Source organism: Grampus griseus (genome assembly GCF_964374135.1).
Source record: "Grampus griseus genome assembly, chromosome: 15".
Taxonomy (NCBI): Eukaryota; Metazoa; Chordata; class Mammalia; order Artiodactyla; family Delphinidae; genus Grampus; species Grampus griseus.
In genome coordinates this window covers 9,614,626-9,686,714 of record NC_139009.1, presented here as the reverse complement: position 1 = coordinate 9,686,714, position 72,089 = coordinate 9,614,626, and positions in this window count along the sequence as shown.

Genomic DNA, 72,089 nt, shown 5'->3' with positions numbered 1-72,089 from the left:
GGAATACAATGTATCTGACTATATTAGATTAGAAAAAATATTGTTTTACTATTTAGCCACTTTTTTTTACTGTTTACACATTAAGATTTCTTTGATACCAAATCTATTTGATTTATACAAAACTGAATACTTGGAATGAGACTGCCTTTTTAACTACTGATGGATACTCACACCAATCCTGAGAGAAAAAGATGTCAGCTCTTACCATCTCTATATTATCAGTATGAGCACTGTGGCCTTGAGGCCTTAAAGTTTATTTTAAGGTAAAAAATTATTAGTGACAGAGATTATGCTTAAATAATTTGAATTTAAAGGATTTCAGTTCTTAAGTTAGAATTCTTAGTTTCGAAAGCACATCAGATGTGATAATTTTGCAATGAGCATAGATCAAGGCAATCAGGTACACATCTTTAGTTGTAGCTGAGAAAAGGACAGAGGTGTGGTCAGTGACACTAGACTCAGATGGCTATTATTCTGAGGTCAAAGGCAATGGGCACTTGGTGAGCTACTAATTTTTCTACATCTATACTCACCTCAGGAAGACTTGATTGTAAATAGAGAGCAGTTACAAGGGATGGCAGTCATTGTTTATTGAAAAACACTCAGCGTAACATTGCCTTCTACAGCTAGCTTCCCACTAACTTTTCCAAATCTATTTTTAAATGGCTTAACTTATTTCCATATATTCCTCAACTGAGTAAGGCCTACTTCCCAGGCCCTATGCTAAATGCCGGCTCTACAGGGTGACAAGACAGAGTCTCTTTACTCATTAAACAAATACATCAAGGGAGAAAGACATTCAATTGATAGAAAAATAAACGTTCAATTACAAAATAAGTCACTTTATCAAAACAGAGTTAACATAGAATTCTAGGCCTTTCTGAAGAGGTGACATTTAAGGTAACATCTGCATGAGTCCAACAGTGGAGAATAGAGCCTGTGGGATAGGAATGTGAAGCCTAGACAAATGCCCCAAGGTGAGAAATAGTTTTAAAGAAAGTCACTATAGCTGAAACAGAGGAAGAAGAGGAAAGTAACACAAGATGAGTTCTGAAAAGGAAGGTGGAAACTGTAAATTATGAAGAATCTTAAGCCACTGCATGAGATTCCTAGGGCTGCTGAACAAACTATCACAAACTGGGTGACTTAAAATAACAAAAATTTATTATTTCACAGTTTTGGAGGCTGGAAGTCTGAAATCCAGGGTTTTTGTAGGATTGATTTCTTCTGAGGGTATGAAGGGAGAATCTATTACATGACTCTCCTAGCTTCTGGTGGTGACTGGCAATACTTGGTGTTCTTTGGCTTCTAGATGAATCTTTCCGATCTCTGCCTCTGTCTGTACATGGTGTTCTTCCTCTGTGACTCTGTCTCATCACATGGCCGACTTCTCATAAGGAAACCAGTCATATTGCATTAGGGGCCTACCCTACTCCAGTATGATCTCAACTTAACTAATTATATTTGCAATGACCTATTTTCAAATATGGTTACATTCTGAGCTACTAAGGATTAGGACTTAATATATATATATTTTTTGTCGGGGGGGACACAGTTCACTCCATAATGGCTATATTAAGGGATTCTTATTTATTTTAAGGTCAAAGGGAATCACTAAAAAAGTGTATGTATCTCTCTGACAATTTTTCATAGAACGCAAAAAGGCAAGGGAAGAAGAAGCAGCAAATTAGTAGACTTTTGCAAATACATTAGGACGGTAAGAGCTAATAGTGGCTTAAACTAAGATGGCAATACTAAAGATAGAGAGAAATAAATACATATGGCATGAGCGACATAAGAGGAGAAATAGATTTGAAGATAGCAGCAAATCAGTAAATCATTCTGAACTTGTTAAGCATGGCATGCTACTGAGACACCAAGGAGAAATGAAAGTAAGAAGGCCACATGGGAGCATCATTCAAAGGGAGGCCGAGTATAACTGTAGGACTCATATATGCACAGATGGCCCTCAAGGAGATGAGTGTGAATATCTTCTAAGGAGAATATAGGACAGAGTACAGAATAGGGTCCTGGACTGAGTTTAATCCAGCTAGAAGAAGAGTCAGAAAAGAAGACTGAGCAGTAAGTGGCCTGAAAAGTACAGAGAAAAACAGACAGACAATAACAATAACAAAATGAAAGAATGAGTTTGCATAAATTAAGAGAAGAAATTGTTTCAGAAAGGAGAGTTGAAAAATGCTTAATGCTGCTGAGGATAAGGTAGATGAGGACTAACTTGTCAGATTGGGATAATAGGATGCTGTTTTTTTTTTAATTTCATAAGAGAATGCCACATTTATCAGTGTAATTTCATATTTAAGGGGTAGTATACCACTGTATGTATAAGAAAAGTTTTATAATGTAGACAGACAAACTTAGATGGATTTTGTTCTTGGGACAAACAAATGTCAGAATCATAAATTGATAGGGTTAAATTAATAAGGTCCTGAATAAGTCCCAATCTCTTTTTAAAAGACTTCTTTGAATGTTCTCTAATCAATGTGAGTCCTTCAAATCTCCAAACATATTTTGCAGGAATAATTGAAGGCAGTTATTTGGTAGAGTTTTGTATAGAAACTGCTGATACATTTCTCAATTTTCAGAAATCTTCAAGTAATCTATGAATAGTTTCAGCTTTAATTTTTGAAAAGCAATATCTATTTATATGTTATAGTATTTAGATGGCATCCCGGGGATTTTTGTTACCTTTTTCCCCTTATAATTGCCTCTCCTCTACTTCTTATAGTGACAGGTTTTCAAAGTAGTAAAGTATTAGGTGAAAAAAGTAGTCAGTGGTATGAACTATAGCCAACACCAAAGAATATGCCATGTCTGAAATAATTCATATACAGTTTCTAAAACAGTTTGGAGTCCCCCCAAACAAACAAAAAACCATACATGAAACCCTGCTCTAGTATCTTGAAGTTTTATGCAATATCACTATAAGCTAGAAGTAAATTTCCATAACATTAGGAACATAAAAGTGTTAAGAAGACAAGAAACTTGAATGAGCTTTTGAGCATACCCACAGAGTCCTAATTCTTTCCACACTTCAATTTATTGGATTCACCCGACAGTACAATTTTTCTCTCCTTCCAAAGACTTGTCTACCTGCTGTTAAGAACTGGACAAGATTTACTGATCCGGCTGCCTACTGGTGTCGTGTCTTTAAGTGATGAATATAAATCTTTAATCACACTGCTTAGAATGACTTCACTTTCTCTAGTATTTCATCCATGAATAAAAAGAAAGGGCAATTGAGAAGATATCATTGATGTTTGCAGTATCAGTTTTTTTCTGTTTAAATTTATTTTCAACAATTTTGGAGAACACAACATTTTTTTCCTATTATACTGTAACCAGGACTTTCTAGAAAAACACACTTAGAAGGAAAAAAAAAAGTCTACTCTGCAAATAGAGGCAGATATGCTGAAAGGGATCTTATAATACAACTAGGGATGAAAAGTTTGAGACTGGGCATATGACCGATCCATCTTCTCTTTCAATCTCTGATGAATGGATGTAACTGAAATCAGTGTTGTTTGTTTGTTTGCCTAACTTCAACGTTCATGTTCATTATTACATCAGAGGAGTCATTAAGAGTTTGCTTTTGCTAAGATTTCTGTGGCATGACTAAAATAGTTGTGCGTCCTAAACACTAGGTTTTGGAAATACACCTAATTTTTCCCACTCTAAACGTATCACTGCCCCTTTTCTCTCTCTTCACTCTTTCCTTCACAACCACATTAACTATTTCTATTATTGCCATTTTTTTGCGGGGGGGAGGACACAGATAATTTACTGTAGTAACTTAATTTGTAATTAAATATGCATAACTTTTTACCCCATCAGGAAGTACGTATTGCTGAGTTTTCGTGTTAATTTTTCAAGATTTTACAAAGAAAAAACAACTATCAATATCCTTTTTAATAGTGGTGTAATACTAGGTCCTAGAAGTGTAGTAGAGAATCAGAAATACTGAGGTACATGAACTTTGGAATAACAGTTTGCAAATCAAGTCCTGCTTGTGCCATTTGCTTGCTTTATGTTTATAAAGTCAATGATCAATTTTCCCAGATTGTCACCTATGAAAACACATGCTGAGATCTTTAAAAACTCTGTCAAGAATAGTTGTTAAGAACTGAAAGAAATAAGGTGAGTGAAAGGACTTAAATATTAGTTTCTAGTTAATTGTTACTTCTTCCCCTTCTTTCTGAAAGCAAATATTCAGTACAGTCAAATGTTAATCATTTTTATGAACTAAAAAGTCATCTGGAGGAAAAATAGAGGCTCCTATGAATAAATAATGTAATAATTATGTTGTTGCTGACTTTTAAATATTATTATTACATCCTTAGTATAAACTTGTGCCCAATGCTAGGATAACTTTATTATTCTTGAGGCATTTGGAAACTTTCTTTCCAGAAGAACTGTTTTAATTTAAAATATCATCAGTAAGTAGATTACCAAATATGTTTTTACTAAATTGCTTGCTATTACGTATTCTTTGTTATTTTACTATTTTAAATGTAAGAGTTATAGCTCCAAGATTAAGAAAGAAAGACACATGGGAGTTAGACCAAACACTGTGTTCAATTACTCCATTTTTCTTGCATACTTATTCAAAAGGTTATTTTTCCCCAAGAGCCTTGTGTGAAATCCAAGGGAAGCTACCATGCTTTTTTGGCTATGTTCAGGTAACAAATATCCTTGGTAACTCCTAGCTACAAAACAGTCTTGTTACATAACTTGAGTAGTGCAGTGAATTAGTTGCTTCATTCTATCTTGGGTCTGTAATCAGTTTATTAACTACACTGTGAATAGCGGTATGGTTGACTTCTCCATCTTGCTTCATCTAGCATGTGTTCTACCCCATCTTAACTGTGGTTTCTGAAATCTCCTGGGTTACAAGCAGGTATGAGAAATGAGGTGAGGCACACAGTTCTTAATGCAGCTACTTCTCTTTGCTCTAACATCAGAGAATCCTGATTGCCATGAACTTCTGTTCTTTAGCTCTTTGAATCATGAAATAGGCATCATTGCTTATTGTCTTCAAGTTCCAAGGGTGATAGATCAAGCCCACTAGCTGGTCCTTCAGAGCTACTTTCCCTAGGTTTCATCTACCTTGTTCATACAAGTCAACGGTGGGACTCACATCTCAATAATGAATTTTTCAAAAATATTTCCCTAATCTTTCAGTCTTTTTACAACCTCTCCCTTCATTAGGTTGAAAGTAAATGATGAGGTATTTAAAAAAACTCTATCTACCTATCTATCCATAATTGAATTTTCAGAGCACTTTTAGGTTCACAGCAAAATTGAATGGAAAGTACAGAGAATTCTCATATAAAACCTGCCCCCACACATGGACAGCCTTCCCTATTATCAATATTTGAATGAGAGTGGTATGTTTGTTATAATAGATGAACCATATCATTATCACCCAAAGTCCATAGTTCACATTAGGGTTCACTTTATTATACATGCTATGGGTTTCAAAAATACATGTAATGACGTGTACTCACCATTATAGTGTCATACAGAATAGTTTCTCTGCCCTAAAAATACTCTGTGATCCACCTATAACTCTTTCTTTTTTTTTTTTTTTTTGTGGTACGTGGGCCTCTCACTGCTGTGGCCTCTCCCGTTGTGGAGCACAGGCTCCGGATGCGCAGGCTCAGCGTCCATGGCTCACGGGCCCCGCCGCTCCGCAGCATGTGGGATCCTCCCAGACCAGGGCATGAACCCATGTCCCCTGCATCGTCAGGTGGACTCTCAACCACTGCACCACCAGGGAAGCCCTATTCCTCTTTCTTTTTCATCCTTAGCAACCACTGATCTTTTTACTATCTCTATAGTTTTTCCTTTTCCAGAATATCATGTAGTTGGAATCATACAGCACCGAGCCTTTTCATATTGTCTTTTTTTCACTTAGTAACATGCATTTAATGTTCTTCCATGTCTTTTCATGTTTGATAGTTAATTGCTTGTTAGCACTAAATAGTAGTCCATTTTCTGGATGAAGCATGGATTATTTATCCACCCACCTACTTAGGGATATTTGGTTGCTTACAAGTTTTGGCATTTATAAGTAAAACCACTATAAATGTCCAAGTACATATTTTGTGTGTACACAAGTAATCAGCTTATTTGGGTAAATACCAAGGAGCATGATTACTGGATTTTTTTGGAAGAGTATTTTTAGTATTGTAGAAAGTGCCACACTGGTTTCAACACACAAACCTGTACCCTTTTGCATTCTCACCAGCAATAAATGAGAGTTCCTGTCACTCCACATCCCTTGTTAGCATTTGTTGCTGTCAGTATTTTAAAAATTTTGACCATTCTAATAGGTATGTAGCAGTATTTCATTGTTTTTTAAATTTGCATTTCTTTAATGAAATATGACATGGAGCATTCTTTCATATATTTATTTGTCATCTCTCTATATCAATAATTACTTTAAATGTAAATGAATTAAGTACTTATTAAAATACAGAGATTAGCAGAGTAGATAAAGACAAAAAACACAAACAAACCCATTTATATGTTGTCTACAAGAATAACATAGTTATGCAAAGGTAAAAAGGATGAAAAATACATATATATAATGTAAACATTAATAAAAATGCAAAGTGGCCATATTAATGTCTGATAAAATATATTTCAGAGCAAAGAACATTACTAGGGACAAACAGAGACACTATAATGATAAAAGTATCAAACCATTAAAAAGACATAACAATCCTAAATGTGCACAAAACAACAGAGTTTCAGAATATATGAAGCAAAAACTGGTAAAACTGAGAGGCAGAATAGAAAAATCTACAATTAAAGTTGGGGACTTCAACATCCTATCCTCAGCATTTGATAGGATAATTAAAGGTAAAATTATCAAAGATATGGGAGAACTGATTGACCCATCAACTAATAGGATATGATTGACATCTATAGGACATGTCACACAATAAGAGCAGAACGCTCATTTAATTTTCCCCAAAAGAGACCACAATCTGGGCCCAAACCTCAATAAATTAAAAATAATTGAAAACATACAGAGAATCTTCTCTGACTATAATAGAATAAAATTAAAAATAAGTGACAGACAAAAGCAAACCTCTAAACACTTGAAAATTAAACAACACACATCTAAAAGATACATGGTTTAAAGAGGAAGTCCCTAAGAAAATAATTAAAATACCCAGAAGAGAATGAAATGCAATATATCAAAAATTGTGGAAGCAGCTAAAGAAGGGCTGAGAGGGAAAATTATAGCACTAAATGTTGACATTAAAATAGATGAATGGTCTAAATCAACAGTCTAAGTTTCTGATTTAAGAAACTAGAAACAGAACAAAATAAGCCTAAAGAAACAAAAGGAAGGAAATAGTTATGATAAGAGCAGATATCAGTGATATTGAAAAACAACAACCAGTAAGATTAATAAATCAAGATTGACAGTGTAAAAGAAAGAAGGTGCAACCACCAATATCAGAAATAAAACGGGATATTACTTCAGATCCTCAGCAGATAAAAGGATAAGGCTATACCATGAACAACTCTGTACTTATAAATTGAACAACTTAAAAGAAATTGACTAAGTATTCAAAGACTATGAAGTAACAAAACTCAATAAAAATAGAATAATCTGAATAGTCCTAAAACCATTAAAGAAACTGTATTTGTAACTAAAATTCTTCCACAAAAGAAATCCTCAATTCAAAATACTTTCAATGGAGAATTTTACCAGATTTTTCAAGAATAAATTACAAAAATTTTACCCAGTCTCTTTCAGAAAATAGATTATAAGGGAACACTTTTATTTTATGAACCAGTATTACATAGATCACCAAATCAGACAAACAGTGCAAAAAAAGAAAACTACTGACCTATATCTCTTATGACCCGAAAGGCAAACATTTCAACAAAATGTTAACAAACTGAATGCAAGCACATATAAAAAGTTTAGACCGCAATCAAGTGAGGTTTATTCCATATTTACAAAGCTTGGTTTAACATTCAAAAAGTAGGCTAAAAAAGAAAAACCAAATTCACACAGAGGAAACAAAAACAAAAACGCAGCACCCATTCATAATAAAAACTCTCAGTAAACTAAGACTAGAAGGAAACTTCATCAAATTGATAAAGAACTTCTATAAAAAACCTACACCTAAGATCATACTTTCATGGTCAAAATATGAATGCTTTTCCCTTAGCATCAGGAGCAAGTCTATAATATAACTGTCACCATTCTTATACAACACAATGCTGGAAGATATAGCCATTGCACTGATGCAAGAAAAAGAAATAAGTCATACAGATTGAAAAGGATGAAATAAAACTCTCCCTATTTGAAGATGACATTATTACAGAGAGAAAATCCTTAAAAATCTATTTTAAAAAACCTACTAGAAATAAATTCAGCAAGGTCACAGGATATAAGGTCAATATTCAAAAATCAGTCACATTTCTATATACTAGCAACAAACATGTATAAACCAAAATTAATAATTACTCCCAAGAAAACAAAACAGATAGAAAACAAAACACTTCACAAAATAGGTACAGGATATGTATGATGAAAAATAGAAAATTCTGATGAAAGAACTCAAAGATGATCTAAGCATTTGAAGACATGTACCATGCTCATGAATTGGAAAACTCAACATAGTAAAGATGTCAGTACTTCCCAGATTGCTTAATGCAGTTCCTATAAAAATATTAGCAAGGAATTTTATAAACACTGACTCGTATATTCTAAAATATGACTGAAAAGAAAATCATGACATCTGCAAGCAAGAACCTCAAAGAACTAAAAAAATTTTGACAAAAGAAGAATCATTTTTCCTAAAGCTAGGGTTTACTAAATATCTCTAATAATAAAGACAGTGAGAGCTGGGTGAGGAATAGGCATGGATAAATGGAACACAATAAATTTTAAAAATCAGAAATAGATCCTCACAAATATGTCCAATTTACTTTTTATAATAGTGCAAAAACAATTTAATGAAGGAAAGTCTTTTCAATAGACAAAAAAAGCCCTACACTAAAAAAAGAAAATGGTCCTAATCTAAACCTCAAAACTTACACAAAATGTAACTTAAAATGGATTACAAGCTTAGATGTATAACATAAATTATAAAAATTTTAGGAAAAAAACAACATAAGAGAAAATTTGGGGAACTTAGGACTAGGTGAAGAGTTCTTAGACTCGATACCAAAAGCATAGATCATAAAGAAAGACAATTGTTAAAGTGGACTTACCAGAATTAAATGTGTTCGTCAGGTGAAAGATTCTCTCAAGAAGATGAAAAGATAAACTACAGACTTGAAGAAAATATTCCCAAATCACATACCTGACTAAGAACTTGTATCTAGAATATGTAAAGAACTCTTAAAACTCAAAAAACCCCAAAAGAATTCAATTAGTAAATGGGTAAAACACGTGAACAGATGGTCACTATAGAGAATATCCAGATGGCAAATAAGTACGTGAAAAGTTGTGGGGTTTTTTTAAACATCATTAATGATCAGAGAAGTGTAAATGAAAACCACAGTGAGATATCACTACGCACCTATCAGACTGGCTAAAATAAAAAAAAATTGATAATACTAAAAGCTGTCTAAGATATGGAAAAACTGGATTACTCATACATTGCTAGTTGGAATTTAAAATGAGAGAGCCAGTCTGGAAAATAGTTTGTCATTTCTTTTTAAAACTATTTATGTGCTTACCATATGATCCAGCAGTTACACTCTTGGGCATTTATTCCAGTGAAATAAAAACTTATATTCACATAGAAACCTACAAATAAATGTTCACAGCAGCCCTATTAGTAACAGGCAAAACCTGGAAACAATACAAATGTCCTTCAGCAAGTGAATGGTTAAGCAAACTCTGGTATATCTATATCATGGAATATGGCTCAACAATAAAAATAATCTAACCGTTGGTACACACAAAAACTTGGACAGATATCAAAGGAGTTGTGTTAAGTGAAGGAAGCTAATCTCAAAAGTTTACATACTGTATAATTCTATTCACATAGCATTCTTGACATAAAATAAGAAAGATAGAGAACATATTAGTAGTTGTCAGTGTTTAGGGATTAGTGGTTAGGGATGTACACAGAAACCTATAGATAAGTAGCAATAGATACAAAGATAGATGATAGATAAATAGATAGGGATAGAGACATATAGATAGATAGCAAGAGAGTCTTGTATTGATGGAACAGTTCTGTCTCAATTGCACTTGTGATTACATGAAGCTATGCATTTGATAGAATTGTTTAGAATGATATAATCGCATAATTGAGTGCTTTTGAAAATGGTGAGATCTGAATAAGTTCTGTGAATTGTACCCATGTCAATTTACCAGTTTTAATATTGTGCAATAGTTATATAATATGCTACCACTGGAGGAGATTTACTGAATCGTGCATGGGATCTACATGTTTATTTTTTGCAGCTTCCTCCAAATTTTTATTTCAAAACAGTAAGTTTAAGAATATAATTAATGTCACATGTTTACAGTAACAAAAATAATTTGATATCACATGTAAAAACAATTCTTATCTGTTCTCCTAACACATTAATCCAAGTTACATATTTTATTTTATTTTAAAATATTATGTGGCATCATAAGACTTGTTATTACCCCAAGGGTCTAATGACTTCCTCCAATTCAAAGATAATTAGTGGACCCTGAGTAGGAAGTACTTAAGGTGATGCAATTATTATAGGTAGAAGTTTCATGATAAACATTGAAATATAAATTGTTAATATTTATTGAACCTCGGTTTTCTGACGTCTGTTCAAATGATCTCTTATGTCTTGATGGTGGCCTTGATCTCAAGTCTCAGACAAAAAGAATTATGGTTTCTCTTGTAATTTAACCTACATATTTAATCATGAGACACTTTCACACAAGGGATTTTCTTTTTTCCACTATTGCTTAACATGACTTTACTGAAGGAGGATTTCTCCCCTCAATTTGCCCTTTTAAATCCTCTCAAATGTTCCTTTAGGGTCATCTCGTATTATTTTATGCATTATTTGGCAAAATTTCTCTTTATTTGATTCAGAAAAAAATCTGTCTTCAACATAATATTTTTTAAACATAATTTTTAAATAAACTCATCTCTCTAGTCCAAGTACTGTAATATACATGAAAAAAAGTTTCCATCTTGGGCTTCCCTGGTGGTGCAGTGGTTGAGAGTCTGCCTACCGATGCAGGGGACATGGATTCGTGCCCTGGTCCAGGAAGATCCGACATGCCTCGGAGCGGCTGGGCCCGTGAGCCATGGCCGCTGAGCCTGCGCGTCCGGAGCCTGTGCTCTGCAATGGGAGAGGCCACAACAGTGACAGGCCCGCATACAGCAAAAAAAAAAAAAAAAAAATTTCCATCTTCAAAGAGTAGTGTAGTAGTAGTGCTGAAAATAACTATACTGTAATATAATGCATTCACTCTGCTTTACTGAACTTGAAAATATCGTACTGTTAAATGACAAAAATGATGAAGGAACATGTAGGGAGTCCATGAAGAAAATCATCTTTCCTCATCAAATAAACGTGAAACAGATCTAACATTCTAGGTAAATACCTATCCATGGCTGAGTGAGCCTGGCCCCAGAAGTGGGCATCAGGTTAATTTCAGTGACTAGGTGGACAAATGTGGGCCTGTGCTGAAGGAGAGTCATTCCGTGTAGATCTGTGATTGTTTCCCAGGCAGAACCTACAGAGGATTTTTTAGTTTTTTCCTTCTTCTCCCCCCAGGAACAAAGCTTTTTAAATCAAGTCTCACAGAGTACTCTATAGCTAAACAAAAATGTATTTAATGAAAAAAATGAGAATAAGTTGTCAAAAATTTTACAGTTTAAGATATGGAAGTCAATCAACTTGAACTTCTGTGTTTTAAAAATTATCTAAAAAGAGTGATTACAGCATGGATAATTGAAAAAAAAGTGCAGGTCAATATACCTCATGGTATCTCCTCATGGTTTACGTAGAGGGGTATATTTAAAATTTCACCTCTTTCTTTTGTATAGTTTTTACTTTTTAGGATTCTGGCTTTTTTTAATTGGGTGGTGTCCAAATAAATAACTTTATTATGATTTCCAACTTACACAATTTCATCTGTTTTGTCATTATGTCTTAATCTGAGGTAGATGGTACATGAGATCATTAATGTTATCACCATTTCATAGAAGGTATAATTAAGACTCAGGAAAAGAGATGTGTCCTATATCACACAGCTAATACAGGAAAGAGTTGAACTTCTGACTTCTGTCTTTCTGAAACCATAGCCTATGTTGTTTCTCTTATATTCTACTGTATTAATGAACACTGTACTGCCTGGAATTGAATTATCTTTGAGCACACAGGGGAAAATGTGTTCTCTTTCTACACTCCTAAAAAACCATTGGACAACAGTCTTCTCTCTTTCCAGTTAATCCAGGTGATCTAGGAAGAAGGTCAAGTATAAAAAGAAGAACTGGAATTTAAACAAACTTTCAAAATCTAGGCATGCATTTTTGTTGTTGTTGTTCTCCTCTGTCACTGGTACTTATCTTAACAGTGTTGTTATGCCAGCAGTAAAAATATCAGAAGGCTTATTAAAGAGGAGTCTGGGGGTTTCTGTCATGGATTTTACATGGCAGAATTTTTCATAGCATTTGAAGGAGAATGGCAGTTCAAGATTCATCTCGTTTAACTTACTTCTCAGTAAATAATTTGCTTTAACAATAATATTGACTTCCTAGGAAGTTCATGGTATAGAGATTTTATTATTTTTATTATTTTTATTCTTTATTCTTCAAAAAAAATTTTCTTAAAGGCATTATTGTCCATACTTTAAGACAAGGACCCTAAAACTCAGAGAGGTTAAGCAACTTAACCAGTGGCATTGGTTAGTAGTTGGTGATGCTAAGACTTTTGTGTTTGGGTCTCTAGTTTGTTAAAAAAAAAAAAAAAAAAAAGCTAAGATACACAGTTTTCTTCTCGGGCAGCTGTTCAGCATTTTAACTCAAGAAGACCCAGTGGGCAAAAGCCTCATGGATGGGCCTGTCTCCTCCTTGGTTCCAGAGGCGGGGGTGGATCTACCTTTTGGTTCTAGAAGGTAAGGCCCAAGGCCAAGGGATCAAGGTTCCCTGAGCTAAGGGACTAGGCCGGCTACACTGGTCTTCCTGGAAGGCAGGGCTACTATCCTGGGGAGTACAGTGGACAGAGCATTCAGTCAAAGTGTATTGTTGTAGAGCTTTAAAATACAATAGAATTTATCCTGCTAGGTTTTGGACTTGCTTGGGAACCATAACCTCAAAATGCTACAATATTTGAAGATAGAGTCTTTGCAGATGTAATTAAATTTAAAATGAGATCATATGAATGGGCTCTAATCCAATAATATTGGTGTCCTTATAAGAAGAGGAAATTTGGGCACAGATAAAAAAGGAAGACAGTGTGGCTACACAGGGAGAAGATAGCCAACTACAATCCCAGGAGAGAGACCTAGAACAGACCTTTCCTTCACAGCCCTCAGAAGGAAACAACTGTTCCAACACCTGATCTCGGACTTCTAGGCTCCACAACTGTGAGAAGAAAAAATTTTGTTGTTTAAGCCTCTCAGTCTGTGGTACTTTGTTATGGCAGCTGTAGCATACTAATATACCACCCAAAATGATGACTTCTTTCTGCACCTAATTTCAAACAAGGCTCGTGAGGTTAAAAGTAGTTCTAGGATATGTGAATGAATATCTGTCCATTTCTGAGAACATGCAGTTATATAGCTATTCCTTATTTGAAGCCAATAAAATGTCAGAGTGACTTTAGTTGTATATTTTCTCCCTCCCTCCCTCCCTCCTTTATTTTCTTTCTTTCTTCCTCCCTCCCTCCCTCCCTCCCTTCCTTCCTTCCTTCCTTCCTTCCTTCCTTCCTTCCTTTCTTTCTCTGAAACTTTAGCAGAAGCAATTATAAATGCATGCATGATATGGATGATGAAAAAAAAGTCACATCTGCCATTCAATCTGGAATCAGAATAATAAGATTTTAAAGCTACTAAAACTTGAGAATGTATTCCAACCTGATGTTACATAATGTTTGTGGCTCAAGCCTTTACTTTGGTAGCAAGTGGATTCTTTTTTAATTTTTGCTGTTATAAAAGTGAAATATTTATAATTTTGTATTAAAAAATATTTAAAGACCCTCCTACTAAATTTCTTTTGACAGGGGATATTTATTATCAATCATATAGAAATAAATCTCAAGAAAAAAAAACCTATTCACTTAAACATGACTGAATCATGAAGTAGCTCTTTTGAGTGGTGGAGTAGCCACAAAAGAACTCCTTCTGAATGTACCAAAATAGTTTTTAAGGACTGAGACACTTTACAGAAAAAAAACTCTTGAAAAATTTTATTATTTGGTTGTCTTAAACATTACTCATGGTAAACTCAATTGATATGTAATGGGCTTAAGTAAAAAAAAAAAAACAATTTTTCTTCACTAAGGAACTGATAACATCTTCAGGATAGCCAAGTTAAGAGAATAATTTGTGAATGGAACTATTTTAAAAGTTTGAAAAACTCTATTTTTGTTTGAAAGACAAAAAGGCTTTACCTTTGTGCAGCCTGTCCTCTGAGCTCACTTCTTGAGAGTGGAACTTTGCAGGATTCCAAAGCATACTCACTAACAGCTAGGGTGTCTGGTGGAGTAAACAGCCTGCCAGCTGGGGATAGTGGTCCTGTTTCTGTATTGTTTAATTCTGAATTCCTCTTCATTCTGATATTTTCAAGATCTTTTGCCCCCAGATTGTACATCTCATGTTCTTTTTTATACTGTCTGCTTTTAAATTTAGAGTATTATAGATCTGCTCCCTTTAAAGTTTTACTATAGTTCTCTCCCTTGGTCTCCATACTTGCATATTATGCAACCCACTGGATATTTCTATTTGAATATTTATATATAAGTTACACACATACAGTTATGTCCAAAAGCAAATTTTAGCAATCTCCCGTACCTCCTATTCCCCTACTCCACCCGTACCTCCTATTCCCCTACTCCAAAAAAAAAATCTGCTCTTCCTCAAAGGATTTGTATATCACTGAGTCGTGAAGCTTTGCACAATATAAACATGCATATAACCTATCTTCTCCCCCTTTAATCCCCACATTTAAATCATTTTAAATTCTGTTCCCAAAATGTTAAAGGAAATATACTTTTGTTTGCTTGTTTGTTTACATTTCAAATCTCACCTCCATAGTTTAGGCCATTATCTTTGTATCGGTCACTCATGAGCTATATTATTTTGGATAGTAACTTTGAAAACTTATTTCAAATACTCAGCTCACACACACACACAGACGTTCTTGATGTTTGTCATTGTATATGCCTTGAATTACATATTCACCCCACTCATTGTATAGGTAAAACTTTGTCATCGAGGAATTGAATATGCTCCTCAATCCAAATGTAAAAATTACATTCTTTTATAAACTCAATTCTCAGATGTTATGCTCATTTGGCATCAGCCTAACTCCAACTCTTTTTGAAGTCTGAGATCGTAGTAATACCTGACTCCATTATCCTCCTCTTCCTTGATAGTAACTAGAGGAACAATTTTTGCACAGGTTTAGACAAGCCAGTAATCAAATGACAATCTTCCTGTTCCAAAGGAACAATAAAATCGACTCAAACAAAGACACCATTGGGGTTGCTGTCATGGACTCTGGCTCTGGTTTTCGCCTCACTGTCAGAACACACAGAAGCTGCAGGAAGGGCCTCTGATGCCTGTGCAGCAGTTCAAGTGGAAGAGGAGTTGGTATAATCCACCAATCCATCATGGCCTGTAGATGGTGAGAACCTGTTACCCCATACATATGGGTTATGACCTTCCTGTTTTCACAGTTGTCAGTTTAATTAAAAATAGCACAATTTATTTTATGGAATTCAAAGACAGTTTGCATTTTCACATTGCTTTTACCAAACCATTAATGTATAAGTAGTGTGAATCCTCAAACATATACATACTGGATAATCTCTTAATAAACCTGAAAATAATTTTTCTTTTATTTAAAAAATTAATTAATTTATTTTTGGCTGCGTTGGGTCTTCTCTGCTGCATGCAGGCTTGCTCTAGTGGCGGTGAGCGGGGGCTACTCTTCATTGCGGTGCGTGGGCTTCTCGTTGCGGTGGCTTTTCTTGTTGTGGAGCACGGGCTCTAGGCTCACAGGCTTCAGTAGCTGTGACAAGTGGGCTTAGTAGTTGTGGCTCTTGGGCTCTAGAGTGTAGGCTCAACAGTTGTGGCATACGGTCTTAGTTGCTCCACGGCATGTAGGATCTTCCTGGACAAGGGCTCAAACCCGTGTCCCCTGCATTGGCAGGAGGATTCTTAACCACTGTACCACCAGGGAAGTCCTGAAAATATTTTTTCATATTTAAAAGAGAACAAAGATATGTACTAAGTTTTGAGAATCAGCTGTAACATTTAAAGTGTTGAGCATAATCATTAGAGAATCATTAGAGAAATGCAAATTAGAGAAATGCAAATCAAAACTATGAGGTATCACCTCACACTGGTCAGAATGGCCATCATAAAAAATCTACAAACAATAAATGCTGGAGAAGGTGTGGAGAAAAGGGAACCCTCTTGCACTGGTGGTAGTAATGTAGATTGATACAGCCACTATGGAGAACAGTATGGAGTTCCTTAAACTAAAAATAGAACTACCATGTGACCCAGCAATCCCACTACTGGGCATATACCCTGATAAAACCATAATTCAAAAAGAGTCATGTACCACCATGTTCATTGCAGCTCTGTTTACAATAGCCAGGACATGGAAGCAACCTAAGTGCCCATCGACAGATGAATGGATAAGGAAGATGTGGCACATATATACAATGGGATATTACTTAGCCATAAAAAGAAATGAAATTGAGTTATTTGTAGTGAGGTGGATGGACCTAGAGACTGTCATACAGAGTGAAGTAAGTCAGAAAGAGAAAAACAAATACCGTATGCTAACACATATATATGGAATCAAAAAAATAAAAAAAATGGTTCTGAAGAACCTAGGGGCAGGACAGGAATAAAGATGCAGACGTAGAGAATGGACTTGAGGACATGGGGAGGGGGAAGGGTAAGCTGGGACGAAGTGAGACAGTGGCATGGACATGTATACACTACCAAATGTAAAATAGATAGTGGGAAGCAGCCGCATAGCACAGGGAGATCAGCTCAGTGCTTTGTGACCACCTAGAGGGGTGGGATAGGGAGGGAGGGAGGGAGATGCAAGAGGGAGGAGATATGGGATGTACGTATACGTATAGCTGATTCACTTTGTTATAAAGCAGAAACTAACACACCATTGTAAAGCAGTTATACTCCAATAAAGATGTTAAATAAATAAATAAAAATAAAGTGTTGAGCATAATGTCCAGCTAATGGTAGGCTGGTTTCCTATGACTATTGGATATAATTTTTGTTTAAAAATGTTTTTAATTATAAAAAAGAGCGAATTAATAAAATATTACTTCCTCTCATCCATCATGCTAAGCCCACTTTAAATGACATTTTCCCTTCAGAATCTCTCTGTATTCCCTGAAAATTCTGACTCCCTTTCCAGATATTCTCTTAGTAGTTGTTTCATACGTATGAGGACGAGAATGTGTTTGAATTAATAATTGCATTTAAAGAATTGTAAATAAACTGCGTGGGCAATGTATATGGTTTGTGAATATTTGACATGTTTTGGAAAGGGCATGCAGTTGAATATAGCAAGAGAACATACTGCACAAAACTAGGAGAAAAGGTGGAGTTTGCAATTGAAATTTAGGGGCAAAGGGCGATTAGGCCAAAATGTGGAAGCATTTTGATGAGTTTGGTCCTAATCAGCAAGTTTAAATTATCTTTAGATTTCCATGGCAGATCTCTGACCTCATTTCAGTAGAGACCATATCTAACCAACGGTACAGTATAGTCTGACACTGAAGAAGAGTAAGTGAAGGTAAGAACTTACAATTGCCACTGTGGTCTGACAGGATAAATGGACAGAAGAATGGCTTGATAAAATATGGGACATGTAACGTATCATGTAGAGGACACACTGAAGACTTTTCAGAGCTCAGGGAGGGAACAAGAAAGATGATTGGATTCTAGTCATTAATCTCCTAGATTATTTGTCACAGTGCCAGGAACATTATGGTTCCTGGGATAACACCTGATTTCATCAACCAAATATGCATCTTTTACAGAACACTCCGGCCCCCAGGGATGTGTAAAAAATAAGGCATTTAAAAAATATCAGTTGGAAAGGGAATTATATGAAGCCAGTATTGCCATGCATGGATGATTTGAAGCACATTTCCCCCTTTCATGCAAATTTCTTTAAAATTTTCCCAGTTGATGAGTAAATATTAACTCCAGGAGTTAACAATAGTAGTAAGAAAGCCCATTTAAAAAGTGTCAGGACACTGTAGCTTCAAAGCACACACAAATGTTGTGATATTATGGTCTATTATGCACTGGAAAATTGAAAGCTTTTAAAATCATTCAAGCACTTTTAGTAGCCAGAGAAAAACATTATACTTCTCCCACACCAGGGAATAAAGGTACATATATATAGTAAGGACTTTAAAATTTGAATTGAAATAATGACCCTCTATTTTCACCCTGCAGTTTTGGTTCTAAATCATTCCGCAGGAATCCTATTTATTTATTTGTCATTTTTATTTGTCTTTTTTTCATAAAAGAAAGCCACTGCTGAAATTTGGATACTTGAATTAGATTTATTTACCTAAACAAAAGTTAATGCCTTTGAGAGGCTGCTTTCAGCATGAATATATAAGGATGTTTGCAAATCCTCTCCCCCCCCAAACTAAAACTGTACAACACTATCAAAAACAATCATTTCAATGTTCTGAAAATTAACCATAACCAATTACTGAACTTTGTGTAAGAGACTGGGAAACTGTGTTCTTGCCTGGTGTTGACACCATCCCTCCCACTCTGGTTCTGGAGATTTAAGCTGTGAAAATCAGCATCTTCACTGCTGGAAGGGGCCAGATTCATTTGGAGCAGAGGGGAGGAGAAAAGTTTCTTAAATCCAGTGTGTATTTTATACTTATAGCCATAGCAATTCAAAAGGACCATATTTTAAGTGAACAATAGCCACATATGCCTGGTGGCTTCCTTAGCTCTATGTTAATTGGCCACCAATTCCTTTTAAATAGACTAATTAAATGTTGATATACTGACACTTCCTCTCTATGCTTTTTTCATGGTTCTATTCAGACCCACAACACTGCATGTAGGGATGACAACCACAGAGAGACAAGGTCCTTCCACACCTGCGACTCTGCAGTGGTACGTTAGAGTGGCATGTAATTCTTCCCCATCCAATACATTTTTACAAACTTTTGACCCCAACAGTTATGACCACCACATTGATTGAAATTCAGACTTTACTCCAATCACCCAATTAAAGTAAGTGTTTTCTTATTTCCATATAATCATGTTAAGTTTACCATTGATATCCTCATTGAACTTCAGGTCTCAGCTTAAAAGAAACTCTTTTATGGAGTTTAGTGAAAGTTAATTATCCAGGCTGAAAAAACTAATTTCTTTCCCTAAATATTTCTAGAAATACATACATGCATATATAAAAAAGTTATAATCTATATTTTATTTTAACATAAAGTTCTTCACATTTTTTGTGTGCATGCATGATGTTTGTGTGCGATATTTTTTAGCCTATCTGACTCTCACACTGAGCTATAATTTCCTTCAAGGAAAGATACAGTCATAAGTCTGCACTTACGTTAGTATCTTCAGAATATAGCATAGAGGTGAGTGTATTAGCTCAATACATTTTGCTTAATTTAAAATTGTAAGACTGTAAATAAATTTTTCAGCTAAATGCTTAAAAAATGAACATAAAATTGTTTTAACAAGAATAGAGAGTTGGGGACTTCCCTGGTGGCACAGTGGTTAAGAATCTGCCTGCCAATGCAGGGGACACAGGTTTGAGCCCTGGTCCGGGAAGATCCCACATGCCACAGAGCAACTAAGCCCATGTGCCACAACTACTGAGGCTGCGCTCTAGAGCCCGCAAGCCACAACTACTGAAGCCCGTGCACTTAGAGCCTGTGCCCCACAATGAGAGAAGCCACTGCAATGAGAAGCCCGCGCACGGCAACGAAGAGTAGCCCCCTCTCGCCACAACTAGACAAAGCCCGTATGCAGCAATGAAGACCCAATGCAAAAAAAAGGACCCAATGCAGCCATAAATAAATAAATTTATAAAAAATATATTTAATTCTGTCAGTGTTTGCTACATATATTTTGGGACTTTGGTGTTTATAATTGTTAGATCTTCTTTATGAATTGACCCCTTTGTCAATATATTGTAAAATGCCTTATCTTTCTCTTAAAATAACTTCTGACTTAAAATATATTTGGTTCAGTATTGGTATAAACTCTTCAGCTCTTTATGGTTACTGTTTGTATAGAATATCTCTTCTCATGCTTTCCCTTTCAACCTATTAGTGTCTTAGGGACTAAAATGAGTCTTTTATGGGTGGCATATAGCTGGATATTGTGGTTTTCATCAATTGTGCCAGTTTCTGTCATTTATTTGGTGAACTTATCCATTTACATTTAAAATGAATGCTGGTGTTGAAGAACTTTTCACACTGTTGATTTGTTTTCTGTATATCATAAATATTGTCTTCCTCATTTACTCCAGTACTGTCTTATTTTGTGTTTTATTGAATTTTTATAGCGTACCATTTTGATTCCCTCTTCATTTCCTTCACTGTATATTTTTTCAGTTATCTTCTTTGTGGTTACCATGAGGATTATAGTTAATGTCTTAAATTTATATCAGTCTAGTATAAATTGATACCAACTTAGTTTCAGTAGTATACTTGAACTCTCTCCTACCCTTTACATTGTTATTGTCACAAATAACATATTTATACATTGTGTGCTTATCAACATAGATATGTAATTACCATTTTATGCATTTATCTTAAATCACATAGAGAACTAAATGACAAAACTAAAAACCTAGAGGTAATTTTATAGACCAATAATATTAGTGTTTACATTTACCTGTATAGTTAACTTTACTATTGATCTCTATTTCTTTGTATGACTGTGAGTCACTATACACTGTCCTTTTGTTTGTTTGTTTGTTTTTTGCGGTACGCGGGCCTCTCACTGTTGTGGCCTCTCCCGTTGCGGAGCACAGGCTTCAGACGTGCAGATTCAGTGGCCATGGCTCACGGGCCCAGCCGCTCCGCGGCCTGTGGGATCCTCCCGCACCGGGCCACGAACGCACGTCCCCTGCATCGGCAGGTGGACTCTCAACCACTGCGCCACCAGGGAAGCACTACACTGTCCTTTTTTTACCCCCAGTCTGAAAGACTCCCTTCAATATTTCTTGTAGGACAGGTCTACTAGAGACACACACCCTTAGCATTTGTTTATCTGAGAATATTTTAATATCTCCTTCCTTAAAAGATAATTGTTCTAAATACAGAATTCTTGGTTAACGGTTTGTTTTGGGGTTTTTTTCAGCACTTTAAAAATATTGTCTCACGGCCTTTTGGTCTTCATGGTTTCAGATGAGAAATTGGCTGTTTAGCTTAGTGAAGATCACTTGATGAGTCACTTTTCTCTTGCTGCTTTCAATAGTCTGTCTTTGGCTTTTGAAAATTTGATTATAATGTGTCTCAGTGTGGATATTTTTTAGTTTATCCTGCTTGGGATTTATTGAGCTTCTTGGATATGTAAATTCACATTTTGCATTAAGTAATGTTTTGGCCATAATTTATTCAAATAGTTTTTTCTGACCCTTTCTTCTCCTTCTGGGACTCTAATATTAGTACTAATGTGAGTAAGTTTAAAGTTTGATAGGTCCCTAGGCTATCGGTTTTTTCATTTTTGGTTTTGCTTCACTGACTGGCTAATTTTAATTGTCCTAATTCCAAGTTTACTGATTTTTTTTTTTTTTGTCTGCTCAAATCTTCTGTTGAATCTGTCTCTAGAATTTTCTAATTCAGCTTCTGTACTTTCAACTCTGAATTTCTGTTTGGTTCATTTTTATGCTTTCTATCTCTTTATTGATATTCCTTACTGGCTCATATACTGTTTCCCTGATTTGTTTTAGTTTTTTTAATCCATGATTTATTTCATCTATCTGGGCATTTTTAAGACAGATAATTTAAAATATTTGCCTAATAGGTCCAATGACTGGGCTTCCTTAAGAATGGTTTCTATCATTTTTGCTTTCCTGTAAGAGCCAAAATTTCCTATTTTTTGTGTGCTCTGTAATTTTTCATTGAGAAATGGACATTTTGGATATTGTAATGTGGTAATTGGAAATCAGATTTTCTCATTTTCCCAGGGATTGCTGTTGTGCCCTGATGAAGGTGGTTGTTTTTTAGTTTAGTGACTTTTCCAAGCTAATTTTTGCAAAGACTGTGTTCCTTGTCATGTGTTGTTAGGAAGTTTCTGTTCTGTTTTCTCCACAGGCAGCCAATGACATGAAAGAGATTTACTTAAATGCCTGAATTAAATAATAAATGAATGAATGAATGAATGAGGGGGAATTCTGTCTCTCAATCCCTTGATCAACACTGCAAGGGAAGCTATTTAAGCTACTGAGAATTGAAGTAATGGTGAGCCTCTATGCCATCCCCTTAGGGAACCATCAAGTACATCAAAACCCACAGTACCACTTTTTGTAGGACAAGGTCCCTGTAGTCCAATTTGGCACAAGAAAAATCTTACCAGGAATATGGGCCACCATCCCTATAGCTGCCTACTGCAGGGAAAATTGTACCCACTACTCAAAATGTCAAACGTCACCAAAATTTACAACCCTCTTTCTGCATCAAGCACTCTCTAAAATTCTGCAAATATTCAAGTAGCCAGAGTTTCTCTAGTTTAAATAGTTGATTCAGATAATTCTTGAGCTAAATAGTGTTTTTGGTAGAGGGATGGATTTCAGGATCTTCCTCTCCTGCATCTTCTGTGAGATCAAAGATGTGAATTTTTTATGCTGTTTTCATTCATTGTCTGCTTTATTTTTCCTTTATTTGTTTATTTAACCTTAATAGTATTTTTTTAGAGTAGTTTTAGAATTATAGAAAAAGTGAGTGGAAAATACAGAGTTCCCATATACCCTTTCCCCTATACATGTACAATCTCCTCCAGTATCAACATACCTCACCACAGTGGTACATATGTTACGATCAATGAACCTACATTAACACATGGTTATCACTTAAAATCCATATGTTACTTTGTTCACTCAGTGTTGTACATTGTACAGATTATACAAATGTACAGTCCCATGTATCCACAATTGTAGTATCATACAAAATGATTTCTTTGACTCCAAAATCCTCTTTGCTATGCTTGTTCATCCTTATATCATCCCTAAATCCTGTCAACCACAGACCTTTTTACTGGTTCCATAGAATTGTCTTTTCCAGAACGTCATATAGTTGGAATCATACTATTTAGCTTTTTTGACTGGTTTCTTTCACTTAGAAAAATGCATTACAGGGTCCTCCATGTCTTTTCATGGCTTGATAGCTTCTTTCTTTTTGGTGCTGAATAATATTCCATTGTCTGGATGGACCATGGTTCATGTATCCATTCACCTACTGAAGGAAATCTTGGTTGCTTCCCTGTTTTGAAATGACAAAACAAGAATAAAGCTGCTATAAACATATGAATATGTTTATATAAAAATGAATAAGAGTAAAGCTGCTATAAACATCCATGTGTATGCTTTTATATGCACATAGACTTGTAATTCATTTGATAAAATACCAAGGAGTGTGATTGCTGCATTGTATGGTAAGAATCTGTGTAGTTTTGCAAGAAACCAGCAAACTGTCTTGCAGAGTGGTTGTACAATTTAGCTTTCCCACCAGCAATGAAAGAGAGTCCCTGGTGCTCCACATTCTTGCCACCATTTTGTCTTGCCGTGTTTTAGATTTTAGTCATCTCTTGGGTTTATAGTGGTATCTTTTTTAAATTTACCTTTTCCTAATGACATGAAATTGAACATCTTTTCATGGTTATTTTCCATATGATCCAGTGTCTGTGAGGTTTCTGTTTACTTTTAAATTAGGTTTTTCATTTTCTTGTCATTGAGTTCTAAGTGTTCTTTGTGTATTTTGGACAATGGTTCTTTATCATATGTGTCTTTGCAAATATTTTTTTTCCAGTTGGTGGCTTGTCTTATTCTCTTATCAGTGTTTTTCACAGAGCAGAAGTTCTATGTTTTAATGAAGTTCAGCTTATCAAATTTTCCTTCATGGCTCATGTCTTTGGTGTTGTATCTAAAAAGTTATCCCCATACCCAGTATCATCTAGATACTTTCCTATGTTATCATCTAAGACTTTATAGTTTTACATTTTACATTAAGATCCATGCTCTATTTTGAATTAATTTTTGTAAGGGGTATAAGGTCTGTGTCTGGATTTGCTTATTTGTCTTTTGGCACGTGGATGTCCAGTTGTTCAGCAACATTTGCTGAAATGACTTTCTTTACTCCATTGTGTTGCCTTTGCTCCTTTGTCAAGGATCAGTAGACTATATTTTTGTAGATCTGTTTCTGAGCCCTCTATTCTGTTCCATGAATCTGTTTGTCTGTTATTTCATCTGTACTGCACTCATTTGATTACTGTAGCTTTACAGTATGTCTTGAAGTCAAGTATTGTCAGTCCTCCATCTTTGTCCTTCTCCTTCAATATTGTATTGACAACTCTGGGTCTTTTGCCTCTCCATATAAATTGTGGAATCAGTTTGTTGATAATCATAAAATAACTTGCTAGGATTCTGATTGGTAATGCATTGACTCTATAGATCAAGTTGAGAAGAGCTGACATCTTGAGAAAACTGACAATATTATTCATTCCTCTTCATGAACATGATATAGGTCTCCATTTATTTAGTTCTTTTTGATTGATTTTTAATGCCATATTCCCCTTTTTGCATTTAAAAATTATTCTCCTGTGTACATTCTTTTACTACTTGAATCTCCCTCTGTGCACCCTGAAAATTTTCCTACAAGCTTCCCATTCATAGTACTTAAGGATTACATTTAATTTGTTTAAAAATAGATACGTGTTTCATGAAAGAATGCTCAACATCATTAATTATTAGAGAAATGCAAATCAAAACTACAATGAGATATCATCTCACACCGGTCAGAATGGCCATCATCAACAAATCTACAAACATTAAATGCTGGAGAGGGTGTGGAGAAAAGGGAACCCTCTTGCCCTGTTAGTGGGAATGTAGATTGATACAGCCACTATGGAGAACAGTATGGAGGTTCCTTAAAAAACTAAAAATAGAACTACCATACGACCCAGCAATCCCACTGCTGGGCATATACCCTGAGAAAACTATAATTCAAAAAGAGTCATGTATCACAATGTTCATTGAAGCTCTATTTACAATAGTCAGGACAAGGAAGCAACCTAAGTGCCCATCAACAGATAAATGGATAAAGAAGATGTGGCACATATATACAATGGGATATTACTCAGCCATGAAAAGAAATGAAATTGAGTTATTTGTAGTGAGGTGGATGGACCTAGAGTCTGTCACACAGAGTGAAGTAAGTCAGAAAGAGAAAAACAAATACCATATGCTAACACATATATATGGAATCGAAAGGAAAAAAAAAGGTTTTGATGAACCTAGGGGCAGGACAGGAATAAAGACGCAGACATAGAGAATGGACTTGAGGACATGGAGATGGGGAAGGGTAAGTTGGGACAAAGTGAGAGAGTGGCATGGACATATATACACTACCAAACGTAAAATAGATAGCTAGTGGGAAGCAGCCGCATAGCACAGGGAGATCAGCTCGGTTCTCTGTGACCACCTAGAGGGGTGGGATAGGGAGGGTGGGAGGGAGGGAGATGCAAGAGGGAAGAGATATGGGGATATATGTATATGTATATGTATAACTGATTCACTTTGTTATAAAGCAGAAACTAACACACCATTTGTAAAGCAATTATACACCAATAAAGTTGTTAAAAATAAGTAAATAAAAATTAAAAAAATAAAAATAGATACGTGTTTGAATTAATCTCACTCATATACAAAATCCTATATTTTACAGATTATCACAGTATTGTTCCCTGCCTTATACTTTATCATTCTAACTATCCAATTCTTATATGAAATGACAGATATTCACTTTCTTAACTTATAATGACATTGTTTAGATTATCAAAATAATATAATTTTATATCATAATGTGAGAGAATTATAAAAAATAGAGAATTTAAAAAATATATATTTTTTTCTTATGAATTTACTAAAGTTGTTTTCTTTGCACACATACTTTATCTTATCATACATATATAAACATTTACGTTTGGTTCCTATAGAATAGAAATCTTTGCTTCCTGCATTTTGTCTCATTACACCATGACCAGTTAATTATCCCTTTACAAATCATTTCAGAATATATTTATCCCTGAATGATCTCATTCACAATAATGTCTTCAAGAATAGCCTGTATTCAGACAATCCAGAAACGAACCTTCATCTCAGATAACTCCTTCAGCCTCCACATCTGTATATCAAACTGCCTATTTAAAATACTCTTGCATTCTCAAAGGTTTACCAAACTCAATAAGTAAAAAATCCTAATTTGTAATCTTCTAAAATTCTAACGTACAATCTTTTATTCAAAATTTAGTCATATTCAAGCTTTCTGTGGTTTCTGTGGTTAATGTAATTGTTCACTTGGTTACATGAGCCATCGACTTTGAAATAATTTTTATAAACTTTCCCTTCTACAAAAATTTATAACATTCTTGAACTTATGGTTACCAGGGCAGGGGAAGAGTGGAGGGAAGGGATAGTTAGGGAGCTGGGATTGACATGTACACACTGCTATATTTAAAAGGATAACAACAAGGACCTACTGTATATAGCACAGAGAACTCTGCTCAGTGTTATGTGGCAGTCTGGTTGGGAGGGGAGTCTGGGGGAGAACGGATACATGTTGTATGTGTGGCTGAGTCACTTTGTTATGCACCTGAAACTATCACAACATCGTTAACTGGCTATACTCCAATATAAAAAAAAAGTTTAAAAAAATTAAAAAAATAAAATTTATAACATTCTAAATACTCTATTTGGACTTATAACAATAACAGCAAACATGTTGTTGGAATAGGTAAATTCAATGCTTTGGTATTTTTATTAGCATATACTTTTATATGAAAGTAGACAAAATACCAAAATTTATCCAAAACATCCTGACAGTAAATGATTACATCTTCCTAGGTTTATTTGAACTTGTGATACTTTCAAGTGTTTGATTTATATTTGGAACTTGCACACTATTATTCTACTAATTGATGTGACCTTTGCTTTATTGTCCGAAACAAATTTATAAATAGCCACAATTTTTTTTTTTTGGCCATACCACATGGCTTGCGAGATCTCCGTTCCCCAACCAACCAGTGATTGAACCTGGGCCACGGCAGTGAAATCCCAGAATCCTAACCACTAAACCACCAGGGAACTCCCAGTAGCCACCATTTTTGAGAATATATTTCACCCTTTGAAAACACAGGTTAAGTCCATGCCATACTGTTACAGAAATCCTAATGGGCTTTCATGAATAACCAATATGAAATATAGACATTTCTGCACAAATACTATTAATAATTGTGAAAAAGTTGAAACTATATAGAATGCAATAATAGGAAAATTAGAATTACCTTGTAGTTTAGATGGTTTATTTTTATTAATCAATTGCATGGACAGGAGAGAATGAGGAACTGAATTCAAATGATATAAATTAAAATGGAAAATAAAGGTATAAGAGATTATTACAGTGGAAATCTGTAAGTCTCAGTAATATGTTGAATGTGTAGATATTTGAGTGGGGCAAAAGTAATGTTTGAAGTAGTCAAGATGACCCTCAAATTTCTAAACTGGGCAACTGTTTCAAGTGTAGTGTCAATATGTATGTATGTACACACACGCACAAGTTAATAAATATTTAACTTAAGGTTAAATTGATAAACTAAGCCTAAGAAATTTTTAATATGACAGATTTGTCAGATATCCAGGAAGAAGGATACAGTAGGTCATTGTCACTATGTTTCATTCTCAAATGAGAGACCATAGTATATATGAAATTATGCTTATAGAGGTGCTTATAAGCATAATTGCTTATAAAAGGTTAATATCTCAAACCTAAAGATATAAATGAATACTATTAAGACAGTGGCAATTTTAATAGGAAGATAATATAATGCCTAAAGTCTTTTGTTTCCCTGATTTGTTTTCCAGAGTTTCCTTAGTATTTTAGAGCCTGGAATATATAAACCTATTTATATATGTAGAAAAAAGCCTCCATGATTGTGCTTCTATGGGTTAATATTAGGAGTAGTAGAGATCTGGTACCTTAGTTTTCTCAATTGTGCTCCTTAGAATCCCAAGATCCACAACTGTGCAAGCAAGAGCCTGTATGTCTGGGATTGAAGTCTCTTTCCTTCAGTCCATCAGAGCAATCATGTCCCTATTTATTTTGCCTGTTGGGATCTTGCATACATTATCTTCTTCTATATGAAAAAAGAATTGAACCACTCACCACTTCCTGCTCTACCGCTATAGCATGATGGATTTTGACCAGCCTATATTCCAGAAAGAATGTGAGTATAAGAATTACTTATTCAAAGAAAGTACAGAGAATATCAACAAATCATTTTGTTGAGGAATTATATTGCTCAGTTGATTTAGAACTTAGTACATGCACGTACAGGGTGAACTTACTTTCCAATTCAATGAATATTGCAATTTATGCAATAAAATAAGAAAAAGAGCAACAGTATAAGCAACAGGGTATCCATTCAATAAGCTAAAATAATTTGGAGGTGGAGCTACTATTACTCAAGGAACTACTATAAACAAAATGTTAGTAATAGTAGTCATTGCTTTAAAACATGTGGTGTATGCTAGGTACATTTGGAGAAGATTAAAATACTAAAAAGTGCCTGCAGCATTTTAATTACATAATGCCCCATACAGATAAGTACCTTCATACTTCTGTTTGCCAGCCCCTATTGACCCCATTAGAAATATTTTTTAGTAGAAGATTTAGAACCAGGTTTAAATGATGAATTAAAATAGTCCAGGGAATAAAAATAGATTGTGCAGCCAAACATAAAGATAAATTTTCTCATTATGTGCTGCCCAATGTACATGTGCATGCATTCGTTAAAGTGTCTGAATGGCTTATAATTTAACATCTGTGAACATTTATAAATGCTGGGAGACTGTAATGACATATTTCACTCTGAATTATATAGCCAATTTATGTATCTGAAATTAAAGAAGCTCATTTAAAAAGAAATAATCTCTTGAGTGTTGTAGAGTACATAACAGATTTTCTGAAGAAATAAAATAAAGCAGCCACATTCACTACAGAAAAGGGAATCAAGATTCTTGCATGACATCCGGAATAAACATTCTAAGTCTATTGAAAATTGGAAGGCCTAGAATATAACCTTTTACACCACTGCATAAATTAACCAGTTTGTTTTCAAAAAAGTCACTGGCTGTAATCTTTCTGTTAAACATTTAATGGTGCTGTTTGTTTTTGTTTGTTTTTGGCTTTTGTCTCGGGAAAGATAGCCCTCAGACCGGCAGATGGTATTCCATTAACATAGATTATTTCTTAGCACTTATTGAATTAATTTCAGTAAATGTCATTGAGCACATTTCTGAATACTCACCAACCCAGGAGATTCAAAGATGACTTTAAATGTACTTTTCCCTTGGAGATAAACAGGTCTAATGAGGAAGACAAGGATGTAATGAGAAAATTTCAGTACATTAAGTCAAGTGCCATGGAAAAGTAAACACACAAGGAGTAAAGCACAGGGAGGGGTTGCTTCACCAAATGAGGTGCTTCATGGAAGAAGTCCTGAAGAAGATACTCAGTTAAATCTTGAGAGATAACTATGCTTTCTCCAAAAAGAGATTGGGAAAGTAGAGCATCTCAGACGAAGAGAACTGAAAGAATGATGGTATCAAAGCATGAACTCCTGGGGACTTCCCTGGGTTCAATGGTTAAGACTCCTCGCTTCCAATGCAGGTGGCGCGGGTTTGATCCCTGGTCAGGGAACTAAGATCCAACATGCTGCACGGTGTGACCAAAAAAAAAATAATAATAATGGCAAAGCATGAACTCCCATAGCATCCAGAGGAACTGCTAGAAGTTTTGATTTCCTGGAGCATAAAGTTTAAGACGCAGGATTTTGAAGAATGAAACTGGATGGAAAGGAAGAAGCCAGGCCATGGGAGCCTAACACACCATGTTAGAGCTTGGGCTTTATCTCAGAGACAATGGGATGACATGGAAACAACTAAATCCAAGGTGCGTTAGGAAGATCACCCCTGCCACAAGGTAGATCTGGGAAGAGGAAGCAGCTTGAGGACAAACATTAACAGTTAGGAAAATGAGTCTCTGTCAGGCATTATGGTTACAAAAAATATGTTCTATAAACCTATGCACGCCAAAATTAAAAATTCTTAAAAACCACTAAAGTGGCCATATGGTCTCCCTTGATTTGTTATACAATGAAAAATTTCCCCTCTGTGGTTTCCATTCATAGAGAATGGCATTTTGACTCTACCAAACCTACTTATTCATCAATAACAGCCAAGATTTAGCATGGATATACCCTGTACAAAGAGGTCTGTCACTGTAATCTACATATCATTCAGGCCAGAATGAGAGGGCCTTATGCTAAAATTTATGGCTGGCTCATATACTTTAAGGAGCCTAGTGTGTCTCGCTCAGCCTCATGACATTTGGACTGTTGTCTGAGCATCACGGATCCTGGGAAGCAATATAATTTTCTGAAAATTTCAAGTTGTTCCTGAGCTAGCTATCTCCTGTTGCATAGAAGGAAATCATCAGGAATGTTTCCCCAAATGGCGAAGCACCACAGGTGTTTGAGTGTTTTTGTTGTTCTTAAAATCTAGAGGCTGAAATTAATCATATTAATTGAGTCATTGTTTCTTACATTTAGTCGTTCATTCATTCACCCATTCATTCATCTGGCAAACAAGTTATAGAAATGCCTCTGAATTAGACACTTTTCAGACACCTAGAAGGCGGAGTAGAAAACTCTAAACTGGCTCCAAATATCCAATAATCAATCAATAAAATACTGATGTTTCTTTGTCATTGTAGATACTTAAGGAAGGAAACACCCTTGAAAATTTTCCAAACATACACTAGACTTGGCTCTAACTAAACAAATCATTAAATCTATAATATCTCTTACTTATTTTCAGTGGTCCTCCCTTTTTTCTATTTTCTTGACTTTATCTTCCAATCTCCCCTGCCTAGCACAAAGAAGTCACGTCCTAGTTTAGATTTTTCACTACAGGCTAGTTAAAAACATGCCTAGTTTAGAACAAAATCTCATCCTTGATTCATTCTGTTGAGTTAAGGAGATTGAAAAAAAATCTGTTAAGCAGAAGGTAGAAAAATACCTGCTATTTGCTTAGAATATTACAAATAATTTTTTCCTACAATAGCATACTTCATAGTCACAGCAATCATAAGAGTTATGGAGTATCATCCAACTTCATAGATGAAGAAAATGAAAATTGTTTTAAGATTTGTCTAAGACCACTTGTATTGAAAATGTCAGAGCTAGGAGTTAAATATGTGTCTTTGTACTCTGAAAATTTGCCTCTGATATCACTGACCCTAACTTGTTCGGTCAAGTTTTTTCTACTTTCTGACTTTGCCTTAGACACAAATTCCTGAATCCTGCCTTCTCATTGTTAAAATTAATCCATAAGTACTGATAATGGATGCCAATCTGAAGTTTTTCTAATCATGTTCAGCAGTTACCGGAGCCACAAAAGCATAAATGATCTGGGCTTGTTAGACACTCTTGTCTAAACAGTCATATTACAGTCAGAAAACATGATTTTTTTAGGTAGCAAGTGGCAGTTAAAATTCAAACTTACTTTTTCATTAAATAGACATATATATAAAAGGTTATTATGCAATAAAAACTATATATATCTAGGAATAAAAACATATAATTTGCATTCTGTTGAAGGTGCCAGACAAGTATATTAATGATTATATGTGATAAGTGTTACCAGCACTTTCCACTTCAGTGCTCTTTCTAGGAGGTCACTGCACTACACAGATAGTTGTGAGAAACAAACATAAACAGTGTATAAGAATACTGTATTAAAATTAAACTGAAGGACAGAAAGTTATTGTAATACATTGATAAATTTAAACATGACATATTGGCCTGGTCCTGCATCAGTCTTCCTCTTGGAAATCTGATTTTGAATAAATTCTGAAATGCAACAGAAAATCTAGAGATTGCTGTTGCTTATTTTTTCTTATTTATTTTTTAATTAACTATTTCTTTTTTATACTTTCTGTAAATTTTGAGATAGTTATTTATTTAAATGAAGTAGCAAGAAATAATACAGAGTGATCCTTTTTACCCTTTACACAGTTTTCCCAAAGGTCATACCTTGCAAAACAAGAATACAATAACACAACTAGACTGACACTGATACAGTTAAGGTACTTAACATCCCATCAGCAAAAGGATCCTTCCTGTTATCCTTTTATATCACTCCCATTTCCCTTCTAATTTCAACCCCTCCTTCACCCCTGGCAACCACTAATCTATTCTCCATTTCTATAATTTTGTCATTTCAACAATGTTATGTAAAAAAACAAACAAAGAACAATGTTATTGAAATAGAATTATATTGTATGTAACCATTTGATTTATTTTTTTTCACACATTGTAATTGCCTGGAGACTCATCCATACTGTTGTGTGTATGGATAGTTTCTTCCTATTTGTTTAGACTAATATTCCATGACATGCATGTGTTATGTTTTGTTTAACCATTTACCCATTGGAGGACATCTGTATTGTTTCCAGGTTGGGACTATTACGAATAAAGCTGTTATAAACAATAATGTACAGATTTGTGTGAACATAAGTTTTTATTTTTCTGGAATATATGCTCAGTAGTGCAATCACTGGGTCGAATTATAATTGCATTATTTATTTAAGAAAGTCCCAAAATGTTTTCCAGAAAGGCTGTACAATTTTACATTCCCATCAGCAATGCATATATGGATGACAATTTCTCTGAATCCTTGTGAGGATTTGGTGGTGGTACTTATTTTTTATTTAAACCTTTCTTATGTGCGTGATGATATCTCATTCTGGTATTTTTACTTGAATTTCCTTAATGGCTAATGAAATTGAGCAAATTTTTATGTGCTTATTTGTCATCTGTATGTCCTTTTCAGTGAAATGTCTCTTCATGTATTTTGCCTAATTCCTAATTGGCTTTTTACTTTTTACGTATTTTGCCCCTTTTGTAGTTTCCTGATGTGTGAAATTAGATTACTGATTTTGAGAATTTTTCTATTTTTTAATGTATGCATTAATATTATAAATTCCTCTTTGAACACTGCTTGATCTCTCTCCCACACATTTTTTATATGTTACATTTACCGTCATTCAATTCAATGCATTTTTTATTTCCCTTGATACTGTTTCTTGGACCCATGTATCATTTACAAGTGTGTTGTTTACTTTCCAAGTGTTTGGAGATTGTTCTGGTATTGATTTCTACTTTGACTTCATTTTGTTCAGAAAATGCACTCGGTATGATTTCAATTATTTTAATATTTTGAGTTTTTTCTTTTCTTTTTTTTTAGTGTGCCAACATATTTTCTAAGTTAGTATGTGTTTGTTCTGGGGCACTTGAAATTAATGTGCATTCAACTGCTGTTGGGTAGAGTATACTACAAAAGTCTATTAGATGTTACTGTTTGATGGGGTTGCTGAATTCTTCGATACCAATGCTGATTTTCGTTCTAGTTTTTCTGTCAGGTATTTGTAAAATTGTTTATTTCTTTGTTCGATCAGTCTCTGCGTCACTGTTCTGTGGCTGTGTCGTCTTGTGCCTACACATTTAGGATTGTTAGGTCTTCTAGCTGGATTAGCCTTTTGACCCTATATAATGTCCCTCTCTATCCTGGGGGATTGTCTTTGCTCTAAAGTCTTTTAACTGATTTTAATATAGCCACTCCTGCTTTCCTTTGATTAAATTTTGCATAATATTACTTTTTGTATCCTTTTACATTCACATTGCCTATATGATTATTTTCAAAATGAGTTTCTTGTAGACAATCTATAGATGGGTCAGACTCTTTAATCCACTTTGCCAATCTCTGTTCATTGGTGTCATTAAAACAAATTATATTTAATGTCATTATTGATATACTACTGCTTAAGTTTACCATTTTATTTTGTTGTTTTTTGCTGTACGCGGGCCTCTCACTGTTGTGGCCTCTCCCATTGTGGAACACAGGCTCCGGACGCGCAGGCCCAGTGGCCATGGCTCACGGGCCCAGCCGCTCCGCGGCATGTGGGATCTTCCCGGACTGGGGCAGGAACCAGTGTCCCCTGCATCGGCAGGCGGACTCTCAACCACTGCGCCACCAGGGAAGCCCTGTTGTTTTCTTTTTGTTCTCTTTTTTCTGTTTTCTTTTCCCTGCCTTCCTGTAGGTTATTTGAACAATTTTTAGAGTTCTACTTTGATTTACGTACAGAGTTTTTGAGTACATCTCCTTTTTATAGGTTTGTTAGTGGTTGTTCTATATATGACATCCTATGTACGTAATGTGTCAGAGTCTTACCCGTGCCATTAGTTTACTGGTCTGAGTGGTATAGAAAACTTGTTTCCCTTCACACTCTTTTGTCCTCCCCCATTTATACTATAAATGTCTTAAATATTTCCTGACACATATTTAGAACCACATCTGACAGTATTATAATTTTTCTTTACTTATAAAACATAATTTGAAAAAGTCAAGAGGAGAAGAAAATTTATCCATTTTTGTTTCCTGTGATCTTCCTTCCTCATGACCTTCAGAGGAACCTTCTTTTACCCTCTTCTTTATTCTTAGGTAACTTGATTTAGTCATTCATTTAAGGTAGGTCTGCTGGTGACAAATTCTCTTAGCTTTCCTTTATCAGAGTCTATGTCGATTTCCTTTTCACTTCTGAAGGATATATTTTGTGGATATAAGATTCTAGGTTGATGATGCTTGTCTTTCATCACTTGAAAAATGTGCCACTTTCTTTTGACCTCCCTGGTTTTTTATGACAGATCTACTGTCATTCTAATCATTTTTCCCCTAAGGATGAGGTGTGGTTTCTCTCTCACTACATTCAAAAATTTTTCCTTGCCTTTGGTATCTGGAAGTTTGATTATTCTGTGTCTTGGTCTGGTTCTCTTGGAGATTATATTGTTAGGGGTTTTCTGAGCTTCTTAAAATGGTAGGTTTCTGTATTTTTTTCAAATTTAGGAAGTACCCATATATTATTTTTCTAATACTTTTTAGTCCTTCTCTCTTTTTCATCTTTTTCAGGACTCTGATGTCACAAAGTTTACATTTTTTCATATTTTTTTCCAAGTTTTGCTCTGTTTTTCAGTTTGGGTTATTTCTATCATTCTACCTTGCACTTGACTGATTCTTTTATCCTCTTTATTATTCTACTAAACCTATTTATTGACAGTTATTATTGTATTTTTCAGTTCTAAAATTTCTATTTGTCTCTTTCTTATTTCTTTTCTATATTCTTGCTATTTTTTAATTTCTTTGAAGCCTGTTTATAATTATTTATTGAGGAACTTACTGATGTCTGCTTTAGAATCTTTGTCAACCAACCTAACATATCTGTCATTTTTGGCATTAGCATTTATTGGTTATCTTTTTTCATTCATTCTTTTTCATTCTTCCTGGTTCTTGGTTTGAAAGGTTTTCTACTGAACACTGGATATTTTGGATATCATATTATGAGACTCTGGATCTCTTCTAAACCTACTGTTTTAGCTTTCTTTTCCTGAGTTCACTCTGGCATGGGAAAGGGGGATGTCTCTTTATTACTGTCAGGTGAAGGTGGATGTTCAGATTTCCCTTTTGGCCTCCACTGACACCAATGTCAGTGGGTGATCCGTATGAATACTGGGTAGGTGTGGGACTTCTGGCTCCCCCCTTGATCTCCACTGATAATACCTTGGCTGGGAGGAGTTGGAGTACCTTGTTACTGCTCTCCATCTAGCCTCCACTGACATCAAGAGTGGGGTGACCTCGTCTTTTTCGGAGAATGGAAAAGTTTTGATTTTCCACTAGGTTTCCTCCAACACAACCCCAGCAGGGAGAAGAAGTGGTGGTTCATTGTTGCTAGGTGACACTGAGAATCTTTCTTCACTGATACTGTGAGGGGAAGGTGGAGGACTTGTTATCACTTGGCAGGAATTAAAATCCCCACTTTCCATGTGGCCTCCACTGATGCGACCTTAGCTGGAGTGTTGAGGTACTGAGGTGCCTTGTTTCACAGCCTGGTGATGGTGGAAGTCCTGGTTCCCCACTCAACCTTTGATGATGTTGGGGGGCGATCACAGTTTTTTCTGTCTTGTTTGTATGCAATGGAATATTACTCAACCATAAAAAGAATGAAATATTGCAATTTGCAGCAACATGGATGAACCTGGAGAATATTATGCTTCATGAAGTAAGTCGGACAGAGAAGTTAGTAGGACAGAGAAGGACAAATACTATATGATACCACTTATATGTGGAATCTAAAAAATAATACAAGTGAATCTATATACAAAACAGAAACAGACTCACAGACTTGAAAAACAAACATGGTTACCAAAGGGGCAGGGAGAGACAGATTAGGAATATAGGATTAACAGATACAAACTACTATGCATGAAAAAGATAAGCAACAAAGATTTACTGTATAGTACAGGGAATTATACCCAATATCTTGTAATAACCTATAATGGAATATAATCTACAAAAACAAAGGTGAATCACTATGCTGTACACTTGAAACTAACACAATATTGTAAATTGGCTATACTTCAAGAAAAAATATTAAACAGTGGAAATATTTCAAAAAAATTTAATGCTAAGGACATACAAAGTCAGTATTCTGTGGTGGAAAGTCATCAGAATGGGCCTACATAAGAGTAATGCGTTCAATAGATTGTTCAACTGAAAAACTACTGATCACCTCCTCTGTATCTCAAAGAGGAAAGGCTGAAGATTCAGAAGTAAAAGGATGCATACTTACCCTTGTAAAGAGCAGATAGAGACAATTACAATACAGTGTATCTAGTGATATCATAGGGTTGATCACAGGTGTTATTTGAGTGTATAGGATTGTACTTAACCAAATGTGGAAGTGGCAAGCATTGAGGAAGAGAAGAGAATGAATCTTTCAAATAAGACATCTAAGCTCAATTTGAAATGTGAATTATTGAGGCATAAAGGATGGTAGGAGAGTATAGAAACAACAAAGTAACATAAACTTAGATATGAAATATTAATCTAGATATTGAAGTTGTTCAGTGGGAATGAAATCTCAATTTCAAGTGGTGAATAGAACATAGACCCTATCACATACAGTGTTAAAAAACTTATATCTATAACTGAAGACAGTGGGTAGATTTTTTAGGTTATTGTGATAAAATAGTTTTCAGCACCTCTACCCATCTTTTTGTGAAGTGTTTCATACTGCAGCTTATAATTATCAATATATCATCAAATTAATTTAGTGGATCAATATCAGCATGTATGGGAAAACTGGAAATCCACATGCAAAAGAATGAAGCTGGACCTGTGCCTTACACCATATTTAAAAATTAACTCAAAATGGATCAAAGAATATAAGACCTAAAACCATAAAACTCTTAGAAGAAAATGTAGGGTAAAAGTTTATGGCATTGAATTTGATGATGATTTCTTGGATATGACAGCAAAAGTACAGACAACAAAATAAAAAGTAGGTAAAATAGACTACATCAAATTTTAAAACTTCTGTGCATCAGAAGTCACAATTACAGAATAAAAAGGCAAGGTACGAAAATGGGAGAAAATATATGCAAATCATACATGTGATATGAGGCTCTTGTCTGGAATATATAAAGAACTCCTTCTATTCAACAACAACAGAAAACAACTCAGTTAAAAATGGAAAAATGACTTCAATAGATTTTTCCCAAGAAGATATACAAATAGCCAATGTGACCATAAAAAGATGTTATACATTACTAATTATTATGAAAAAAAATCGAAATCATAATGAAATACTACCTCATACCCATTAGGATGGCTACTGTAGAAAATATAATAATAACAAGCATTGACAAGGCTGTGGAGAAATTGGAATCCTTGTGCACTGTTGGTGGGAATGTAAAAATGCATAGCCATTATGGAAAAAAAAAACTATGACAATTCTTCAGGAAACTAAAAAAACAGAATTGCTGTATGATCCAGCAAATTCACTTCTGGGTATAACCTCAAAATAATTGAAACCAGGGTCCCAAAGAGACAGTTCTATTCCCATGTTCATAGTAGAATTATTTGTAAGAACCAAAAAGTAGAAGCAACCCAAATGTACATTGACAGATGAATGGACAAACAAAATATGGTAGATACATACAATGAAATACTTTTCAGACTTAAAAAGGAAGGAAATTCATCTATATACATACGAATATTTATCTTATCACTAATCCTCCTTTTATTTTATTTTATTTTGTTTCAACTTTGGTCTTACTGCCTTGAGTCTCATTCTTTTTTTTTTTTTAATTTTTATTGGAGTATGATTGCTTTCTTCCTCTCCTTTTAGAACAATACTTTGGTTTCAAATTGTGGAAAATGCCTACCCTATTGTGATCTTTTTGGGACTAGGAAATGTCGTTCCCCAGCTTGTAACTATGAGTTCAGGGTCAGTGTGTCAGGGGTCTTCATAACTGCTCTCATGCTGGATGATTTTCTAGAAAGACTCAGAGAACTCAGTAAAGTTGTTATACTCACAGTTATGTTTTTTTTTTCAGTGAAAAGATATAGATTAAAATCAGCAAAGGTAACAGATACTTAGAGTGGAATCTAGGAAAGTTCAGGCACAAGCTTCCAACTGACCTCTTGCGGTTTAGTTCCATAGACAGCACTTAATTCTCCTAGCAATGATGTCTGACACGATGTATAGAATATTGCCAATCAGGGAAGCTTACCTGAGCCTTGTGGCCAGGATTTTTTATCAGGAGTCAATCACATAGGCATGGAGCACCCGGTGTAAGTAACCTTAGCCACTTAGTCTCCAGCCATCTCCCAAAGGTCAAACTGATACAGCATGGCCCAGGGTTTCAGGTGAACAAAAATAAATATTCACCACAAATCATACTGTTAGTAGCACCTATCTGGTGTGGCCCTAGGTCTCAAGTATACAAAAAACACTTTTATCAAGTAGTATAATCCAAGGGCTCAGAGTTTATCCCCTAGAAACTAGTCAAGGCTAAGTCCTTTCTTTGGAATGCATAGGGTTTTAAAACTCCAAGTTTGCGGAGTTAAAATTTTACTGCGCAGCTGGCTACATATTTTTCAGGACCCAGTGCAAAAGGAAAATGTAGCACTCTTGATCAAAAAGCAGGAAGATAGTGACATTAGTGGAACTAAATATAAAGCTTTTTCTTTTCTTCTGTTATCTCTCAGAATGCCATAGTGCTTCGTGTTTGCTATGTAATAGCATTCTAAAGAAGAATTACAATTTTAAACTAACAGTGATTTTACTGTATATCTTTATGTTGTGTAATGCCAGTTTTAAATGCAAATAGGTGCATTTAACTTATATGTTGAATAACCAAAATTGTACAATTTGTATTTTATAGTTCATGAGTGCATATGCATTTTATTCTTACCAGAACAGTGGAAACAATGCAGAAATCTAACTCAACTATTTATATTTCACTTTTGATATGCACGCCTTCTATCATCACTTTGGCTCATAGATGAGTAGAAAAGGACTGAAAGAAAAAAAGAACTATTTTTGTCTGTCTTTGATGTCCTATATTTTCCTTTCTTTTTATGTTGTTATCTTCAATGTAAGTAGTTGGCTAATATAATCAAGTAACACAAGTAAAAATGAATATGTCAGGCTTACTTGGCTCTGACTTTCTCAGAATGCCATAGCCTTTTGGGGGAAGTGTAGCGTTTCAGTGTTGTCAGTACAGCTCCTTACATGCTTCCCTTGTAGTTGCTTTGAGTGTCACTGAAATTTCATGCATCATGGGTCCACAGGAACGCTATACTCATGGGGTATTATAAACACTGTGCAAATGAGCTAGCAAGGAACCATGGCAGACATGCCTATTGTGCATATTTTCTCTGCTCATTCACAGGGAGCAGAGATCCATTGACTTCACACATAAAATAAAAATTCAAAGATAAAGTTATTAAGAATTTCAAGAAAGTAGCAGCAGAGCATTAAACCAAGTCTGAAGTTCTTCTGATTATGAGGCCCAGTTCAATTTTTAATACCATAGAATCAGATTGAACTATATACTAGTGTATAAAATAGTCTGTTAACTAGAAATAGGATGATAAATATGTCATATTGTTTCAGTGAGCTTGAAATTAATATGAGGGTCCAAGAAATTAAGCTAGCATTAGAATAAAGCATGAAAAATACCAGTAATGGAATTTTTCAGGGTTCTCAGAGAATCCCTTACAGACAACTAATTTAATTCAGATTTCCGGAAAGTCTTTTTGGAAGAAGTAATATTTAATGGCAACTAAGCATTGAGTAGGAGTTAGCTTAAAGGACATGGGTGTGGGAAAGGTAATATTTTAAGGAGAAGGAATAGTATTGATCATCTCTCCCTATGACCTTCTCTCGTATACAGTCATTGGATGCTTTTCTAAAAAAACGAACAAACAGGAAAAAAAGGGAGGCATTATTCAAGGCTGTTGAAGATTTTGTATGCTTGTTCATTTAGTCAGAAGGGTCTCATAAGCCCAAGGGAAAGGCAGACAGAGTTTGAATGGAATTCCAGGGTAAGGACTGATATACCAAAATGTGACCTGCAATTTCAAAAGAAAACACAATTTTGAGTGTCCCTGTTTCAAACTTCTCAGCTTCATCCAGAAATCATCCTCTTCATATATCAGACACTAAATTGAAGCCAATTTTGTTTTCTCCTGTATAAAGTATTCAAAGGAAATGGACCATAAAATTACCCAATTTATGTATTATACGTCTAATACGTACAAGTGGCGCTAATTTTGGGTCTTAGGAAAGTGTTTATTCATTTCTTTAGCTCTCTTTCTCATTTTAAAAAATTATTAATATGGATTCAAGAGATAAAATGTTTTTAAAGAAATAACACATAAACAGGGTTTCAAATTTATTTTTGCACATATATGCCTTAGATCCTAAGAAGAAGTAGACAATGAGGTGGCACAGCTTTATTAAATAAGCCCTTAATTCACAAATAAAATATTTTCCCTGCCTCTTGTTTTCAGCATAATTGTAGCTAAAACTAGGATGTAAAAAATTCCAGACATTGGGGTAGAACTAATTAAGTTGAAAGCCTGATGTTTCAGTACTGTCATCTTGGTCCTTTCTACACCCAGAAAGATGTACTTCATGCAAATCACAATCTTACTACAGTTTATTTGAGATAATAAGATAATCCATTATGGATCCTGAGCGGGTTCAAAGCTTGAGAAGGGGGCTTAATAGGTGTTATAACAAGTACACCCCAGTGTTTGAAATGCAAACTTGTACAAAGTAATGGGCAGTGATTAAACGACAAGACAAAACAGAATCCACGTGCCTGGGCCTAGGGTGATTTATTAAATGCCATCACTAGAGGAAACTTGGCGGCAGCAGTGTTGTTTGCATAGGCAGGAAATTCTGGAAAGCTGAGGTATAGTGAAGAGAAAGATTATGAGGCAATGTATACTTTTAGGTCAGGGGGATATACAGGTACATAAACACAAAGCATTATGATTGGGGGGGTGGGTCCAAAATTAGAATCATTAATTGTCAAAATTCAAAAGAGACAGAGGGAAATGTGACCAGAGAGTGTGTTAAATAATTTTTACAATGTATTTACTAGCTGACTTAGAAATAGAATCCAAGTTCCCTTACTCTTATCGTCTGTGATCCCCTTTCATTACTCTTTCTGCGTTGTATTCTCCCTTTGAACACCTTCCTCTGGATGTTCAGAGATCATAAATTTGGCAATTTTAGAACAATATGGAATTTATCTTACCTGTGTGTCATCTTCCCCTGGCCCTGACCTCTGGAGCTATCTTTATAAACTTAAATAGAGATAATTTAATTTTGACATTCATCCCTTCAATCAATCATTCATTTCCAAAATACATATCAATACTAAACATTTTCTATCTCTAAGACCTATTAAAGTAATAGAAGACATGAAGAGATGAAACAGATTTGAATCCTTATTTTAATGATTTAATGTACATATACATAAAGAAGTGTCTGCAGTCCAAAGTAAAAGTAATAAATGCCCTAACCAAGGAATACAAATATTATAATGGATTGTGCAGAGATTTTTCAGAAAAGATAATATTTAAATTGGTTCCTGAGAATGTGTATAATTAGTTTAATGTATAGAGATGTGGGTGGTTTTCTCAGGCTGTTGGAAAATGTGAGCAGACAGAATGCTAAGAAAGTATGGGTATTTGGAGAAATAAAGATTAATTTGCATGGAGGAAATGTGACATATTAGATATTTTTATGCAGAAGTTACTTCTTTTTGAAAAGATTTGGTTCTTTTTTTAACATCTTTATTGGAGTATAATTGCTTTACAATGGTGTGTTAGTTTCTGCTTTATAACAAAGTGAATCAGTTATACATATACATGTATCCCCATATCTCTTCCCTCTTGCGTGTCCCTCCCACCCTCCCTATCCCACCCCTCAGGTGGTCACAAAGCACCGACCTGATCTCCCTGTGCTAAGTGGCTGCTTCCCACTAGCTATTTTACATTTGGTAGTATATGTATGTCCATGCCTATTTCTAAACTGTTATATCATAAACATTGCCCAATCCCAATCAGGCCCCCACATTGAAAGTCTTGCCTTAACCCAGGGCCCCAAAAGTTTGTAAATATCCCATCTTGAACCTTCTTCTTACAAAATAGTACTTGGACTCTGTCAAGGTAGTGGTCTCTATCTTTGCAGTAAACAAGAAACTTGGTTTGTTGACCAACAGGTTATTTTGCTTTCCTTTCTTAGGGTCTGCAGTCAACATTTCTTTTTTTTTTTTTTTCCCCACCAGCAGATAATATGGTCTTTTTTCTTTTTTTAATACATGTATTTATTTATTTTTGACTGAGTTGGGTCTTTGTTGCTGTGTGGGCTTTCTCTAGTTGTGGTGAGTGGGGGCTACTCTTTGTTGTGGTGTGCGGCCTTCTCATTGTGGTGGCTTCTGTTGTTGCAGAGCATGGGCTCTGGGGCTCATGGGCTTCAGTAGTTGTGGCACACAGGCTCAGCAGTTGTGGCTTGTGGACTCTAGAGCACAGGCTCAGTAGTTGTGGTGCACGGGCTTAGTTGCTCTGCGGGATGTGGGATCTTCCCGGACCAGAGGTCGAACCCGTGTCCCCTGCATTGGCAGGCAGATTCTTAACCACTGCACCACCAGGGAAGCCCAGTCAGCATTTCATTTTGCTCCTAACCACCCTGTGAGGAAGACAGAACAGGTCTATTTTATAAGATAAGAAAACTAAGACCAGTAAGGTGACATGACTTTTGGCCTTTTGATTTTAATCCAGGGAAGTTTCCACTATGTGAATCTACTTCCTAAACAATAACATTTCATGTTCAGTATGAAGAATTCTAGTCTCTGGAAGACCTGAAATTAATAACTACATATCCTAATGCACCAAGTATATGCCTTACAAATTAATCTTCTTTTATCTTCTTTAGTTTTTATAAAATTAGTTGCACAGTGTTACATTCATGCTCAGAACTTTATGGTCCTGAGTTCACTACAGAATAAATTGCATATTCTTATGTTAGCATTAAAGATTCTTCCTAATCTTACTCTCAACTATCCTTTGCTTATCCTCCATTTTTCTTGGACCTTTCTTAATCTCATCAGTTTTACTCATTCCCACCCCTCCGTGCCAGGTACGTTTTGGTTTCTATGCATTTGTTCTCTACTGTTAGACATCACTATGAAGATAATTTTTGTTTATGTCTTATATCCAGCATAAGTCTATATCACCTATATGAAAGTAAAAAATATCTGGTAATTCAGAATTATTCACTTAATGAATAATCAACTGCATGTTACTTCAGACAAACAAATTGCCCACCCTAATCCCAATTGAGGGGGGTTCACAGAGGGTCAGGAGAGGCATAAAGCCATAACTATTTGCCTTAATATATTGTTTCCAGGGATTTCACAAAGCTTAATTTTTCACATTCGTCTTGTGCTGAACACAGTGGTAAAATCAGACTTCTGAAATAATGCAGCGATAAATTCTGAGGAAGTGAATCACCACAGGAAATTCTAAACAATGGTGTTAGAAGACCAAATGGTTTGTGCAGAAGGGAAACCAACTCTACTATTACTTTAATTATTCACCCTATTAACTGTGACACAGTGTGGCTTTAAAATCTCTTCTTTACTCAGTGTAATTAAGTGGTACAGCAAACAACAGGATGTCAGAAATCACATTCAGAGAAGACATGCTGTGAGTGATGGTGGTTATACTATATATAGACGAAACATTTTAAACAGAATAATTGCTCTCACATCACTTCCCAGGATGCCTCACCTGTCTTGTTTATGTTGTTTTAATTTTTTCAAGTGGAATGTATGCAAATGTGCTGCATTGATTTAGCACTTTCTGGTTTGCAACTCCATAAACATAGACTTTGCCAGTTGAGTAGCTAAGAGTGAAGGGGAAGTTCAGGATTGTTTGTGCATAATTGTTGATGGATAAAAACTGAAAGCAAACAAAACCCATGGAAAGAGAAGGCAAAGTAGGAGAGGAGACCATATTCTACAGAAGTAAGCCTAGCACACTTCTAACGAGTTGATCATGGCTTTGAATTTTTTATTATAAAAAAAGAAGGACTGAGATTGGGAAAACAAAAGAAGTAAAAGATGAGCAGACTGGGAAAAGGAAGATTTTTTAATTTAATTTTGTTTTGTTTTAGTTTTATAATATGATCTTGTGAACTGTATTACTTTCTGCTTGGGAGAAGGGCCTGCTGAGATGGAGTAAAGGAGATTTTTAAATAAGTAAGATTATTTTTCTTGTTTATTGAGAGTGATATTGTGACGTTAAACAATAGCCGAATACACATTTTTCAGCACCTTCAGATATATACCAGGACAGATGCCACCCTAAGGCATAAAATCTCAACAAATTTGAAAGGATTGAATTGTACAAAGGGTATTCCAGATCTGAGCACAATGAAATCCATCCAGAAATCAATAAATAAAAGATAACAGGAAAAGTCTTCAAATACTTGGAACTAAACAACCTGCTTCTAAATAATCTATGGGTCCCAGAAGAAGACTCAGAAAAATGCATTGAACTTAATGAAAATTAAAATACAACATATCAAAAGTTGTGGGACACAGCCAAAGTAGTGCTGGCAGGGACATATATGGAGGTACATCTAGTAGAATGTATGGGTGTTACCTCCTTTGTGTCCTTTGTGTCAATGGAATATTTCGGTATCTTGATTTTGGCAGTGATATCATTTATCTACACGCATAATTAAAATAGATATAACTATACACAAACACACATATTGTTCTAATGTTAAATTCCTGATTTTGATAGTATACCATAATTATGTAAGATGTAACCATTGGGAGAAGCTGGGTAAAGGATACATGGAAACGTATATTCTTCTACTTAAGAATTATCTTAGCAATTCTTGTAACTTCTTCTTCTGTGTTGTATAGGTACATGAAATACTCTGTTTTTCCCCCTTAGAATATATTGCATGTTTATGATATATAATTTGCATATTTGCATGTCATATGTAATTGATATATGTATGATATGCTAACGTTTAACTGAGTAGATCAAAATAAAATATTTAAAGATAATTCTGATTTATTTAGGTCTCATGAATATTTCTGTTTTAGCCTTCATTTACTTGTCTTATGTTTTATTCTTAGAAAATATCCTAGTTAAAGGAATTGATTCAAAAGGGTGTTCTACAAAGAACATGCAGTGAAACTGCAAGTGTATCTTAAATTTGTCTACTTGGCTAGATCTCTGATGTTATCACCCTTGTCTAATCCATCCATGCTTCCACAACTGCCTCCCTCAAATTTCCACATAACAGCTCAAGTATTTTTACTATACAAAATCTGTTCATAGCCCTGTTTTCCTATCTCCTCATTCAACCCTAAACCCTTCAGAAGCTTCCCTGACACAGAATAGCATTTGAAATCCTTATACTGGACTTATTATGATTAAGATTTTAGCTTGAATGTCATCTTTCCGGATAAGCCTCCTCTAGTAACTCAACCAAAAGTATGTAACTATTCTCTCCCGTCCACATGGCTCGGTTTTAATTCTTAGCCTAGTATTTATTACTATAGGGGCTTTTCTACTGTATTTGTTTACTTATTTACTCTTTCTTCTCCACAGTATGTAAGATCCCTGAAAACAGGTGTTTTTCTTTTTTGTCACTACTGAGTCATCATTAGTAATAACAGAATGCACTTGATATTTCTGTCCTTGATATTTTTCAGTCACTGTTCTAAGTGATGAATGTTTATATATAATATATACACAGATTTATATGCATATGTACATTTATATATTTATGATATATAAATAGCATCACTCCAAATATATATTTGAATTACAAATATATATTTGAAGTGATGCTATTTATATAAACACTAACATGCATTGAATAATTTAATTCTCATAACAATAATATGAGTACATATTATTCTTGCCATCACTATTTTAAGGTTGAGAAACTGAACAGAGAAACTAAGTGCATTTCTCAAGATCATAAAAGCCAGTAAGTTGCTAAGAAAGAATTTGAACCCAGTCAGTCTGGCTTCAGAGTCTTTACTCTTAACCCCTAAGTTAGAGCACCTAGAATCATGTGTAGACCAGAATAGGTTTTTAATTAATATTTCTTTATTCAGTGCAGGTGTTGAATTGGCTCCCTGGAAGAGGTAGTTTTGTTTTGACTGAGCATATTATAGAGTTTGCTTACTAGATTAAATATTTTATAGATAGAAATCATTTTACTTATGAACTATTTTGAGGGCAATCATCTACCAATTAGGACTTTATTATTTACTAATGAACGCTAATTTATTAATTTAAATCATTTTATTGGAAATGTATGAAATTATATCCTGAGCATATGGAAAAAAATTTTTTCTCACCAGAGAACAAATTAACAATCACATCAGTGAGCTTTAACAAAGCACATCAGTATTCATTTTTTTTAAAAAAAATCACACCACCAATATACATGTGATTTGCAAATACATACCAAATATTTTTAAAGTAGCTGAACAATGTCAATGGCAATCCACAGCTTTATTATTTAGCGTCGTCTAAATAATTTTTTATCATGTTTAATGTTGTGCCCGGCTCTTGGGAAGTCCAAAGACCTGGCTCTGGGGAGCCTAGAGACTGACCTTGGTTTATAGGGCCTCCTATGACAAGGAGCTTAACAGTGTATTAACAACAGCTAGTCTTAAGTAAAAGTGATGTTAGCAAATTAAGAACACTAGAGTTGCTCTTGTTTTATTCAGCTGAGTCCTCTGTGTATTTGGATCTGTAAAGTAGGCCTGGTGCTTCAATTAGGAATACAAGCTTGAGAAAAATACGTTATTCTGCATTGTTATTAGGGAAATTTTGCTATCCCAAGAGTAGAAATGCAAGGAATCAAGATGAATGAGGGAAGTGGAAGAGAATGGAGAACAGACAAAAGTCCAGAGGACAGAGCATTGAAAGTCGAATGGTGAGGTGATACAGTGAAAAGTTCCTATAACAAGTGTTTTATTATCCTATATGCCCTTATGTCAATATTGCCAATGTTGATATATACATATAAAAAAAACATATTGAGGAGGATATTTTGTTAGTTAGCTAGCTATCTAGTTAGTTAGTTTTATTTGTATTGTTACCTATAAATCATGAAAGGAGCTGCTTTCATAACTATTGACAGTAGTGGAGAATGCAGCACTAAATATCAGGTCTTGTACATGAAGCCTACATGGTGTATCTCTTTAAATCTTAACAATGACTCCATTGTATTATCCACTTTCACTAGTACATAACTGGGATTCGGTGAGACTAAGCAATTTTGTGCAAGTTCACATACCTAGTCATTGGCAAAGATAGGAACCAATGCTCAGTTTCTTTCACATGTTAAATGTGAATTAAGGTCACCATACTTTTTTTTTTTTTTTTTTTTTCGGTACGCGGGTCTCTCACTGTTGTGACCTCTCCTGCTGCGGAGCACAGACTCCGGATATGCAGGCTCCCGCAGCAGATACTAATGAATATGAGCACTACTTGTTTCATACATATGAGATTTTGTAGACAATATTATTGCTGTGTTGAATACATCCTCCCCCTTTTCTTTGGCCTGCAAGTTTCTCTGTGTGATTGAAAACAGATTTAAGATAATAAAAGAGAAGTTTAAATATAATACTGTTTGGAACTTGCCTACAAATAAAAAGTCTCTCTCTTCTTTATACTCTGTACATATTTCATTATCATGGTTACTTTTTTTATTGAATATAACTCTGATTGTCACCCTGACTTGTTTATAAGACTGTGCCCACTTCTGAACCATGAGACCTAGAAAACCAAAGACTGAGTCATAATGGTGAAGTACCAATTAAATTTCTGTCAAGTTAGAATACAATTGGAATGAGAAGATGACCTTCAGATTCTATTCTTATTTATTAATTATGATCAGAATAAAATCTGTCTGTCAACAAAATAATAAAGCCCATCTGTCTGTAACTCCTTCCTATGAATTCAAAGAAGAGGAATGAGTTTGTGACCATCAAAGAGCTTTGAAACAGAGGGCACAATTTCTTTATGTTTTAATATCATTTTTTCCAATTTTGGAAAAAATTCTATACACATCTTTGTAAGATACCAGCTATTAAGAATTATAGTTTATTGTTAAAGGTCCTTGTAAAATTTCAAGATAATAAGGTTAGGGGAGATATTTGTGAGCACAAACAAAAGTATAACAACATTTCCTGGAAGAGTCTTTCCTTTGTTACTGTGTTGGAAAACTCAAGATTCAACTCAGTCAACATCTATAAGACTTTGCTTAATATCCAAGCCTGACACATTTGACATATACATTTATATATGTTTATTTGTGGTCTTCACTAAATGTTAGCTCTGTGAGGAATTCTTTATGTCTCATATATAATCATTTCCCCAGCCTCTAGAATAGTAGTTGGCAAAGGGTAACTATCCACTGAACACATGATTTAAAATTACATATATATGATATAATTGTTTTGCTATATAATATATAACTATATATTTTAATGTGTGATTGTGTGTCTATTATATGTACACAAACACATACACACAAAGTATCCATGCAAATTGAAAGTTAACTTTAGAACAATGATGGTGGCTATTTCAGTGTCATGTTCCCATAACCTAGCACCTCTGATACTTAATAAATATTAATTGAATAGAATGAAACACCAGTGGGCATCTTACTCAGAACATTCCCCAGTTCAGTTTATGGCTCCCTATAAATTCATTACCAAATGTAGCATATACCTATTAACCAAAATATTTAACTCACTGAAAACTGAGTAAAATAAAAATATTAAAATCACTGAAAACTAGTTAAAATAAACTATAATTATTATGTATCCAGTGGTTCATGGGTTGCTATTTTATTTATATGGATGCTTTCCATAATTTTCTTAAAATTCATTTTTGTACTTAGAAAATCCAGAAAGGCTCTACATTTAATCAAATTATTAAATCAACTGCTTTTTGTATAATCCTTTTATTATTTACATTTCAAAAAGAATGATTGGATTCTTATCAAAATGTATTGCTATAATCCCATTGTACTGTTTTAAGACTCCAATGATAGGTTAGGTTTTGCCTAGGAAAGAAATGGCATTGATTGCCTCATTTATTATCCTTTTTTTAAGAGCATAGAAAAAACTAAAGCATTCAGTTGAGATTGATTTAATAAGTCTAATGCTAATGAATAAAGGCAGCTTTTGCTGAATAAAAAAGTTTTTGTGTTATTAAACTACATGATAATAAATATAAATACACACATATTTTTATATACATTGAGAGATGCCCCAAATTCAGGAGATAAAGCATGCATCAGCTATTGATTTCAGTGACCAGTCATTGAGAACAATTTTTCAAATTATTTAATCAAAATTTGTCTTTTTATTTCAACATCACTATATAAAAATATAATTTTAGCATAAATGAAGCATTCAAATTCCATTGAGTGTTGAAGGTTTTGATTAATCCAAAGTGCTCAGCATCCATGGAAGTGGTTAGAAGTTAGATGGTCAATATACAGATGGACAGTGGCCAGATTATATATGACAATAGAATTCTGACCCAGAACTTCTGCAGCAGCCAGTCGAGGAACCCAAACCACAATCACAACTGTCAGCCAAAAAACATCAGGACTGTATCAGTGACCCCCATGTCCCGGTTTATTTTGCCCTGGTTTTCAAGACAGGACAAATCAGAGAAAGTTTATTTCCCAAATCAATCACCAAGATGTCCTGCTGCCCACCTCCAGCTTCTCCATGACAAGAACTTCCAATAAAAACATACTTGCAACTTTCCCCTTTTTTCACTGTAAAGCTGTCCCACTCTCCTGCCTGCCTGTGAGCCTCTATCAGATGCAAGTGATGATGTTGGCTGACTCTTTTGCTACAGCAAGCCCTGAGTAAATAGCCTCTGTTTGTTCTCATTTGAGTGGTCTTTGTTTATTTTTACAAAACCAATGTGAGTAGAGACCTTTGAATCAAATAAATTAGATCCAGAAAAACAAAGCTGTGGGTTTAAATATGATTCAAAAACTTTCATTACAAGTTACCTGACTTTGCATACTATATTTTTAACCATTTTTATTGAAGTATAATTTACAATGTGTTGGTTTCAAGTGTGCAGCAGAGTGATTCGGATATATATATAGATGCATATATTCTTTTTTCAGATTCTTTTCCAGTATGGCTTATTACAAGATATTGAATATAGTTCCCTGTGCTATACAGTAGGTCCTTGTTGTTTACTTATTTTATATGTAATAGTGTGTTTATATTAATTCCAAACTCCTAATTTATCTCCCCCCCTCCCCACTATCCTCTTTGGTAGCCATAAGTTTGTTTTTTATGTGTGTAAGTCTATTTCTGTTTTGTAAATAAGTTCATTTGTATCATTTTTTTAGATTACACATATAAGTGACATCATATGATATTTGTCTTTCTGTGTCTGACTTAATTTGATAATCTCTAGGTTATCTCTAGGTTATATGCTGCATATGGCATTATTTCATTCTTTTTTATGACTGAGTACTCTTCCATTGTATAAATATACCACATCTTGTTTATCCATTCATCTGTTGATAGTCATTTAGGCTGCTTCCATATCTTGGTTATTGTAAATAGTGCTCCTATGAAGAATGGGGTGCATGTATCTTCTTGAATTAGAGTTTTCTACAGATATATGCCCAGGACTGGGATTGCAGTATCATAAGGTAACTCTATTTTTAGTTTTTAAGGAACCTCCTACTGTTCTCCATAGCGGCTGCACCAATTTCCATTTCCACCAACAGTATAGAAGGAGCTCCTTTTTCTCCACACCCTCTCCAGCACTTATTATTTGTAGATTTTTTAATAATGACCATTTTGACTGGTGTGACATGACACCTCATTGTAGCTTTGATTTGCATTTCTCTAATAATTAGAGATACTGAGCACCTTTTCATGTGCTTTTTGGCCATCTGTATATATTCTTTGGAGAAGTGTCTATTTAGGTCCTCTGCCCATTTTTTGATTGGGTTGTTTGCCTTTTTGATATTAATCTGTATGAGCTGTTTGTATATTTTGGAAATTAATTCCTTGTTGGTAGGCATTGTTTGCAAATATTTTCTCCCAGTCCATAGGTTGTCTTTTCATTTTGTTTATGATTTCCTTTGCTGTGCAAAAGCTTTTAAGCTTAATTAGGTCCCGTTTATTTATTTTTGTTTTTATTTTCATTACTCTAGGAGATGGCTCCAAAAAAGTATTGCTGTGATTTATGTCAAAAGGTTGTCTGCCTATGTATTCCTCTAGGAGTTTTATAGTATCCAGTCCTACATTTAGGTCTTTAATCCATTTTGAGTTTATTTTGTATGTGGTGTTAGAGAATGTTCTAACTTCATTCTTTTACATGTAGTTGTCCAGTTTTCCGAGCACAACTTATTGAAAAAATTGTCTTTTCTCCATTGTATAGTCTTGCCTCCTTTGTGGTAGATTAATTGATCATAGTGTGCAGGTTTATTTCTGGGCTTTCTATCCTTTGATCTATACATCTGTTTTGTGCCAGCACCACACCATAGTTTTGTAGTGTAGTCTGAAGTCAGGGAGAGTGACTCCTCCAGCTCCGTTCTTCTTTCTCAAGATTGTTTTAGCTATTCAGGGTCTTTTATGTTTCCATACAAATTTTTAAAAAATTTGTTCTAGTTCTGTGAAAAATGCCATTGGTATTTTGATAGGGATTGCATTGAATCTGTAGACTGCCTTTGGTAGTATGGTCATTTCAACAGTATTGATTCTTCCAGTTGAAGAACATGTTATATCTTTCTGTCTCTTTGTGTTGTCTTCAATTTCTTTCATCAGCGTCTAATAGTTTTCAGAGTACAGGTTTTTTGCCTCCTTAGCTAGGTTTAGTCTTAGATGTCTTATTTTTTTTTATGTGATGGTAAATGGGATTGTTTCCTTAATTCCTCTTTCTGATATTTTGTTGTTGGTGTATTAGAAATGCAACAGATTTCTGTATATTAATTTTGTATCCAGCAACTTTACCGAATTCATTGATGAACTCTAATAGTTTTCTGGTAGCGTCTTTAGGATTTTGTGTATAGCATCATGTCATCTGCAAACAGTGACAGTTTTACTTCCTTTCCAATGTGGATTCCTATTACTTCTTTTTTATTCTCTGATTGCTGTGGTGTATACTATATTTAAAATGGAATTAAATATTTCTTTATCTATTACAGAGTAATATTTTAAATGCACCAATTTAAATTAGTAAAAGGAAAAATTATGTATCTTTTAGGTTTTCCCAAGATGCAGATGTCATGAAACAATGTTTTTCATTAAAAATAAAAATCTGATAATTTTTGTATTCAACTCAAAATCATCACATGGTTTTCTAGAGAACATTCTTATATAATAAGAATATTATTACTATATAAGAATATAATAAAAAATTATTTATTTTGGCCAGTCTTTGGTTGGAGATAAATAAATGTACTTCGGGGGAATAAAAAGAATTTTGATAGTACTGGCCTATAGTATAAAGTAAGAATCAAGTTCCTTTAAAATATTTCTCCAGCTTCATCTCCTACAGCTTCCTACTTCTTGAGGATTACATTCTCTATTCATGTTGAAGTATTCACAATTTTTGAGCACACTTAATTCTTTTGAATTCCTGGAAGTCAATAAATTCAATACAATAAATAAGTCCCGAATGTCTAACAAGCTCAGTGCCAAGATTCAGAGGCTATAGCTCTGTCCTGGAGTTTACATCTTGCTGGAATGGGCGTTTTCTCTGACTGGGCTCCTCTTTCTAACTGATGAATTCCTGTCTCTTTTTTTGTGATGTAGTTCCTTTACTCAATAAAGCCTTTGCTAAATCATCCAGGCAAAATTAATTGTTCCCGGTTCTGAGTTTCTAGAACAGTACCTATACATCTCTTCTAGAGCCATCACTTTGCATTATATATTGCCTTACAATTGTTCATGTTAAAACTCTTTAAACCTTTTCAGTAGGCAAGGCATCATGTGGCACTTTACACTCACTTTTTCTATACATAACGTATGGAGTAGGCATTCTCAATATCACCATTCACACAGCAATAAATTAAGGATTACAGAGCTTTATTAATTGTGCAAAATCATATAGTGGTCAGGTATAGATGTAGGATTCCAACTCAGGACTGTCTGGTCCTGCACTTCAGTGACCTCCCTCCAACTCTGATTCCATTAGACAGTGAAACTTCCAAGGCAGAATGTGGTCATTAACTTTGTATTCTTCCCTTTCTTTGGAAAGTAAGGATAAGACGTGTCCAGGAGGAAAGAAAAAAAAAATTCTCTACCCTTCTAGATTCTTCTGGCTAGTCTGAGAATTAATTGACATGAGACAGATTAACAGGAAAAAATCACATTTAATTACATATGTAAGGGGGAATCCAAACATGGGAGATTCCAAAGACAGTCAGGCAAAATTAGGTATATATGTCATTTTGAAATAAGAAGAAGGGGCCAGGGCTCTGGGACTTAAAAAGGAAAGGAGGCAAATCCCAGGAAGATAGAAAAAAAGCAGATGTTTGGTAAACTAATGTTTGCTGGGCCATGTAGAAATAATGGGACACAGAGAGGAATTTTAACAAACAGACGATGCTAGGTTCCTCCCTGTAAAGCAGACCTAGTTCATATTATATTATAGATACCTCTGGTGATAGCTCCTTCCTGGAGTAGGTCCTCCATCTAAATTCATCTACACAGTTAGGGGTAGACCAAAGGTTCTTCCTGAGTCTTCTGTTTCTAAAAACAGTTAGCCCCCCCAAGTGCTTATGCCAAAGGGACACATTTTGGGTGGGAAACTTTGCTTCCTGGCAAAAGCAAGCTATGTAAAGTGTCTAGCATACTGACTGGCATGTTGTGTACATAGATATTGTCCATGGGCTGACCAAGAAGACATGTCTTTGCCTAAAGGCCCCTGACGTCCCTTTGCTTAGAACATTGACTTTAGAAAACTTGTGATTGCAAATTCTTTCTCTGCCCCTTTGTTGTGTAAATCCTGTTTAAAGCTTCTTGCCATGTTTACAACCAAGACTTTCTTTCTCAGGGACCTGGGGGCCATCTCTTTTGAAATGTAATCACCCCTATCTTTATGTTTCAGTATAAGGCTAAGAGCCTAACTTTGGTGGTCACCTTCCTCCAAGTGTGAAATTACCTCCTGTCTTCAAGATATGAGACAGTTTTCTTTGGGTGAGATCAGTTAGTCAACACAGATGGCCTAAAATTCCCCAATCCCAGCTTTGAAAAACTCTCCAACCCTTTTTCTAGTGGAGTTGAGCTCAGACTGAGTTCTGGCTTCTGTCCCCTACTGCATACCCTTAAATAAAGGCTTCCTACCTTCTGTCTTTGTCAGGCCTAATGTTTTTGTTTTTGTTTCTTTGACAGGACTTTCAGACTTTCTGCTTTGGTTAATAATTCAGTCTCCTTTCTTAGGTGTGACCCTTCTTCCTTTGTTCCCAGGAAATTATTTCCCAATTTCTAACCCATATTAATCTTCAGCATTTGGGAATGACATCATCATTTCTAGGAATTTTTGGATATTCTCTAAATCACACTTAATTCTGCATTTTTCTTAATACTTTAAATATATATTTTAAATAATAATGAGTGACCATAACAATAAACTGTGAATTGTTTATCTGTGAGAGGGTTACTTTTCAGTGGTATTCTATTCTATATCATTTATGTATGTGTGTGTGTGTGTGTGTGTGTATATATATACACACACACACACACACATATATATACTTGGCATATTTTATTATTATCATGAAACTAAGAACCAGGTCATATATTCCAATAACATCTAAAAATGATTTCTATTTGATAATAGAAAAGACTAAAAAAGAAAGTATTAAAATAAATAAATTCTAAATGAAATCATTAAAAATTAAAAGATAACACAAATATTTAGAGTATATTCCTAAAATAAAATTGTAAGTTGTTTCTCCCTATACCTGTTGTCCTGAATTCCTTTTTAACAATGAAAATACTGTCTGCCTTGTTCTGCTTTTGGTTTGGCCACTGTGGAAAGGGAATTTTGCCTGCCATTCCAGTAAACAAGGAATGTTGCCCAGCATCAACACATCAGCAACTGCAGCCACCTGATGGTGCGCCCCAAGGGGAATTCAGGATGGAGAAAAACAGGAAGTGTTCTGTGCTCTGGATACTGGCCCTAGATAGTTAAGATATATATCTAAGGAATAATTTCAGTGAGCCCAGATTTTTGCATCTTCTCATACAAAGAAAAGTGCTAAAGTCATTAACTTGAGATGTCTGTTTTCTTTGTGATTAACAGAAAACTTTTGGTTTTTTTGTCCTCAGCAAAAATTCCTATATATCCTGGCTCCTCCTTTACCTCTTCAGAGCAGTTCTTCAGAGCTATCTGAGAAAGTGTCTGCAGGGCGGTAGTTCTCAGTAAGGTCCCTGAATAAAACTTAACTCGCAACCTTACGTTCTGTAGTTTTCTTCAGTCACCACTACCAAAATAAATATTGCTTTTGTTAATACAAATTTTGACCAGTTACTGATTTTACTTTGGAGCATTTCGTAAAGAAATTCATATCATCCTTGTATTTCTTTTGTTGATGTATTTACAAAGAATGCTATTGACAGCAAATTTGAAGACTCACTCTCTGAAAAAAGGTTATAGAACACATTTGGGTAGTTGGGTGACATTTGATTGGATAACTTAGGAACAACTTAACATTCAGATTTCCTAGCATGGTTAACGGCATCTTACAAAATCATATGTCAAAACCGCTAATTTTAGAACTTGTTTTGATTCCAAACTTGTAGTTTCTTGAAACACCACTTATAGAATCTTTTTAAAGAGACTATGCATATATTATTTTTATGTGTGTTTTATTTGCAAAAATAACTCACTGTTTGCAGCAATTATAGCCAGAATTCACACCTCCAACATGACAACAGAAGGATTGAACAGATCAGACATTGGCCAATTATGCCCCCCACTCCCCATTTTTGTATGCCCCACAGGTTAAGAATATTTTCATGTTTTTAAATGGCTTTCAGCCATTTAAATTCAAAAATTCAAAAGATCAGTATTTCATAATGCTTAAAACCTATATAAAACTCAAATTGTAGTGTTCATAAATAAATTTTTAGTGAAACAAAGCCAGAGCTATTCAATTTTGTATTGTCTGTGATGCAATAACACAGTTGAGTAGTTGTAACAAAGACCATAGCCTAAAATGATTTATTGTCTGCCGCTTTACAGAAAAAGTTTGCTGTTCCCTGGACTGATATCTGACCACTTCTCTCATGTGCTCTTGTCCTTGTTCTGGGAAATATCAACCTAAACCTTTGACTTAGCTTGTAGCTCTTACTTTTGACTTGATATCAGCAGATTCCTTCAAAGCATTAATGTTTCTATGTTCTCACAGGGAAATTGTAAAACTTTTGGCCATTTTTACAATTTCTGGACTGATTTTCCTCAGGATTTGAGATTCAGAAATACATGTTCTGAGAAGTGTTGGGAAAGAATTCCCAAATGGAAACACTGTTCTTAGACACAGATCCCTGCAGGCTTCTCTCTGCTGCAGATGGAATACATGCAGAACAAGAGGTGACCCTTATCTGAAGTTAATTTATCTTATTGCTGAAGTTTCAACACTGGATTTCCTGGGTCTTCTTTCATCTTAATCACAGGCTTTATTGTAAAAAAATTTCTCTTCCTTTATTTAAACAACAGTAATGCAAACAAAAAACACCCATCACTCTATTTAGGTAGTGCAATAGACTGAATGTCTGTGCTCCCCTCAAATTCATATTTTGAAAGCTAACCCCCAGTGTGAGGGTATTTAGAGGTTCTGCCTTTGGAAAATAATTAGGTCATAGGGGAGAGCCCCCATAGATGGGATTAGTGACCTTCATAAAGAGACCCCAGAGAGCTCCGTCATCCCTTCAGCCGTGTGAGGACACAGTGAGAAGATGGCAGTCTGCAGTCCAGAAGTGGGTTCTTACCAGACACAGAATCTGCCAGCACTTTTATCTTGGACTCCCCAGCCTCCAGAACTATGAGAAATAAATGTTTGCTGTTTGGCCACCCAGTCAATGGTATTTTTCTTATAATAACCTGAACAGACTAAGATAAGTAGTGAACAAACCAGACTCAAAAAGAAATGCTTTATACTAAAATTCACTGATAACAATCTTTGAACGATACAATGACATACTAAAGGTGAGCGATATCTTACTATCTCAACAAAAGCAATATAAGAAAAAAATGTTTTAGCAGTTTCAAAGGCAACTTACAAAAGTAAACCCTATTATGTAAGCAGTTTCTGAAGATTCTGAAATGTTAGTTTAAAGATCAAAGACTGTACAGGTTTTTCAAACACTCTTTTCTTCCTGTTACCCCTCTCGCCCACTGGGCCCTCCAGCTGGAGAACTGAAATCATGAACCAGTCTAAGTCTTGAATGTTATTGATGTCTGTTTCTCCAGCCAGTTTCAGAAGCTGGCATTTACATGCAGAAATAACAGCCTAGCCTAAGAAGAAGTTGACATTACTCCAACAAATTAAGCGAAAAATACCCAACTTTAAAGTACACTGTAAGCCATAAAACTGTCAAAAAGAACTTTCAAGCTGCACAGCTGAATGAGACCAACACAAACCCTATTCGATGTAAACCCCCATACGAGATGGTGTGCACTGTTCATTTGGCTCCAAAGAACTCTCTCTAATTTCATTTCTGTTCATGATAAAAATTGCACAGCATTGTAATTTTCTGTCAAACTGCTTTAAAAGGAAGGAAAGCCTTTCTCTTTTCCTTCATCCTAATGCTAAACCACACATATGGGGAGATGAGATGCTGCCCTCAGGGCTCTAAAAATCAGAATTCCCTGCAAATAAACAGAAGGCAAATTCTGCACATATGACACCTGCTAAGTGTTATTTTATGGTGTTGCCCACATGGTGACAACTACTGTGAAGGTCTGTGAAAGCACTAGATACTGGGCAGAAGGAATTCACTGTAAAGTTCAGAGAGGTATGAAGATTTGTGGATGAGTATAATCTGGAGTATGAGGTGGGGCCCCTGTCTATTACAGGCATACCTCGTTTTATTGTGCTACACAGACATTGCAATTTTTACAAATTGAAGCCTCGTAGCAACCTTGTGTTAAGTAAGTCTATTGGTGTCATTTTCCCAGCATCATTATTTTTAATTAGCATATGTTAATGCAAAGTTTTTAAAGACATAATGCTATTGAACACTTAAAAGACTACAGTATAGCTTAAGCATAACATTTATATGCACCTGGAAACCAAAAAATTAACGTGACTCCCTTTATTGAGATATTCACTGTATTGCGGTGGTCTGAAATCAAACCCACAATATTTCCGATGCATTTCTGTAGTCTAAAATAACCACTGCCACCTCTAAGCTCTGCAGACAGTTTTAATTGCTGTTACTGTTGGAAGGATTTTCAAAATTACCTTCAATTTAGTAAGACCTTTCTTGGGATAATCTTATTGCTGAGGCACCATTTAAAATTGGAGCAGATGGATAGTCTTCAGAAGTTGACTTTTTCCTGTGGACACTTTGTCTCCCTGCTTCCCTCTCCATTCTGTCACATACACACAGTGATATGTGTGTGTATGACACATACACACAGTGATTTCTTAATAGTATATGGATACAGATGAATATCCTTTTAACCAGAATCACAAGCCTTTGTCTTCCCTAGAGCTTTGTCTGGTTAGCATTCCCTTTATTGATCTTTATTCTCATATATATCTTACTCCTACTTACTTTAACTTTTTCACTAATATTTGTATTATAGTACATTTTTTAAAACCTGGTGAAAATATGTGAAATACACGTGATAATTTGCTTATTTCTGCACATAAGTTTCTCAAACCAGAAAGTGTATATGTATATTTTACATATATATATATATATATATATATATATATATATATATATATATATATATATATAAAATGTTATACCTCTTGTTATGGACCAAAATGTGCCCCCTCCCATTTTAAATAATGAGAAAAAAATTGAACAGTTATTTCAGCAAGATGAGATGAGGGTGACAAACATATAACAAAACTCTTAATATCATTAGTCTTTAGGGAAATGCAAATTAAAACCACAATGACATACCACTCACATCTTTTAAAATGCCCAAAATTAAAAAGACTGATAACACATGGTATTGACAAGGATGTGAAGAAATTTGAAATCTTATACCTTGCTGGTGAGAATGTAAAATGGCACAAACGCTTTGGAAAACAGACAGTTTTCAAAAAAAGTGATGTGTACACCTACCAAATATTACAGTCATTCCACTCCTAGGTATTTACTCAAGGTAAATGAAAGCATATATCCATATAAAGACTTGTACACCAATGTTCATGACAGTTTTATTTGTAATAGCCCCACACTAAAAGCAACTGAAATGTCCATCAAGAAATAAATGGACAAGCAAACTGTCTGTCATATATCTAATATAATGGGGCACTACTTAGTAATGAAAGAACTATTGACATATGCCGTACTTGAATGAATCTCAAAATGAATATATTGAATGAAAGTATCCAGCCAGAATGATGTACATAGCTTTAGTATGTCCTTAAGATTTCTTTCCCCAAGGCAGCACAAGTACCTCTCTTTCAAACAAAGATCTTATCTAAGGTTATTGTATTTTAAAGGACTAGGTATCTCATTTCTGATACTTCCTATCCTAAGAATAGAATAGTAGTATCAGTAGTATCATTCAATTTCATTAAACCAGTCATAAAGCAATTAGATGAGACTGCTATTATCTTGTTTAACCTTATAATTTCCTAAAAGAAAAACATGATGAGAAGTTGCTTGGAGAAAAAGGATAGCCCTCCAGAGCTATGCATTTGTGGTAACATCTGAATCTGTAGGTTAGCTTTATTGTCTAATGACCTCCTTGCTTTGAAGTATCCAACAAATTCTGCAAGATTGTCATAAATAGGCCAAATAATATGAGCCTACCTAATCAACCAGTAACATCTGCTAGCCTCCAGTTCTACATCCCGATTAAAAAATAATAACAGGGTTTTCCTGGTGGCACAGTGGTTGAGAGTCTGCCTGGCAATGCAGGGGACACAGGTTCAAGCACTGGTCTGGGAAGATCCCACATGCCGCAGAGTGACTAGGCCCGTGAGCTGCAACTACTGAGCCTGCGCGTCTGGAGCTTGTGCTCCGCAACGAGAGAGGCCGCAATAGTGAGAGGCCCGCGCTTGCCGCAACTAGAGAAAGCCCTCGCACAGAAACGAAGACCCAACACAGCCAAAAATAAATAATAAATAAATTTTAAAAAAATAATAATAATAACAAAAATTTAAAAATAAAAGTTTACCCCAACATCAAACTTTGGGAAATTTGTACACAAAATGACCCACTGCATTCCCCTCCCCACCTCTGACAATTATACCTTACTTTTTAAAATCTCTTGAGCATTGAATAGATTTTATTCTCAAAAGGACAGAAAAAGTCTGTCTGGTGAGATCATGACCAAAATATTGCACAGCTTCTTTACAGATTTGCAAGTTTTCTCTAGATGCTTTATATCATTCTTCAGCTAATCTTCTTAAGAGGTATATGGAGGCCCCTAGTGGACTAGTTCAGAAGAACAGAGCGCTAAATCATTTACATGCCACTTCAGGGTGAATCCTCAAGCAAAAATCAAATCTGCAAGATTATCATTTCAACACTGAGAGAAGTATTTAGGCGTTTTCATAAGTACCTGAAGCATAACCAATCAAGTATTGCTGATTGTCCCATCGAAAAGTGAATAAATACTAACCACCCTTATATACTGGCATCTAAAGAAGGCTGCAAAGAAATCTGCCATTGTAAAGTGTTTATTTAGTGGATAGGAACACCCTGGAATCCAGGGTATCACAGTTCTGTTGATTGCTCTGAGGGCTTGTACAGATAAGTTGCCTCTTCCATTAAGCTCCTTAACTGGCAATATGGGAATATTGCAAAGACAGATGCACAGAGTAGTAAATACTTGTTCTAATAAAGACTCAGTAATAGGTCTTCCTTCTGAGGTTGCTTTATGTTTCAGAACACAGTGAAATACAACTCAGGCAGGGGTTTGTATGGAATAATTTGAGTTTTTTTAAAATCAGCTCCATATATTCTGCTCAGGTCAATTGAATCTTTAGAACAAAGAGTAGAGGGTAACTGACTTAATAGTTGGTTTGTAGAGGCTAGTAGGTGCACAAAGATGCACACCTCACTTGTTTATATTATGCTTGGAGAATCAACTGATCACTTATATCTCCTACAAAAATAAATATAATTTCGGAAAAGTAGATGTATAGTGCATTCAGTTTTATTGCAAGGGAAGAAAACTTCACATTCTACGGTCATACCAAGTAATTAATTCTCCCCTACATTGAAACTCACAGTGGGAGATTTTGTGTGGGTACCAAGGAAGATATATTGGTGCCTTTACCATCTTTTGAGTATACTGCATCCATTTTTTATAAGTGGACTAAGTAGGATTTAAGTAAACTCTAAGCAAATAAGTTATTGCAGAAGTCATTCTAGTAAGGTCATATATTTGCGTTCATATTAACATACTGTGGGGTCAGCAAACTATGGCCTTTGGGAAAATCCAGCCTGCTTAATTTTTTTGTGTAGACTGTATGCCAAAAATCATTTTTACATTTTCAAATGGTTGGAAAAAGTCAAAAGAAGAATAATATTTTATGATGTATGAAAATTCTATGAAATTCAGATTTCAGGATCAATAAAGTTTTTATTGGAATACAGCCACGTTAATTTGTTTATGTATTAGATATGGCTGCTTTCACCCTATGACAGCAGAGTTAAGTAGCTGTAATAGAGACAATATGAACCATAAAGCCTGAAATGTTTATTCTTTAGCCTTTTAGAGAAAAGTTTGCCAGTGCCTGTATTAAAGTAACCCAGGACCCTAACTCCTATATATTATACTTTTTTTTTAGTTTGATATAATTATTATTATTTGGAATACAATCTATATACTAAACAAAGAACAACGTGTATTTTACAATAAAAATGGAAAATCTAAGATACCGATCTTCCAGTAATTTAGTACATTGAATAGGGTATGTTCCTTGGGATCAGATTAGCATATGCCACCAACCAACTGTGTGTCATTGAGCAAATATAGTAATTATTTTACACTGCAATAAGTAATAAGTAAAACATTGGATTGAACCAAATGAGTGATTACTAAATAACTGTATTCAGCAAAATTAGGAAAAGGCATATAGATGATTTCAAAATACAATTTTTTTCCAATTTGGTATAATCTTCCTTTTTCATTTGAGACTGTTGTTCTTAACTATGGTGTTAAAAATATTTCTTTTTGGGCTTCCCTGGTGGCGCAGTGGTTGAGAGTCCGCCTGCTGATGCAGGGGACACGGGTTCGTGCCCCGGTCCGGGAAGATCCCACATGCTGTGGAGCAGCTGGGCCCGTGAGCCATAGCAGCTGGGCCCGTGAGCCATGGCCACTGAGCCTGTGCGTCCGGAGCTTGTGCTCCGCAGCGGGAGAGGCCACAACAGTGAGAGGCCCGCGTACCGGAAAAAAAAAAAAAAAAAAAATTTCTTTTCGTTCTATGAAGATAGCATAACAGCATATAGAATTTTACTTTGTGTTTTTAAATTTTTCTTAATTTCCAAAAGTCAGCTTAAAACCATGGCAACCCAATCACACCCATATATACACACATACACAGAAATACATTCATATGTGAATAGTCGTACATACATACATATATACACATGTGCATTTATGTGTCAAATATTTTAAATTCTTTAAACCATTTGGCTAGATGACTTCAATGTCTTCTCCATCCCTAAATAATTCTACACTTTATACGTACAGTCTGTGTAAGTTTTGAGAAAATATTCTATTCCTGATAGAATATTAGGGAAAATTTAAGTGACTAGTGCAATATTGGCCATTTATTGCTATAATAGTTATTTAACTGGCCTACTTCTAAAATACCGACTTATGTCGTATGAGTAGAATCATGTATCCTACTCCTAGCCTGTTCCAAGAAAAAAATTCTACCAAGGTTTCAAAATTCATTGTGATTTATAGCTTGTGTCCACAGAAGTATTTTGAGTGAAGTCTTCTCTAAAACAAACACCTCGTGAATTGCCTTGCCATATTACATGTCAGAACAAATGACCAGCTGCTCTCAGAAAATAGGGCAATTCCCATCACAACCTCTACTCTCAAGTTTTTTATCCTTATGGGCAATTCAAAAAACATGACTTAGGAATTATATCTATTCTTTTCTGACAGTATATGCCCAATTACTTACATATCTAACTTGTATCTATTGATCTCTGAATTTCTTTTCTCCTCAGAAACCTTTGAGGAATTCTCTAAAACTATATGTGTGTGTGGTGTGTGTGTGTGTGTGTGTGTGTGTGTATGTGTACTTCTGAAAGGTAAAAAAAATGAAAACCCTAGGGAGCTTATGTGTACAAGAGTAATTCTGACATGTTCTATCCATTTGTACCAATAAAATCCCATAAACTGGTTTATTTCATTATCACGTCTTTTATAAGCTTTTCAGTGAATTTGATTTTAGTTCTACCCATGACTGATGTATAAAATGATGTGAATTATAAACATCACAAAGAAAAACCCATTATTAAAGAGCAGATATTAAAAAAATAAAAACATATCTCATCAATTTACCTCAGATGTTATTAATAGACAGATGAAAAATAGATTTATCAAAGTACAATTAAGAATCTTTAAAGAATAATGAATAATGGGTAAAATACTAAGAGAATGAAAAGGAGGAAATGCTATCTTATTGTTTTTTCTTTTTTTTTTTACTGGAGTATAATTGCTTTACAATGTTGTGTTAGTTTCTGCTGTAGAACAAAGTGAATCAGCTGTATGTATACATATATCCCCTCCTTCCCACCACCCTCCTACCATCCCACCCTTCTAGGTCATCACAGAGCACCAAGCTGAGCTCCCTGTGCTATACAGCAGCTTCCCACTAGCTATCTATTTTACACATGGTAGTGTATATAGGTCAATGCTACTTCTAGATTTCTTAACTTCAAAATAATGTAAGACAAATAGTATATTATAGAAACAGAGTTTCTTAAATTACTTAGGAAAAGAAGAGCTGACTTCTAACTAGTAACATTATTTCAATAAGTTAAATTCCTGTAAGACAATCTTCTTTCTCTCCTTTAATGAGGTTACGTGACACTACCTATATAAGGAATCTTATCTCTAAAATAGTTTAGAAAATCTCTATAATAGTTAAATAGTTAAAATAGTTAAAATCTCTAAATAGTTAAATAGTTAAAATAGTTAAAATCTCTAAATAGTTAAATCTCTAAATAGTTAAAATAGTTAAAATCTCTAAAATAGTTAAATTCATGGAAGCAGAGAAGAGAACGGTGATTTCCAGGGTCTGGAGGGAGAAAAAATGGGGAAGTTATAGTCAAAGTGTACAAAGTTTCAGTTATGCAAGCTGTGTAAGTCCTACAATTCTACCATACAACATAGAGCCTATAGTTAATGATTCTGTATTATATACTTAAAAAATTGCTAAGAGGGCAAATCTTAAGTGTACTTATCACATAAAAAATAAAGAGGGCCGGAGCAAACTTTTGGAGGTGATGATATAGATTGACATAGATTAACACAGTTATGACATAGATTGTGATGAGGGTTTTATGGGTGCATACTTACCTCTAAATTCATCAAGTTGTGTACATTAAATATGTGCAGCTTTGTGTGTGTCAATTATACATCCATACAGTGGTTTAAAAAAAGACTGGTGGCAATCTATTACATATTCACAGTTTTGAAAGTACCCATGGTATTCATAGTACCTCATTTCCTGGGCGAAAGATATTACAGAGCAAGAGTTGCAGTGTTCTTTATGGTCTTTTCCATGATACCACCTCCTACTATAGTCTCTAGTTCTAGAAAATATGCCTTCAATCTTCTGTTCCATGCAGAGTTGTACGTGCTTATTTTAAACCATGAAGAACAAGGAATATACTGAAGGTGGCTTGAAGGTGCTCAGAGATAAGTTAGATAGGTAAGACTTTAAAAAAAAATAAAAGCACTTCTAATATAATAAAGCTTAAGTTAAGATTTCAAAAATGAATAAAACCTTGCCACAGGAAGTGGCTGATAGATCAGAAGAGAAACAGATGGCTCTGCCTGAGAGTCAATGAAGGTTTTGTGGTGCAAGCCCTGAACTAAAGTGCTCCTTCAAAAAGGGTAAATTTAAAGCAGCGAAAGATGGAAATGGTAGAGTGAGGGATGAAGTCACCTATATCCTTGCTTAAGTGAAGTACAAGAGTGACAGATTTATAATTCCCATGGGAATGAAATCAGAAGAAATGGTCTAAAGAGTTGACTATGAAGAAGATTTTTTGACTGCAGAGATCACTAACCTTAAATTCATTAGTAAAATAAATATTTTCCACTTTTTGCCCATAGGTATGTCTTGAAAACCATCTTTTATAATCTTTCCAAAATTATTTAAGTATAGATACATCATAACTTTCAATTTTTTAGAATCAGGGAACATTGTGTACAATTTATCTTGTAAACGATTGTTAATAATGCTTACGTTCTGTATCCCTTGCTAGCCACAGTTTTTACTGCGTTTTCCTCACATTTTATACTTGTCTTACAGAAGTGCTTTAAAAATCTGAATGCACTCTGCTTTCTCCCATTTGATCTAATATGCACATGCTCCTTCTATTACAGGAATGCCTTTTACCCATGCACTGTACTTCCTGGCTAATTTCTCATCCTGCAAGATTTGGTCCATTCATAATGTTCACAGGGATGCTTCCCCTGGTCATCCACTAATCAGAGTTTGGTTCTTTTCCTATGCAACCACTTCTCATGTTTCCTGCTTTCAAAATGCTTAATCAAGTCTTCTAAAGTTTTGGTTTATTTGTCTATTTTTATATAGATTATAAACTATCTCAGAGTTTCTAACCACAGGAACCACAGTTTCTAAATGTTTTCATCTTTTGCAATAATATCACACCTGGAAGGGTATAGCTAATTAATGAACACTTGTTAAATGAATAAAAGAATGACTGAACACACATGAACACAACACACACTCATACCCAACTACATACATAAATAGGAAATGCCCAAAGCCGTGTTCGGAGTAGCATGACCCTAAAAGTGCCTAGCTTTATGATCTCTTTTTTAATGTCAATGTCATACGAGATAAATCTGATTCTGAATGTTGGATATGAAATGATGAATGATAAAGCACACCTCTGAACTCTTGCAGCCAGAGGGGATGCTCAATGATGCTATACATGAAGGAGAAAGCATCTATATTCCTGCATAGGAAAAGAAACCATTTTCAGCTCAACATGAAAGTTACTTTCACCAAAAGGAGCAAATTATAGTACCACTTTTGCTGCAAAAGAGTGTGACAGGATGCAAAACACAGAGGCAGAACATAGAATTATCAAGTCGGGGAACACAGAGTACTTAAATTGGAGAGAATTAAGACAAAGCTACAGAGCACCACAGAGAGAGGCCAGACATGTGACTCTTATTAACTCATGAACTAATGGATGACCTTTTTAAAAACACATTTAAAGGACAAAGGATGATTATTTCAGGTGAACCTGAAAAATAAAAATTCAGAATATCTTCATTTAAGTGAGCCAAAGATGGAAATGATTAGGCAGAGAAAAAAAGATGGCAACAATTTAATCACTCAAGACCAGTGCCCCAGCAAGATGGGCTATTTTGTGGAGTAGTGCAAATGATTCTAAAATTCATCTTAGGAGGAAAAAACATGAGAATAATCAGAGATTTTTTGGAAGAAAAAAAATCTGCAAAAGGAAAACAATGCACTGTGTGTTATTTCAAAAGGGTGATATTGACACATAAAGAGAAAGATTAATGGAATAGAATAAGATCAATATTTATATAATTTTAATATATTAAAAGAGTAGAATTTAAGTCATTAATGTAATTTCTAATTAAATGATGATAGACTAAAGCTGTTTAATTTTGCTCTATTCCCTGAAACACACATATATACACACACACACAGATTAATTCTACTCTATTCCCTGAAACCCACACATACAGACACACACACACACATACACACAACCATTCCTTCATTTAACTAATATCCTCTAAATCATTTACACAGAAGCACTCCCTTTTAGAAGCTGTCATCTTTCTCTATGACATCATATCAGCTCTGGGTGTATGTTTATACCAAACCTTTGTGTTGTCATTATTGTTATAGTTGTTGTATTGTTATTCTTTATTTTATAATCTTTCTCGCTCACCCATTTTCTTCAAGGTAAGTTCAGGGGGTCAATTTTTGTTAAATTCTTTCTCTCTTTGAGATGCTGATTTACTTTAATTTTCAGTATTTTTTAGGTGAGTAGAAAATAGTCTTAAAGGCTGGAACTCCTTTGGATTCTTACTTTTCCCATGTAATGTGAATATGATGAGGATTTCCCCTACCAGTTGTATTAGAGGCAGCATTTGAGGTTACAGGATCATCCCTGTCAAGGCAAGCAAAGAGAGAATATGGGAGGGGAGGGCGAGAGAGAAAGAAGGAGAAGAAGAAGAAGAAAAAGGGGAAGAAGAAGAGGAAGAGGAAGAAAAAGAGATTCAAGGAATTGATTTATATGATTTTGGGGGCTAGCAAGTCCAAAATTTGCAGGTCAGGGAGGCAGGCCAGAAGTCCAGAGAAGAGCTGATGCTGCACCTTGAGTGCAAAGGCAGTGTGGGGACAATATTCCCTCTTTCTTGGGGTCCTTCAGTCTTTTTCTCTGTGGCCTTCCAATGATTGGATGAAGCCCATACACATTATGGAGGATAACCAGCTTTATTCAAAGTTTACAAATTTAAATGTTAATCTCATCTGAAAAATACCTTCATAGCAATTTCTGGACTGGCATTTCTGGGTGGTATTCACTCTCCTTGATGTCCTGTAACTTAAATGCTATAATATAACATTAACAATACTTAAATATTATTATATAAAGTCAACATATGTTTTATAATAAGGGATAAGAGAAGGAAGAAAACAAAGATTTTACACACAAACACACATACACACAAACATCCATGACAAAATAATGAAGAAATACTCATGACAATTACAGTCCTCATTTCTGTAATTGGTCATGTGGTTATAACTAACATATATATATAACTACCCGCTTCCACTACCCATTCCATTTTCTCTTTGCCCTCAGCAAACGTCTCAGCTGGTTGAGATTCTTTACCTGGTTGAGTGATCATAACCTTCATTCCCGAAGGCTCTGTGCCATTGGTAGTCCTGGCTTAATTGGGTTGTTAGATTTTTACATTGGTTTTAATCTTAGGGCATGGTAATATTAAAAGACACCCCAAGAGATCTTTTACATTTCAGACACAGTCTTCATATCTCCATTGTGGAGTACCAGTCCAATTATCCCTTAGTGATTTGGATCAGTCCTCTCAGCCAAAAAGTAACACCCTTCTTTGCCTATTAATTCAGAGGCACAATAAGCCCAAAGTGGCCAAGGCAGTCTTAACTGCCAGTTCGATGGAATCAGCGTTGTGTCGCCTGGTGGAACCAGTTTTCCCTTTGCAACTAAGACTTTTAGGCCAACAGAGCATAAGTTCACAGGGACAGGAAGCAAAAATTTTGCTAGTGGATCACTAGAAATAATAGGGAGTGGTAGCATTCCTATTTCTACCCCTTGATTTGTGGATCTGTGAATCCTGGCTGTGGGAGAAATAGCACCATACATTGGACACTGATTTAGACCATATACAGCTTCCGGGAGAAACTTGCCCAAGCCCTGCAAAATACTGCCACCTAGCTGGTGCTGTGTAACTGAGTCTTCCAAAGCCCATTCCACTATTTAATCAGACCAGCTGCTTCAGGGTAGTGGGAGACATAGTAAGATCGGTGAATTCCATAAGCATGGGCCCATATCAATAAATTCGGCCTGATGTAAATTTATGTTCTTTCCATCATGAGCCCACATCTGTAATATCCATTCCCACAAATATTATCCAGACTTCTGCTCTAAATGTTGAAAAAATCATGTAGTTCTTTTGTAGTGTAGCACACCTCCTCATCAGTTACACTTTGTACCTCACCTTTAATGGCCTTCTGAGACTTGAGTCTAGTTATAGGTCTAAAAGCAAAAAGAAGCAGGGAAGAGTTTATATTGTAGCTTGAGTTGAAAGGCAGTCTGGAGACTAAATTTCCTTTTTCTGGGAGGACCTCAGACTTTTTCTCTTAAGGCCTTCTGATGGATTGGGTGAGGCCTATCCACCTTATTGAAGGGAATCTACTTTCCTCAAAATCTACTCTATTTAAATGTCAATCTCACTTAAGAAATATGTTCACAGCAACATCTAGACTGGTATTTGACCAAATATCTGGGTACCGTGAACAAGCCAAGTTGATACATAAAATTAACTATCCCAATGATCATTATTCTTCATTTCTCTGTCCCTTTTCTTTTTCCCCAAATGACAAGCAAAAAGTGATATGCAAAAGCCACCCCTGCCCCACTTAGCCTTCTTTCATGGTGCCTGCAAGGGCACAATATTTGAAACAGACCATGTCTGCACTCTGCCAGCAGCTCACAATTCTCCTTTCTTTTTGGCTATAACCGAATAATTGAGTTGCCTTTTGCATTCATTACCAAGAGCCTTAATAACAAGTCATAGCAGGCTGCCTTCATGTCCCCAGCCATCTATTGGAAATTACTTCTTTCACCTCTTGGGATACTTTGGGCTGACCTGCTGATGTTTTAGAGGATTCATAGGACTATGGTCAGTTCTTAATTGAAAAATACTTAGCTTGTTAGTTTTGAAAGATCTAAAATCCTTATGAATAATGGTGATTTGTTACACAAAGAAAAGCTTCAGACATTTCCTAAGGCTGTAAACTGTGTTAATTACCAGTTAAGATATCAACAGATGATGCAAACTGACAAACTTCAGCCGGGGTTCCAAATCATTGTTTCCCTCAATGAAACAATGAAACATGAATGGTTGGACAAGTCTCACAAGAAAAGTGTTGGAAGTTTTTACAATTTCTCTGGTGTGTCAAAGGCAATAAAACAAAATGGATGACACAATAGAAATGTTTTTATCATTTTAATTCATCCTTTATGTAATAAATGCCTAAAATTTACAGGTTTCTATTTTAGATGCTTTCAAATACGTAACCTCATTTAATCCTCAGAGAAAGTTTATGAGTTGATCCGTATTGCCATTTCAAAGGTGAATCCATCCTTTAAGAAGTTAAGAAAACAGTTCAATATCATAGGTATCCTATGTAACAGACCATTCACTGATATATTTCCTATATCCTTTTCTGGATCATGTATTCTCTCTTTATCTGTATCTAGTCTGAGATGCTGAAATTTTTCTATTTTAGTTGTGGTATTCTCATTTCTTTGATTTCTGTTTGAAAGAATTTGAAATCTTCCTTGTTCAAATTTGTATGCCTTTGCTTCATTTCTAGAAACCTTTTAAAATATTTGAAATTCTGTTTTTTATCATAGTGTTATTTCTTGATTTTGATCATTATTCTTGTGAACTTTGGACTTACTAATGGTAACATTATCCTTTGTATTTTCTATTTTAATGTGAAATGTTCATTTTAGTGGATGTTTATATGTAGAAATCGTTTGAATAATTTGACATCAGATAAAAATTCCTCTTGAAAAATATTTATCTTTGCTTCTACTAGGTTCCTGCAAACACTATATGAGTTAGAATTTTAAATTGCATTTGTAGATTGCATCTATTTAGGTTACTCAAGTAGTTTGTATTAGGGCTGTAAACCTGCCTTGGAGCCTGAGCAAGATTGCAAAAACCTCAGGAAAAAAAATTAATTTTTGCTTTTCCTGTCTGTGCAGAGCCAAATTTTCAGAAAGGATCTTCTCTCATCAAGGCAATGACAGAGCTATTGTTAGTTTTCTATCCAGAGTCATTTTTTTTTTTAATTTCCTACTGTATCATACATGGATTAAACATGTG